Here is a 72089-nt window from a genome sequence, read left to right as displayed (position 1 = left end):
CTAGGGGTGGCAATTCGTATTTGCGTGTCGGGTTCGTATCGTGTCAAATCATGAGTATTCTACTGAATAGGTCAACACTAACCCGACATGTTTATTAAACGGGTCAAAATTCCTCAACCTTAACACGACCCATTTATTAAACGGGTTAGTCGTGTTGACCTGTTTATTAAATTTTATTAAAATGAAAAATAAAAATTAATGAAAAAACAAACAAATAAATATTTTTAATATAAAATTCAAAACTAACGAGTAACTACATCAAAAATAATCATTCAAAACTAAAGCATATCTCAATATCACAAATAATCAATTACAATATGTCAAAGAAAATAAATCACAACAACTAATAAGTTTATATACCTAGAGTTTGAAGGGTATATTGGTAAAATGTCATTTAATTAAACAGGTCAGACGGGTCAAACAGGTTCTATGTGTTCAACACTAACCCAACCTGTTTATTAAACCGGTTAGCCGTGTCAACCCGAATATGACATGAACCCGTTAAGCCTCAACCCATAACTTGCTAATTTCGTGTTATATCGTGTCGGATTCGCAGTTCGTGTCAAATTTTGCGACCCCTATCCTCAACACATCTTGATCTGGTTGAGTGGCTGGCTGGTACACGTATATTTATTATGCCACCATCACCATTGACAAGGATTCAAACAATTGGCAGGCACGTGCTTGACAATCAAGTATATATGCTACATTAATTTCCACTTAAATAAATAATATATTTGCACAAACCTGATTTTAATAGTCTTAAATTGGTTTCGTTCGGAAAGACTTTTGACTTCATTGATACGGTAATGCCTAACGAATAAAACATTAAAAACTGAATTTAGATGAACTTAATATTCTGTCAACATCTTTCTCCTTCTTTGTCATGGATGAATTAATTCATTGGTTACTTCACTTCTCCATTCCTCGCTCTTGGTCACTCTTTGAGTTGAGAGAAGCTATTCTTTTTTCTTTTCTTTTATTTTCTAAGAAAGTCACTAGCAGCAGTGACATATTGTGAAAATTGGGCTAAAGTATAGGGGAGAACTTAAATCTCATTTTTATTGCATGTTTAAAACCAAGCTAAGCTAATAATGAAGAAAGGTGTGTGAAGGATTTAAGAGTATTGAGCGTTTTACCCAAAAAAATTAGAAGTCTGTTTAGTATATGCGATTAAATATATATTTTTAATTTTTAAATAATATTACACATATTTTTATATATATTTTTATTTACACGTATTTATAAAAAATACAAAAATATTACTGGAACAACGTTACCAAACGTATCATAGATCTTTAAAACTTGCATTTTAAGTTTAAACAAAATCAATGGGTATTTAGTTCTATCGATTAGCTAAACTATAAGTAATTTACAGTATAACTACACTGTAAATAAGATTAGCTATACTATAGGGGAGAACTTAAATCTTAATTTTATCGCATGTTTAAAAATAAGCAAATAATTAAGTGCGTAGTTAATTTGTTATAACCTAAAAAAAGATCTAAACTAAAAAAAAAAACTTGCATTTTAAGTTTAAACAAATCAACGGATAATTAATTCTATCAATTAGCATGTAAAGGATTTCTTTTTCTCTCACTCTCAAGGCCAAAAAAAACAAAAAAAAAAAAAAAAAAACAAAACAAAAAGGAATAAACTAAGATTTAAATGAAAACCCAAGAGCAAGAAAGTAGGAAGAAAAAGGATTAGAATTTTTTTGAGAAGTTTTATATCTTACAGCTATTTTGTTCTCTTCTCCACCCAAAAACCCACAAAAAGAAGGGTAAAACAAAATCTAGCAACTATTTGAGATGTTTCTTTACCACCACAAGCTTACATGTGAGCATAGGCAGAGAGAGTGAGACTAGTTCTAACTTGTAAACTTCAAGAAGAGTTCACGGGTCTATTGTATCTGTAGAGATTGTCAGCTGTTAAGGCTGTTCCCATGGCTTTGCTGCAGCTACATGATTGACCATTCTGAAACCCTAAATGGCAACACAAACATACACCACTTTGACTAACATTCCCATACCACTGGTACGAAACCTGTTGTTGTTGCTTCAACTCGTTTATGTTGACAGAAGAGATTTGAGACTGATAGGGCAGTCCAATGGAGAGTTCAAGGTTGAGTTCAGGAAAAACTTCCTCTGTGGTCACCCCACTGCTACTATTTGACTCTTCAGCAGACTCTGTTGCAACCTTCACGTTGATGTTGGAGCTAATATTGGTTGTTGTTGCAATATTATTCTTGAGCTCAGGCACTTGCATCGATGGTGTCACATAATTTTGCACTTCAAAGAGAGAATTACTACTCTTACTGTTGTTATTGTTGTTGGTACAGTTTGCTTTGTTGTTGCTAGTGTTGATAGCGGTAGTTGTAGTGTTAATGGTGGTGGTGGTGGTGGTAGCATTGAGCGAACGGTGAGTTTGAGGATCAATTCCACGGCTGTAAAGCTTTCTCTTGATGTGTGTGTTCCAATAGTTCTTTATCTCGTTATCAGTTCTTCCTGGTAAGCGTGCGGCAATAAGAGACCACCTGAGAGATCACAAAAAGTAAAAACAAAAAAATTAGGAAAAGAAAGAAAGAAAGAAAGAAAGAAAGAAAATTTATCAAAACCCACATCAGATTTTGCTCATTTTGAAAGAAGGGTTGAATCAAAATCAAACAAATGGGAGAAAATGTTGTTTTTATATTAAGTAAAATTAAAAATCAATATTTGTTTTGAAACAAGTAAAAGAACCAAAATGAGATAAAAAGTGGGAATAATTAATAAGTATTGCTTACTTGTTTCCAAGTAAGCTGTGAAGGTTGATGATGAGTTCATCTTCTTCTTCAGTGAAGTTTCCTCTCTTGAGATCAGGCCTAAGGTAGTTTATCCACCTCAGTCTACAGCTCTTGCCACATCTAAGCAAACCTACATAAAATACAAATCAGCAAAATCCTTAACACACAATCTTTGTCTGTCTGTCTCTCTCTCTCTCATCTAAAACAAAAAACAAAACAAAACTCTTTTTTTTTTTTTTTGGGTGAATGAGATTACCAGCAGCTTTGGGAAGAGATCTCCAACAGCCTTCGCCGTGAAGTTTGATGTAGTTGATAAGGCGCTCATCTTCTTCTTTGGTCCATGCTCCTTTGTTGGTGTGCTCTTTCTCACAACAAGGAGATCTGCCCATGGTGGTTGTTGTTGTTGGTTTTCAATTTGAGAGAGAGAGAGAGAGAGAGAGAGAGAGAGAGATTTGTGGAGAATGGAATGGAAGCTAGAAAAGGAATTGGGGGGGACAAGGGAGAGAAAAGAAGGGAATATAAATGGAAGGTTGTGGAGAGAAGAAGGTGCAATTGACTCGGGACCCTTTTTCTTTTAAGAAGGGATAGGAGGGTATTTGACCGAGTTGGTGAGAAAGACGAGTGGTTACAATTAAGTTAGTGCTGGATTTGGTAGGTAGCTCTACTTTTCATGTAGTTGGAGTTATTTGCCTTTTCTACTTCCTCCACTTTTGCACTTGCACACCTTTTATTTTCTTCTATTTTTGTTTCTCCTCCTACTAACTTATTCTTCTTTTCTTTTTCTTTTCCTTTTTTTTTTAAAAAAATTTTAAAATCCTTGTAACTCATTTTGAAAGTGGGCAAAATGTATGGTCTAAACTTTTTAGGGAAAAAGAAGGATAAATAATCATGCCAATGTTTTTGTAATGAGCTAAAGTTAGCCAATAACTTTTAAAACAAGTAGAAAAGCATTTGGGCACAAGCCAACCCAAAATTTTAGTAGAAAACCCAATTTAAATAATGTGTTCATGTATCATCTAATAAATACGATTTATATGATATGATATGATTCATAAGATATACACCTATATATTGTAGAATTCACAAATATTTTTGATACACTTTTATGATACAGAACTTTTTCTACACAATATGATACATATCTTACATTACGTATCACGTATAGTATGATATTGATAACTATGACTTAGCATATACTTGGTTCTTCTAAAAAAAAAAAGAAAAAAAAAAGTATATACTTAATAAAATTTTACGTTTTGGTAGTTTATTTACTTGAAATATAATGTTGTTTTAAATTGTGCCTATTAGCTATAGGTTTTGATAGGGGTGTAAATTGGTTAAGACAATTTGAAAACACAACAATTTTCTTTTAAGTTTTTTTAAGGGTTTTTTTTTTTTTTCTTTGATAGTTGGTGGAGGAAGAATTTGAACCTTATACGTCTGTGTTGGAAAATATCAAAAATGTTATAAAAATATTTGCAAAAACATGTAAAAAAATTGATTAATACAAAGTGGGTCATTGTAGGATATACACTTTTCTTTGTATGTAGTATGTACCATACTTATCATATGTTAATGGAAGGTAGGTATGGTGCATTCAAGAAAAATTGTGTCCTTGAATTCTCCAAACAATGTGATATAATACTTATTTTGAATTTGGAATATTATTCAATAAATATAGACAAAAGTTTTCATAACTTTTAAAATCATTGTGAATTTGATATGTTGTAATTGATATATAAAAAAGTGGTGTCAATGATAGGTCCATGTGTAAGGGATCTTGCTCTAATCATAGCTTACCATCTTAGTAATATTTGTGAGAATATTAAAAAATTTATGTCCCAGAATTTCTTAATACTATTTAGGTGACTTCATGTGTCATACTAATTATATGATCTATAATTAAGTCTGTAAAGTTGTTATATGATTAAATGGGTGGTACTCTTCCCTAGTTGTAAATAGTAAATACGATTATCAAACTTCTTGTATGACAACAAAATATTTTACGACTTACCTTTTTTTTTTTGGCTTGAAACTTACCACTTACCTACTATTTATATTCTCAATATTTGATAAGAACAAAAAAAATATCTTGAAAATTATATGGCCCTAACTCAAGAACATGGCCGGTTGGAGGCATAAGATGATATCTTCAAATGGAGCCTTTACATTCTCACTTAAGTAATTGTAAGGACACAATTCAAATTCCCAAACCACGACTGGGAGGAAATGGGCTTGAAAGGCCTTTCTTCACAATGAATTTGTAGAGGATGGGTTTGTAATCTAGATTTCAAGGATGGCTTAGACAATTACAAAAAGAACGGGCTTTGGGCCCAATGGAACAAAACAAAGAATCGTTTGCAAAGAGTAAGACTGAGAATTCCTCCTCGGACTGTTTCCGAGGATAGTTTATAATAATATTTCTCAAGTTTGGATACAAATATTGATTATCATACACTTTTTCTTTCTCAAAAAGCCTCCCCTTTCTTCGTATGCCTTCCCTTCTATTTATACTCCTCTCCTTCTCTTCATCATCTTCCACTTTATGGTTGCAATCCTGATTTTCGAATACTTGTCCCATCCATTCTTCCCTAAAGCCCGCTGGGATTAGGGACCAAGTTCCAAGCTCTATGCTCAGGTCCAATCCTTCCATCTATCTAGTCAGCGTATCAATTACAAAGCTTTTAATGTATGGGCGGTGGTAGCAGCTTTACTTTAGATATTCCACCGCTCTTTCTATTGTCCTCCACGTATACTGTGTATCCTCGGCTTAACATTCCGAGGACAAATATACTCCTTGGACGTTTTGGGACATTTAAATACTCCTCGATCATTTTGATGTTTTCGTATTTAGGTTTCTAGCCCAAAAGATTTCGTTGGGCCGCCCTTCATAAATTACTGGGCCCAATACCCCTACAATAGCCCCTCGAGATTCTTTATTTTTTTTCACCTCGGGAGGAAAATAGGATCTCGACTTAAAAGACCTTTTTACCCTGCAGAATCCTGGAATACTGCTGACGGAAATAACTTCTGAATTACCCATCGCGTGTTCCCGATGCTTCGGTATGCGAAACGCCCCCGAATTAATAATTGGCACTTCTATGTCCCCCACGTTTCATTGATATGACACATATCCAACGGTCGAGAGCGATTCCTGTGTTGAGGCGGGAATTCGCCTGCTTCAAAACACCTTTTGACATATAAATACCAATTTTCTTAAAAAATTCTTCACACTACAAAAACCTCATAACGTACCTGCCACACTTTCCATCTCCCCGTACTCTCTCTTTCTATCAAGTACCCTGTCTGAGGTGACGTGCTTTCTTCTTTTTTTAAAAGTAAGTTCTTCAATACTCTTTCCCCTCCTTATCAGCTTTTTGTTTCTTTTGTTTCTTTTCCTTCCCATCTTCTCTTTTTCACTGTATCTTTCATCCTCGGCGTAGTTAGTTTTCTTCACACCCCACCTTTTTTCAAAAGAAAATGGGTAGATTTGCGTCCCTGGTGGATTCAAACGAGAAAATAGAGCAGTTTAAGGTTAAGTACAAAATTCCCTCGGATGTATCCATTAGTTACTGTAACGAGGAAGAATATTATACAAAAAGAAAAACGGGGGAAGTTGTAATCCCGATGATTGCATTCATCGAAGGGGGAATGAAAATCCCCATGGGAACTGTGACTAGGGATTATCTTAGGGCCTTTAGATTGGCTCCCACCCAGTGCGCCCCAAATGTCTTTAGGATCCTAGGTTCCATAGATGCCTTAAATGGGAAGATGAACCTAGGGCTCACTCACCACGACGTGAACTGGGTTTATAACCTCCATTACCTAAGCAAAAAAGACGAATATTACCTAAAGTCTAGATACTCCGAAGTTAGGCTAATTCAATGTCTGCCTGAATCAAATAAGGGCCTAAAAAACGACTTCCTGATCGTATCAGGAAATTGGCATGACGGCCTCCCCTGTCCGACAAGGGAAGGGACTCCAGGTGAAGTTTCTTTTACATACTATTATATTTCATCTTTTTACTTATTCTTACCCACTTTTACTTGGATAACTTTGCAGATCCACACGCAGCGGATCGTCATCCTAATCTTGTTGATTTCGGGCGATTGGATAGGATCCTACAAGCTGAGATCTTCGTGCATACTGACGGCCAACTCCGTGTGGCTCATCTGATCCTCGGCTACACTCCGATATCTAAAGCCTTTCAGGCGCTGAAGTGTGTGATTAAAGCCCACGATCCTCGTCTTCCTCGGATTAGTGTTGCCGTTGAGGGTTTTTTGCTACCGGAGGGGACTACCATTCCTCAAGGTACTTTGGTCACCCAACCAATCCAACCACCACAATTCGTTCCAGTTGGGATTCCCACAGTTCCTTTCTCCACAAAATTAACCTTTGGTGAAGCCGCGTCTTCCCACTCTACTGTAAAGGAAGAAGAAGAAGAAATAGTTGAGGTATCAGATTCCGAGGACGAGTTTGAGGTTTTTAATCAACCCTACTCTCCTGAAGATTAAACTTCCATCCTCGGTACCTCTACCCAAATCTCAAAGGCTACTACTGAAGAACTTGACAATATGGGCATTCAACGAAAGATTAAGCCCAGCCTAAAAGATGTCCTTGAGGGCGCTGACAAAGGCCCTAGAGTCCAAGAACCTCCAAAAGAGGTGCGCCCTCGGACTCAAGAGAAGGGTGCTGACAAAGGCCCTGAAACTAGGCTTCCTCCTCCTCCCCCATCCTCCCAAACTCAACGCACCAACATAGCTGATCTCAAAAGAAAAAGGGATCAGCCGAAAGGGAAGGAAGTGGTGGAGGTAGGAAAGGGCTCTGTTTCCAAGGAGCCCGAGGTGGAAAAGGGTGGAAAGTAGGCCCGCACCATGCAGACTAGGTCGGAAAGAAGAACCGACCAACAGGTGGCCGTGCGCGCCCCTGCATGGCTTCCTGACATGTCTATGGACGACGAGGTCATTACCGTGGATGCGTCCATTAGAAATTTCGATGAAGGGACAGCTGCATGCGTCGCAGATGCATTGGAGCAGGCGCTGTTACTCCCCGAGGATATGGTTGAGCTTAGAAAGAAAAGGGACCATACCGTCTTCATGACTTTGAAGAAGGAGCTTGCAATGGTGAGTTTTCTTTCTCTAAAACCTTGGCTTTTGTTTTTATTTCCTATATATATATATATATGTCTAAGTTTTATATGTTTTGTTCGTAGGCCGTTCAATCTGGCCATAGGGCAGAGGAGATTGCCATCAGCTCCTACAAATCTCTGAGGGCCGAGGAATCCAGGCGTGAAACCGCCCAAAAGATCTCGGATCTTCACAAGAAGAAACTGCAGGAGGTCACAGCAAAGTTGGCTAAGGCAGAGAGTGATAAGGCAGGCTTAGAGGCTGATCTGAAGACAACGACTAAACAGGCCGAGGATCAGCGCCTAATGCTCCATGAAGCCGACGACAACCTCTCAGCAGCACGAAGGCTCGTAGAGGATCTCAAGAAAGATCTGAACGAGTCTGAGAAGGCCAAAGAGGAAGCCATCAAGGGCAAAGAGGAAGCCATTGAGGAGAAGAAAAAGGCTGAGAAAGCAAAAGAAGAGGCCGAGATCTCAAGGGACCAAGCCGAACAAGACGGTTATGATATAGGCGTGAAGGAGGTCACCGAAACCTTCAAGGCTCGGTGTTCCGAAGGTATGTAGGCATTGCGCACTCCAAGTGTGGAATGAGGCACTTTCCCAAGCTTGGGTTGATACCTCTTCCATTCTTCGGAAAGCAAAGAGTGTCTACTATCCTCCTGGAATTCGAGCTTCTACCATTCCCGAGCCGCCCAAGAAGCTGCCGGGGGATCATCCGAGGATAAGGGGGTGATTTGGCCGAAGACTCAACTCTTTCCCCTGAAGATGCTCCTAAGCAAGTTGATCCGACAAGAAAAGGCGCTTGAAGATGTACAACCTTCAAGTGACCTTCGGGAATCTTCGAAGGATGAGTTGGGTGATCAAGCTAATCCAATAACCTTGATAGATGATCCCAAAGGCAAAGGAATTGCCGTTGAGTCCTCGATTCAGCTTCCATCTCCTCAAGACCCCCAAAGGCCTCCTAAGATCAAGCTGAAACAATGACTGCTTGTTGCCTTTCTCCTTTTTATTTTTATTTTATTTTATCTCTAAATGTAATTTCTAAGTGTGATTGCAAAAGTACTATTTTGGAATCTAATATAAGCACGAATGTTGTTTTAGATGATTCTTACTTTTTTGCTTTGTTTTGATCATATCATTCCATAAGTACCATCTTTTTGTTCTTTACCAAAGTTAATAGCAATAACTTAAATTGAAATTGATATTCCAGGAATGTTTAATTATGCCGGGAACTGTATTAAGTGATGCACTTTAAGTATTTGATTCTTCACTTTGGATCTCTAGTTGAACTATGTAAAAATAAGGCATATGGTCTTTTGATTTAGGCATGCAAAGATCTGATGTTTTCGACAAAAAGAAAAGAAGTGTTAATTCTTCCCAAGTTAATGATCCGAGGACTAGGCCTAACCTAGGTTTTGCTTAACACTTGGTAGAGAATATTAATTTAGTCGAGGTATGTGGTCCGAGGATCCAGGCATACCAAGCTTCAGCTTGATATTAAACGAATAAATTGAAATGTTAATTTTCCCAAAGCAGATGATCCGAGGATCAGACGTAACTTTAGGTTCTTTTTAACACTTAGTAAAGAATATCAATTTAGACGAGGTATGTGGTCCGAGGATCCAGGCATATCAAGCTTCAGCTTGATACTTGAACGAATAAATTGAAATGTTAATTTTCCCAAAGCAGATGATCCGAGGATCAGACGTAACTTTAGGTTCTGTTTAACACTTAGTAAAGAATATCAATTTAGACGAGGTATGTGGTCCGAGGACCAGGCATACCAAGCTTCAGCTTGATACTTGAACGAATAAATTGAAATGTTAATTTTTCCAAAGCAGATGATCCGAGGATCAGACGTAACTTTAGGTTCTGTTTAACACTTAGTAAAGAATATCAATTTAGACGAGGTATGTGGTCCGAGGACCAGGCATACCAAGCTTCAGCTTGATACTTAGACGAATAAATTGAAATGTTAATTTTCCCAAAGTAGATGATCCGAGGATCAGACGTAACTTAGGTTCTGTTTAACACTTAGTAAAGAATATCAATTTAGACGAGGTATGTGGTCCGAGGACCAGCATACCAAGCTTCAGCTTGATACTTAGACGAATAAATTGAAATGTTAATTTTCCCAAAGTAGATGATCCGAGGATCAGACGTAACTTAGGTTCCGTTTAACACTTAGTAAAGAATATCAATTTAGACGAGGTATGTGGTCCAGGATCAGGCATACCAAGCTTCGGCTTGATACTTAGACGAATAAATTGAAATGTTAATTTTCCCAAAGTAGATGATCTGAGGATCAGACGTAACTTAGGTTCTGTTTAACACTTAGTAAAGAATATTAATTTAGACGAGGTATGTGGTCCGAGGATCCAGGCATACCAAGCTTCAGCTTGATACTTAGACGAATAAATTGAAATGTTAATTTTCCCAAAGTAGATGATCTGAGGATCAGACGTAACTTAGGTTCTGTTTAACACTTAGTAAAGAATATTAATTTAGACGAGGTATGTGGTCCGAGGATCCAGGCATACCAAGCTTCAGCTTGATACTTAGACAAATAAATTGAAATGTTAATTTTTCCAAAGTAGATGATCTGAGGATCAGACGTAACTTAGGTTCTGTTTAACACTTAGTAAAGAATATCAATTTAGACGAGGTATGTAGTCCGAGGATCCAGGCATACCAAGCTTCAGCTTGATACTTAGACGAACGAAGATAATGAACGTAATGTAGTTTACAACAAAAAACGGCCGAAGTGCCTTTTATTTAGTAATAGTACCTTCGTAGATTATTTACATTCCAGGGACGTTGTACAACACGTTCGTCCAAGTCTTCCAGATTGTAGGCCCCTATTCCAGATTGTGGGTCCTTCCTAGTTGGGCCCCAATTTTCCCCACGCAGGATTCTTCGTCGTGCCCAAAACTTTCCTTAGTACTAAGTCACCAGGTCCAAGAGGTCGAAGTTTCACATGAGAATCATACCCCTGCTTGAGCTTATGTTGATAATAAGCTAGTTGAACCATGGCGTTTTCTCGTCGTTCCTCAACTAAGTCTAAGTTTCTCATTAATAGATCATCATTGCTATCTGGAATGAAGGAGCTTTTCTTCAGGGTTGGAACCCGGTTTCTGGTACTGCCTCGGCTCCATAAGTCATGGCGAAGGGTGTTTCACCTGTGGATCTTCGTGGTGTAGTTCGATACGTCCACAAGACATGTGGTAGTTCTTCCACCCACCTCCCCTTGGCGTCACCCAACCTCTTTTTGAGTCCGCTCACTATTACTTTGTTGACAGCCTCGGCTTGCCCATTTCCTTAGGGATAAGCCGGAGTGGAATATTTATTCGTAATGCCCAGATCACAGCAGTATTTCTGGAAGGTTTTGTTATCAAATTGTAAACCATTATCTGAAATGAGAGTATGAGGGATGCCGAACCTAGTAACGATATTCTTCCATACAAACTTTTTTGCTTCCACGTCTCTGATATTTGATAATGGCTCGGCTTCAACCCACTTGGTGAAATAATATGTTCCCACGAGAAGCCACCGTCTGTTTCCTGTTGCTTTGGGGAAGGGTCCAACAATGTCCAAGCCCCATTGAGCAAAAGGCCATGGGCTAGATAGAGGATTCAGGACTCCCCCTGGTTGATGTATATTTGGGGCGAACCTTTGACATTGGTCACACTTCTTTGCATAATCTTGCGTCTCTCTCTGCATATTTGGCCACCAATAGCCCTGAGTAAGGGCTCTGTGAGCTAAAGACATTCCCCCTGTGTGACTTCCACAAATCCCTTCGTGTAACTCTTCCAAAAGTAGCTCCGTTGCCTCAGGGTGTATACACAACAAATATGGTCCCGAAAAGGAACGTTTGTACAATTTCTGGTCCTCCGATAACTAGAAACGAGTGGCTTTCCTGCGAACTTTATTTGCTTCAGCCTTTTCTCCAGGCAGGATGTCATTTCTGAGAAACGTTACTATTTGATCCATCCAACTAGGCCCTGTCCTAATTTGAAGAATTTGAGTAGAGTTACCGTCCGTCCCAGTGGGTTTCAACAGATCTTTAACAAGGATAATTCGTGGTAGACTTTGTGCCGAGGACGTTGCGAGCGTGGCTAATGAGTCAGCATGGGTATTGCCACATCTGGACACATGTAATAGTAAAAAAGACTCAAATTTAGACTGCATATACCTGACCTAGGTTAGGTATTCTCATTTCTTAATCCCTCGCTTCTAGTTTCCCTTCCATTTGGCCTACCACCAACAGGTGAATGCGAGAACATTTGCACCGTCTTTCCTCCCATTTTATGAACCATGTTCGGCACTGCGAGGACGGCCTCACACTCGCTTCGTTGTTGGTGGCCGAGAATCCTAATCTCAAAGATTTCTCAAAAGTAATTCCTACGGAGATATCAAAACTAGTCCTATACCTGATCCTCGATTTCTCGCTCCATCAACATGGACTTTCCATAACAGAGGCCCTTCACACGAAATCATGCCTATCGACTTTTTTCCCATGCCTTCTTGATAGTCTTCTAACGAAGGCTCAACAAATTCCGCCACAAGGTCCGCGATGACCTGTCCCTTTATAGAGGTGCGAGGCATATACTTGATATCGAAAGCTCCTAGGACAGTTCCCCATTTGGCAATTCTTCCCATATAATTTGCACTTCGCAGAATTGATTTAAGAGGGAGTTGTGTAAGAACAACAACCGTATGAGACTGGAAGTAATGGGGAAGTCTTCGTGTACCATGTACCACCGCCAAGATAGCTTTCTCCAGTGGCAAATAACTCAGCTCGGCCTCATGCAGAGATTTACTTACATAATAAATCGGTCTCTAGATGTTATTGTCATCTCGGATAAGAACCAAACTAACTGCATGGTTAGCCACTGCAATATATGCAAACAGAATTTCATTAACTTCTGGTCGAGACATAACTGGCGGTCGCGAGAGATATTCTTTTATCTGTTGGAAAGCCACCGCGCACTCCTCGGTCCATTCAAAACCCTTCCATTTATTCAATAATTGAAAGAAAGGTCTGCATCTGTCCGCGGACCGAGATATAAATCGGTTGAGAGCAGCAGTCATTCCTGTTAGTCTTTGTACTTCTTTAGGATTCCGAGGTGGGTGTAAGCGTTTATTGCCTTAACCTAAGCGGGATTCACTTCAATTCTCCTTAAGTCACCATATATCCTAGAAACTTGCCCGATCCCACACCAAAAGAGCATTTAGAGGCGTTGAGCCGCAATTTATACTCTCTTAGCTTCTGAAAAGTGTTGCTCAGATCTTCCAGATGTGCATAAACTTCTTTACTCTTTACCACCATATCATCCACGTATACCTCAATAGTTTTTCCTAGCTGTGCCTCAAACATTCTCGTCATCATCCTTTGGTAGGTAGCCCCTGCGTTTTTCAAACCAAAGGGCATTACCTTATAATGATAATTTCCTGTAGAAGTGACGAATGCAGTCTTCTCCTGGTCCTCAACGGCTAAGGGTATCTGGTGATAACCTTGGAAAGCATCAAGAAAACTCATCCGAGGATGTCCAACAGTAGCGTCAACCAATTGATCAATCCGAGGCATTGGGAATGAGTCCTTCGGGCAAGCTTTGTTTAAATCTGTGAAGTCTACACAAACTCTCCACTTCCCATTCTTCTTTTTCACCACCGACGGGCTGAACCATTCAGGGTAAAACACTTCTTTGATAGCACCTGCCTTCTTGAGTTTGAGCACTTCCTCTTTCACGGCTTGAATGTTCTTTGGAGGACCTCCGAGGTGGTTGCCTCCTGGTACAGGTTGGATTGACCTTTAAATGATTACATATGAAGCTCGGATCAACCCCAGGGGCCTTATACGCGTTCCAAGCAAATACATCCGTATTTTTCCTTAAAAATAAAATCAGCTCCGTCTTCTCTTCCTGTGGCAATTGAACTCCAACCTGGAAGAACTTCTCAGGGTCATTGTCTATGAGAATTTTCTCCAATTCTTCGCATACCGCTTCATCTACCTCGGCTGCGGCAACAGACTTTGATTGCTATGCTTCTTCGTTAGTCAAGGCCGAGGAGTCGAAGTTGGTCGACGCAGGTGCGGCCGTGACACACGTCGTGCCACGATCGACTCCCAAGTAACTCCACCACCTGGTCCCCGAATGAAATTTGACTTTGACATGCAAGGTTGAGGAAACTGGCCCCTGCCAAGGTCTCGCTACAATGGCCGTATAGGGAGAATAAGCATCGACCACGATGAAATCTACGTCTACCACCTCGGACTCGATTGCACGAGCGGTCTAATTTGTCCCTTCTGGAACGACAGCTCTCCCTTCGAAGCTTATCAGGGGTGAGTCGTATGCCATAAGATCTTCAACCCTTAAATTCAAGCCTCCGAATAGGTCAGGGTACATGATATACGCGCCACCGCACGATCGGCCATTACCCTCTTCACATCATAGTTCCCTATTCGAGGGTTACCAGCTAAGGCATCATCATGAGGCTGGATGGTCCCCATCTTGTCCTCTTCGAAACTTAGGACTTGGGAGGATATTTGCCTTAATCCTCTTCGGCTGATCCGTGACTCTTCGGCTAATGTTCGAGCTATTGACATTACCCTGAGGAGCTACGAGTCCTTCCAGGTGCCTGCAAAAATGACATTGATAGTACCTAGAGGAGGTCTCGACGAAGGGCCGTCGTGGTTTGCCACTCCCGATTGGTTTCCTCGCCCATTGGGTTGGTAGGAACGCTTAGCTTTCCCTCCTTAACCAATTGTTCCAAATGATTCCACAAAGTGCGACAATCCTCGGTGGTATGACCCCTCTCACCGGTGATAATGGCAATGGAGATTTTGGTTGCGTCTCAAGGGTCCCCTGCCATTTTATTTGGCCATTTGAAAAAGGCTCATGCCTTATTTTCTCCGAGCTGCCGCATCGGCTCCCCGAAGATGGTGTTGACCACTTGTGGGGGTATGTGACCGATGCACTGGAAAAATCCCGCGATGCCTATTGTTGTATCTCCGACCCGAAATCCCTTCTTTCTTGTGGGATAACCTTCGCCTTGCCTTTTCCCTGCTGCTGATCTTCTTCAACCCTTTTGTACTCGTCGATGCGATCCATCAGTCGACGTACGCTCCTGACAGGTTTCTTTGTTAAGGACTTCCTCAAGTCATGCTTTGTTGGTAAGCCGACCTTGAAGGTCCTTATTGCTACATCATCAAAGTCTCCGTCAATTTCGTTGAACATTTTCCAATACCTGTCCGAATACGTTTTCAGGGTTTCCCCTTCCCTCATAGCCATGGATAGTAAAGAATCCAATGGACGAGGAACTCTACTGCACGTGATAAAGCGGGAACCAAATGCTCTAGTAAGCTCTTTGAAAGAATCAATGGAGCATGCCCTTAAGCCGTCAAACCATCTCATGGCCACGGGCCCCAGGCTAGAAGGAAAAATCTTGCATAACAAAGTTTCATTCCTGGAATGCACTGCCATTCTCTGGCTGAAATGGCTTACGTGTTCCACAGGATCCGTCCGACCATTGTAAAGAGTAAAGGCCGGTTGTGTGAAGTGCCGAGGTAACCTCCCTTCTTCCAATCTGCGCGTGAAGGGTGACCTGGAGATTTGGTGTAACGCTCTGCCCATTGCCTCATTTCCTAAGCCCCTAGGGGGGTAGTCCCTGCCACGCCTCCCATGCAGATTGTCTTCTTCGGAAGAGAAAAATTCACCTGGGGGAGTTCTGGATCTCTGCCCGTAATTGTCATCCTCGGATCCTTCTGAAGAGGGGTCAGAGACCAGAGGAGTTCTCCTTCGCCTTTCGTGGCGCAATCTCCTCTTTAGGCCGTCAATCTCCTTCTGCATGGCCCTGGCATTTCTTTCATAAGGAACTCTGCTTCCTCCTTGCGAATGACTTGCACTTCTGATGGTGTGTGTAGTATGTACACTTCCTTCTCGGTTCTCTCCGTGATCAGGATGCAAGGAGTGATCCTCATGCTGGGAGCCCACGGACTCCGCGCTGCGTTGTGGTCCTGATCCTACCATGATGTCCTAAACTTCCTTAAAGACTAAATCCCCACAAACAGCGCCAATTGTAAGGACACAATTCAAATTCCCAAACCACGACTGGGAGGAAATGGGCTTGAAAGGCCTTTCTTCACAATGAATTTGTAGAGGATGGGTTTGTAATCTAGATTTCAAGGATGGCTTAGACAATTACAAAAAGAACGGGCTTTGGGCCCAATGGAACAAAACAAAGAATCGTTTGCAAAGAGTAAGACTGAGAATTCCTCCTCGGACTGTTTCCGAGGATAGTTTATAATAGTATTTCTCAAGTTTGGATACAAATATTGATTATCATACACTTTTTCTTTCTAAAAAAGCCTCCCCTTTCTTCGTATGCCTTCCCTTCTATTTATACTCCTCTCCTTCTCTTCATCATCTTCCACTTTATGGTTGCAATCCTGATTTTCGGATACTTGTCCCATCCATTCTTCCCTAAAGCCCGCTGGGATTAGGGACCAAGTTCCAAGCTCTATGCTCAGGTCCCATCCTTCCATCTATCCAGTCAGCGTATCAATTACAGAGCTTTTAATGTATGGGCGGTGGTAGCAGCTTTACTTTAGACATTCCACCGCTCTTTCTATTGTCCTCCACGTATACTGTGTATCCTCGGCTTAACATTCCGAGGACAAATATACTCCTTGGACGTTTTGGGACATTTAAATACTCCTCGATCATTTTGATGTTTTCGGATTTGGGTTTCTAGCCCAAAAGATTTCGTTGGGCCGTCCTTCATAAATTACTGGGCCCAATACCCCTACAGTAATATTTAACTATTATTTTATACCATAATTAAAAATTTCATTCTTTTTATTTTTTAATATGAATTTATTTTGGAGAGAATACTAAATCTATAATAAATTTTACTACAAAAATCTTATAAACTGATTCAGTGACAAACGTGATCTGTGACACTTCAAGAAGATACTAAACACTTATTTGAATGAATGATGTCAGTGATGTTATAAATTTTACAATGTGATACTTATAAAGATGTATAACCAATCACAAAAAACAATTTAAAAATGTATTTAATAGGTTTTTGAAGTCTACCGATCATATTTATTATCACATCAAAATGTAAAAGTTATGTAGTAAAATTTATAATATTTATAAACTCTAACATTTTCCTTAAAAAGAATTCTAACATTTTTCCAATTAAATTACTTGTGATTATGGATTAGTGACACATCTATTTGTAAAACTTATATATGTATTCGTCTTATTTCTAACATTATTCTATTCTTTTGGTATTCTTAAAAGTGGAAGAAAAATGTAAACTAAGTTTTAATATATCTCCAATAATATATATATATATAAAGAATTTTTGCCCCTAAATTTGGAGGGCTTTCTCTAGTAGAGGGTTCTAGGCGATGGCCTAAGTGGCCTAGGCCTAGGGCCAGTCCTACTCTAGACCTGAACCAAAGTGACTCATTCTACTATTTTTAAGGAAGATTTCTATTATTAAGTTTATGGTATACAATTTAAAAAAAAAAAAAAAAATTCAAACTTTCATCATTTACCAAACAAAAGATTTTAAAAATGTAACTCAAGGAGGCTCATTGTTCTTGAACATGATGTAAATCCAAGATTCAATCCACCACATTATCACTCCATGGAATTCTCGTGGTGTTTCATTGACAGAAAGCAAGATAATTTAACCAAAAGCTAGGGCTCTATATATATATATTCTAAAGAAGTAACACACTATCTTCTTGTTACATTAATTGAATTTCTCAATAAGTATTATCCTTTTTCTATTTTGTACCTTTTGGATTAATAACATATTTTCAAATTTAGTCTTTTACTTCAATGATTGATAGCTATGATTCGTAAATAAAGATGTCTCTCTTTTTATTTGTCTCTTTCAGTCCCAAATTAAAGTTGAACCAAGGGAAGGGGAAGGAAAGGGAGGTGAAGGAAAAGGGAGGCGGAGAAATAGATTTTTTGTTGTTTGATTGAGTGGAAGTGGAGAGAAATGGAAGGATTTTGTTTTGTCACTTTATCTACTATTCACTTTCCTCCCAAATGATAAAAAGCTTTAACAAGTTCAAGTAAAAGATAATTGATGAAGCAAGATTTTGCTTTGTCAGTGTGCTCCTCGTTAGTATGATAGATGATCTGGAGATCCTGTACCAAAGAAATTACTAAGCAGGTAATGGCACCGGTTTGGGGCCTGCCAAGGACCCTCCGATGCTTTAATTAGCTTGAGCTCTTTAAAAATCTAAATACTGTAGAGTAATTTGTGTGTGTGTTTAACCTGAATCTTTTACTTGTCTTTCCTGGCTTTATATAGCCTTATACTGAGTAAATGCTTAGTATAACATTATACCACAGCTGGAGGATTTATTGCTCAATGATGACCATTTAATCCCAACCCTTGCTGTTTATAACAGACTTATAATTGCACATTGTTGGATGTCGGTAATGGTTCTGTGCTTATTAATCACTTAATCATTAAATGCTGTCTGGAATTAATGCACTTATGCTCGTCTGTACTCTTACTCGTCATTATTATGGATGGTTTGTGAGTAACAAATAGCCATTTACATGCTACTCGTTAGTGTCGTCCTTTCTTTGGATGAGCGAAGGGATATAGAAAGTCCTTTTTAGCGGGTCAATTTATTCGTGCCCCGCGATTCTTGTCTCATCACATTTATTATGAGGCGATATTTCCGTCAGGTGATTTTCATGTTTCCTTTCTATGTTGGTTGTACGTGCGTTCTTTCCTTGTGTTTCTCGGCATTGATTTTGCTTCTTTTTTTAGCAAAAACTCCTCATATCCTCCTTCTTCTTCATTATACAATGCATTTGAAGTCTGAAACAAAAAAGAGAGCTTCTGCACACTCTGCATGGTAAGACTCCTTTTCATCAAGACTCCATTAATGGTTGATTTTGCTTTCATTAGGCAAGAAGCTCCTTCTATTTCATTCTTCTTTGCTAGACTAGGGGTGTTTCTAGAGCTTTTTGGTGGACATCGTCCCCAAGTAGGTTTGTTTTTACCTCGAGATTGTGGGGTTTTTAGACCTATTTTGACCACCCTTTTTCCCTTGATTCGTCATTCTTTGATTGCTCATCACCTAGAGATGATTGCCATAGAGTATAGGGGCACCGATGTTAGGTCTAACGAACTAGAAACTGGTCTGTCATCAAGTAGTGAGTCTATGGATAAAGACTTTGAAATCATGGTATTGAAAACTTTGTTGTCTTCAAAACTCTCATCTTCTTCAAAACCTTCCTCCTCTTCGTCTTCAATCCCTTTCCATGCTCTCTTCGAATCTTGCTCTTTAGAACAGAGACACCTGAAGTTGATAAGAAAAAGGTTCCAGTTCTTGGTAGGGCCGTCACAAGACTACCTTATCCAAATGAAAAATCCTGTTCCTTTGCCCATGGTGAGGTGAGTTTTTACGAGGCTACTTTTTGCATGGCCTTCGTTTTCCTGTTCATCCTTTCATCATGCAACTGCTTTTTTGTCTTAATGTTGCACCTGGCCAGCTCGTCCTTAACGCTTGGAGGACGATCTTGGCTGTATGTCAATTTGGGTGTCTGCCCATGATGGGGACATGATAACCCTGAATGAATTTCTTCATTTATACCGTTTGAAACCTTCTACCCACTATGGGTATTTTGAACTCTTACCTTGGAGTAGGGAGTCTAGGATTGTCCGTAACTTTCCCACTTCTTTTTGTGATTGGAAGTCACGATACTTTTTTGTTTCTAGACCTAGATGGGAAACCATGACTGACGACCTGTGGGGTGAGGTCCCATGGTTGCTACGAAAATGAGAAATTCCCTCTCTTGGTGTGCCCCTCTACCTTTTCGTTAGACCAACTGTTTTAACTTATCACTCTTTGACTTTTTCTTATCAAATTGTTTTGTAGTTTCTGATTGTCCTGTATTGGAAGACCGTTATCAAGGATGAGTTCAATCTGTTCTTGAGTTTGCCCTTACTATCGACGATTTCGGCGATCTAGTAGATCCTCATCATTTATACGATTGTTGCCTTGGACTTGAACCTTTTGCATTTGTTTTAAAGAAGATTGCTCAGGAAGAGAAGAGTAGGTTTAACTTACCCTCCTTTTTTATTCCCTCTCTCTTTATAAGAGCTCGGCTTTCTAACCTTCTAATTTGCCGAAATGGCTACCAGGTATAGCAAAGATAAATATATTAGTGTGAAGAGTTTGAAGAACGAGCCTTTGTCCTTGCTTTCTCCTGGGTTGAAAAAGCGTAAGTTAAATGAAGGAAGATGAGACTCTTGCCCCCTTTTCTCTTTGGTACCTCATCTTCTTCCACACCTTCCCTTGAGATGATGACCTCCACACCTCCAATCACTCATTCCAAAGGGAAGGGTAAGGTTGGCAAGAGCGTTTGGGAGGACCCTGCCACGACCCTTAGACGTGCTCACAATGTCATTACTGATGACGAGCTTAGAGGTCTCTCGTCCACCCCTTCTCACGAACTGGTCAGTCGTCATATCCACAAACTGGTGCAAGTATTTTACTCAGCAACTTTTATTGCTCATTGAATTTTCTCACCTGTTTAAAAGTTCTAATTCTTCTTTTGTCTTCAGGTTCTTGGAGAGTCCTTGCATCTGATGACTAACTATCTGAGTAGTGAAGAGAAGGTAGTGGTGGTCGATTCCAAGGTTGACTCAGTTGAGGCTGAGAGCTCGAAGTTGAGGAAGGATCTGATCGAGGCAATGGACCAAGGCTAAGGAGAAGGTGAAGGAGCTCAAGGATGTGCTGAAGGTGGAGAAGAAGCTCGTCACCTAAAAATACAAGGAAGTTCAAGCTGCCATTCTAAAGACAGACGAAGAATGTGAGAAGGTGTCTCCTAATTTCTTGAGCCTGATCGCTTCTCCGATCTTCAATTTGTCTAGTACTTCAAAGGCTTCGAGCTCCTACGTAGGTGGATGATGAAGCATCATGGCTAGGTAGTAGACTTTGCAAATCTTGATTTTGAAGCCATCGACACCGAGATCCTTGCTGATGAGACTAAAGAGAAGGAAGATGAACCTATTGTTGAGGCCACTAAAGGAAATGGTGCTACCACAGTTGGAGCTGTAGAAGAGACTCACATGGATGAGGGCCATGTTGAGGAGGTCATCGCAGCTCCTTGAAGGAATAAATATATATAAAACTCTGGTTGCCATGTGTTTTGAGGCTCTAATTTAAATACGATGGATGCCTCCTGTTTTGAGGCCTTAACTTTGTAAACAATGAATGTTTTGGATGCCTCTTGTTTTGAGGCTTTTGTTTTTATAAGCAATGCCTTTGTTTAGGCTTTATTTGCTTATTTAGCCTTTGCTTAAGAAGCCTTGTTTATGGCTTAAATCTCATCATAATAGTGGACTTCGTTGCTTGAGGTTCTTTTGTCCATACATGGTACATGACCTGAACTTGAAGTTTTCGTCATTGATGATTCTATGGTTCTTACCCTTTGAATTCCCTCCGTGTTTATGGTTTGAACTCATTTTTAGAGTTTTTACCATATTCACGATTTAAACTTGTTATTAGAGTTTTTTACGATGTTTATGATTTATACTCATCATCTGAGTTTTTACCATGTTTATGATTTAAACTTGTCATTTGAGCTTTTACCATGTTTATGATTTATACTCATCATCTGAGTTTTTACCATGTTTATGATTTAAACTTGTCATTTGAGCTTTTACCATGTTTATGATTTAAACTCGCATTTGAGTCTTTACCATGTTTATGATTTAAACTTGTCATTTGAGTCTTTACCATGTTTATGATTTAAACTCGTCATTTGAGTTTTTACCATGTTTATGATTTAAACTCTTCATTTGAGTTTTTACCATGTTTATGATTTGAATTCGTCATTTGAGTTTTTACCATTTGGTCATGTTTATCTCCTTTTCGTCTAACTTAACCTTGAAGCTTTGTCAAACTTATTGAAAAAGTGATGGCTTATGAAGCCCTATTATTTCATGCACCCTCATTTAGGAGGAGGTTACAAGGAAATTATTGAATATAACTTGACCAAAATACTTGAAAGAAAAACAATGCTTAAAGGAAAACAATGAAACCTCGCTTATCTGATGCATCGTAAGGTGAGGTACTCCTATAGACGGAGCTTATTAATCCAAATACTTCTTACTGATAGTACTTCTTGAGATGTTCCACGTTCTAGGGACGTGGCAATGGATTGCCGTCGAGGTCCTTCAGGTAGTAGCTTCCTGTTCTTGAGTAACAGACAACCTTATATGGACCTTCCCAAGTAGGGCCCAAGTTCCCCTGAATTGGGTCCTTAGTGGCTTGTGAGACTTTTTGCAGTACCATATCGTCGGGGTTGAACCTTTTGAGATTCACCCTCTGATTGCGATACTTTGCCATCTTCTGTTGATATCGAGCCATTCTCAGGGTTGCCTCGTCTCTAACTTTAGGTAAACAATCCAACTTGAGTTTCAGTTTGTCATTGTTTCAACCTTCATTATAGTGAGCTCGCTTAAGACTAGACACCCCAACTTCAATGGGAATGATTGCTTCTATACCAAAAGCCAACTTGAATGGGGTTTCTCCTATTAGTGTTCTCACAATTTTTCGATAAGCCCATAGTACTCCTGGTAACCTTTTTGGCCATGCCCCCTTTGCCCCCTCAAGTAGTGCTTTGATGAGTTTGAGCAAAGTACGATTTGTTACTTCTGTTTGCCCGTACTTATGGGTGCCTCGATGATGAATAATGGTTTTTTATCCTTAGTTTTGCACAAAATTCCCTAAATTTTTTACTATCAAACTGTCGACCATTATCAGAGATGATCGTCCTTAAAATTCCAAACCTGCAGATAACGTTCTTCCAGACGAAGCTCTGTATTTCGCCTTTAGTGATTATTGCCAATGATTCTACTTCAACCCATTTGGTGAAGTAATCAATGGCGATGAGTAGGAACTTGACCTTCTTCTTCCCTCGAGGGAGTGGACCAACAATGTCGATCCCCCATGTGGAGAATGGCTAAGGTGAGGAGATACTTGTCAGTAATTCTCCAGGTATATGCTGCACATTTTCGAACTGTTGAAACTTATCGCATTTCAGGAGTCATGCATTTCAGGTATGGTGGCGAAAATCCTCTCTTGTAAAGTTCACCATTCATGACAGTGAACCTGGCTGCTTTAACTCTTACCTTCTTTGCTTCTGACTGTTTAGATGGGAGCTGACCATCTTTGATGTAAGAAAGGATCGGGTATATCCAGGTGCTTGGTCGTTGGACTGAGAGGGTCTGCAATCCATCGATACTAGAGATTATTTGGACTTACATGAGCAAATCTGTCGTCACTGGGGCATCTTTAGTTAACGCGAGTTCAGCGACCTCGTCAGCAGTTGAGTTGTTCTCCCTTAGGATTTGCTCAAACTTAACATTGTTAAATTCGTCAATGAGTTTTGTCATTAGCCTGAGGTACTTCTTCATTCTTTCTTCCTTTGCTTCGTATTTGTTGGTTATTTGCCCAATAATTAGCTTAGAATCAGTCCTCAACCTCAAATTCTTGATTCTCAAGGCAATTGCAAATTTCAGGCTAGCAACGGCCGCTTCATACTTTGCTTCGTTATTCGTTACTAGAAATTCTAGTTGAACTCCATATTTAAGGACGTCCTTCTCGAGTGATGTCTTAATGATACCAATGCCTCCGAGCTCTACAACAGACAAGTCATCTGCACAGATCGTCCAATACTCTACTTCCTGATTTGGGTCGGGGAAGAGTGAATTCTATAATAAAATTTGCTAAAGCCTGAGCTTTGATTGATGTTCTTGGCTTGTATTCAATATCAAATTGGCTTAGCTTAACAACCCATTGGACTATGTGCCCTGCAGCATCTGGTTTGCTCATTGCTTTTCGAATTGGTTGATCCGTCATAACCATGATGTCATTAATTGGAAGTGTGGACGAAGCTTCCTTGAAGCCACAATTAATGAGAAGGCCACCTTCTCTATACATGGGTACTTCGCTTCGACGCCTTGAAAAGCCTGACTTGAAAATCCGTTGTATCTTGGATTCTTCACGGATCAACGCTTAGCTGGTGGCTATTTGTGATACAGCTAGATACAAAAACAAATCTTCTCCTTCTACTGACGGGCTTAATAATAGAGGCTTAGCCAAGTACTCCTTGAGGTTCTAAAAGGCTGCTTCACACTCGTCCGTCCAATGGAGGGTCTGCTTAAGAGTTTTAAAGAAGGGGAGACACTTATCAATGGCCTTCGAGATAAACCTGTTTAATGCTACCACTTGCCCTATCAACCTTTGCACCTCCTTGACTATTTTGGGAGAAGTCATGTCAAGTATGGCTTTAGCCTTCTCTGGATTTGCTTCAATTCCTCGCTAAGATACCATAAAGCCTAGGAATTTTCTTGATGAGACCTCGAAAACACACTTTACAGGGTTGAGCTTCATTCTATACCTTCTCAAAGTATTGAATGTCTCTTGGAGGTCTTTAAGGTGGATTTTGGCTTCCTTGCTTTTCACGAGCATGTTGTCCACATAAACCTCCATATTCTTGCCTATTTGCTTGCTGAACATCTAGTTTACCAATCTTTGGTATGTGGCACCTGCATTCTTTAGTCCAAACGGCATGACTTTATAGCAATATAGGCCCTGGCTAGTGACGAACGCAGTTTTCTCCTGATCTTCTTTCTTCATTAGGATCTGGTTATAACTTGAAAAAGCATTCATGAATGTTAGCAATTCATGACCAGCTGTCGAATCAATGAGTTGGTCAATTCTGGGAAGGGGAAAACTATCTTTAAGGAATGCATTGTTTAAGTTTGTGAAGTCCACACACATTCTCCACTTTCCATTGGACTTTTTTACCATGAAAACATTGGCAAGCCATTTAGGGTAGTAAACCTCTCTAATAAATTCGGCGGCTAAAAGCTTTTCTACCTCTTCCATAATTGCTTTGTTTCACTCTAGGGTAAACACCCGTTTCTTCTGTTAAACGGGTTTCTTTGTTAGGTCGATATTGAGACTGTGCTCTATTACTTGTTTGTCAATTCCTGGCATATCTTCAATGCTCCATGCAAAGACATCCAGGTTCTTTTTCAAAAACTTCACTAGTTCATCCTTTAAGGACTGTTGGAGCTCCTTTCCTACCTTGGTAGTTTTGGATGGATCTCCTTCCACAAGATCTATGTTTTCTGCTTCCTCCATGGGCTTGGGTGGTTCCTCCTCTACCATCCAAGTGTGATTCTCTCTGGATGCTGGGACTGCTAGGTAACATTCCCTGACTAAAAGTTGGTCTCCACAGATTTCTCCAATCCCATGGGGGGTCAGGAATTTTACTCTCAAGCAGTATTTTGCATCCAATTGCATTTGCTGGAAAGCTGTCATGTACATTACATCTACTGAGCTTCCGTTATCCACCAACACTCTTTGGGCGTTGTACCCTTCAATGGTTAGCATAACGATAAGGGGGTCATTGTGTGGCTGCTTGATCCACTTCATATCTTGCTCGGAAAAAACAATGTCATCATTCTCGGTACAATAATGTTTTGCTATTGGGTGTTTGATATGAACACTGTTTACTTGCCTTTAGATTACCTTTCTCAAGGACTTGTATGATCCCCCAACAACTAGTCCTCTAGTGATCGTCCTTATTTCTCCCACGATTTGCTTGGGATTGTATCAATTTTCTTCCTTATGGTTGTCGATAGACTTCTCTTCTGTCCGCTAGCGGGCTTGATAATCTTTCTTGACAAAATTTTGAAGTTTTCCCCTCTGGATCAACTCCTCTATTTGTTCTTTCAAATCTTGGCACTCGTCAATATAATGACCATGATCCTTGTGGAAGCGGTAGTATTTCTTTTTATCTTTTCGTTTTGAGGACGAGATCAATGGTTTGGGCCATTTCAGTACAGGGTCGTCCTTTATCTGCATGAGGATTTTATCCATGGGCATCAGCAAAGGAGTGAAATTCAGCTTTTTCTTAGATGACATCTCTAGATCACTTTTGCTGGCCTTGGCTTCTATAAGATTATCTTTGTGATCCCTCTTCTTGCATTGGGACTCAGCGCTTTCCTCTTTCTTTTGCTTACCCGTTAGTTCCTTTGCAGTCAGTGCATCTTCGCCATTCATGTATTTTTGCACTTTGAACAACAGATTCGTCATTGAAGCTGGAGGAGTCTTCCCTAGAGAGAACAAGAGGTCAGGATTGTTCAACCCTACTTGGAAGGTCGTCATTATCACTTGATCATTTGCCTCGTCTATTTCTAGTACAGCTTTGTTGAAGCGTTTTACATACTCTCTCAGGGTTTCTCCTTCCTGTTGCTTTATAGTTAGCAGGTAGGAGGTGAGCCTCTTGTGGCATTGGCCCCTAATGAAATGACAGACGAAGGAGTCGCTTAGCTGGTTGAAGTTTGCTATAGATGTTGCGGGTAGCTTACTAAACCATACCTTTGCTGCTCTTCTAAGGATTGCCAGGAACGTCCTGCAAATGACCTTGTATGGGGTTTGCTGGAGGTTTAGTATCGCCTTGAATGCCCTTATATGATCCAAGGGGTCCTTAGTGCCGTCATAAACTTCCAGCTGTGAAAGATGAAATTTTGGTGGCAGGGGACATTCCAAAACACTAGTAGTGAAGGGCAAATCTGTCCTTTTGATCATGCCATCGAGATTTATTGCCGTCTTACCCTTGAAGACATTTTTGACTTCATCTAGCTCTTTCCTCATGTTCTTCATCATTTGATTGCTGCCACGAGTTGACTGCGCTGTGTGTTTTGAAGTCTCTCTTCTGCTATTTGGATTGTGGGCCTTGTCGTCATTGTCATCATGGTTACCCCGTGACTGTGATGCACTCGTGCCTTCTAGATGTGCCTTCCGTTTCAAGTCCTCGTTCTGTTTCATCAACTCTTGCTCATTGGCTATCAGTGCCTGAATTTGTTGGGCCATTACCACCAGGTCCAGTGCTGTAGTCGTGGTTGAGTCCATCGGTTCTGAGGAGCTTAGTCAGTAGAGAATTCAACAGCTTATGGTCGTTCCCCATAGACGGTGCCAAACTAATGAAGCAAGATTTCGCCTCGTCAGTATGCTCCTCATCAGGACGATGGACGACCTGGAGATCCTGTATCAAAGAAAGCACTAAGCAAGTAATGGCATCAGTTTGGGGCCTGCCAGGGATTCTCCAATGCTTAAATTAGCTTGAGCTCATAAGAAATCTAAATTCTGTAGAGTAATTTGTGTGTGTTTAACCTGAATCTTTTACCTGTCTTTCTTGGCTTTATATAGCCTTATACAGAGTAAATGCTTAGTATAATGTCATACCATAGCTGGAGGATTTATTGCTCAATGATGACCATTTAATCCCAGCCTTTGCTGTCGGTAACAGACTTTTAATTGCACATTGTTGGACGACGGTAATAGTTTCGTGCTTATTTATCACTTAGTCATTAAATGATGTCTAGAATTAATGCACTTACGCTCGTCCGTGCACTTACGCTCGTCCGTACTCTTACTCGTCATTATTATGGACGGTTTATGAGTAACAGACAACCATTTACGCGCTACTTGTCAATAATCACTTGATGATAAGGGAAAAGAAGAATATGGTGCACTTATGTCTTAGCAAACCATAATAATGGATTAGAGCTTCGTTATAAATCTTTGTAGACTTATAATTATAAAGTATTGAAAGTGCCAAGAGCCTTGTATTTTTAGTTAAATACTGCCACATGACTAGATTTTAAGAGGAAAATTTAAGGAATATCATTTAAGTACTGTACTTAAGTTTTGTTCTATATATATTTCCATATCCAATGCTGAAAATATATCTTAAAAATTGATGCTAAAAATTTAATATAACTAAATCCTTGGATATGCAATCAACCTTCATAATTCAATAGTTTCTCAAATTTTTTTTTTAAAACATCATAGTCATTATGTGCCTTGCATATTCTAAAAGACACAATTTTTGTGAATTTGGCTGCACTTCCTTTGAAATAAACTGTGGGATTGAGAAGCCTGAGAGAATAAGGACAAGATAGAAAAGAAAGGGCAAGATTAATAATTAAATACAAAGCTTGGGGTAATGGTAGCCCCCATGATAAAATAAGGACCTACATGAGCAAAAACAGTAGTGCGGACTCGTATCGTATGGTCGTATTAATTCTTACTCTTGTCCTCTTTATTCTTTTCCCCTACTTTTTTATTTTATTTTATTATTTAATTTTAAATATACGGTCTCCCTCCTTTCCACTGTCTTTCTTTCTCTACCTATATTTATTATGACCATTTCATAAAAAAAAAGTATTCTAGAAGATCACCTACCCTTACTCCACTTACTCTTGTCAATTCAAGATAATAAAAGTAACTAACTTCCCCTACCCTTACTCCATTTTCAACTTCCCTCTAATCTTTATCTTTTTTATTTATTTATTAACACACTGCCTACACTCCATAAGAGGATCTCGTTAAGAATGCTAAATATTATAAATGCTAAATTTTAATATCAAGTTTATAAAAAGTATCAAAAAGCAAGTTATAACAAACATGCTAAACTTAAAAAAAAAATACAATTTGAGCTACAGCGAGCTTTCATCTTTGAAAACTCACTATAGATCCAATCTTAAAAAAAATATTATTATTTTAATGCTTGTGATGGAAAAGGTAGTTTGTGTAGTTGTTTTTTTTAATATTATTTTAATGAGTAATTTATATTATTTTAAATGAAATGGTAAAAAAATATATACTTTGATGTTAGGTGTATTGTAAAATGAGTTGTTAAAATTGATAAAGTGGCTTTTTGAGATGTTAAATGCTAAAATTTTTAAAAGTTTGATTGGAATGCTCTAAGCATTCTTCTCAAAGGTGTTAAAAATGCTAAATGCTATTTTTTAGCATTTTTAGCACCTCAAATGATAAAAACACACCTACATCAAATATGCTAAATCTTAAAAATTTTAGCATTGAGTTACAATGCAATCTCATCTTTGACACCTACTATAGCTGGATTGTAAAAAAAAAAAAAGTCTTTTATTCCCAACAGCTCTTTCTCGTTTCTGTCTTTCTCTTTCCTCTCTCACTTCTTTCTTCTCTCTTCTCTCTCTGTGGTTTGGCAATTGTGGTCCACCAATGATTGTAGTCCGACGATTGTGGGCTGTATGGGTTGTGGTCCGATGGTCATGGATTGTGGGTCCGATGACTGTGGTTTTGATTTTGGGTTGTGGTTTGATGGTCGTGGGTCGTGGTCTGATGGTCCGATGGTCGTGGGTCGTCGTGGTGATGGTCGTGGGCGGCGACGGCGACGATGGTCCGATAACTGTGGTTTTGGTTCATCGATCTACTAGGTTTTGGTTTGGCGTGATGGGTTTCTGTGGCTTTTGTGGAGGTTTGTTGTGGTGGATTTGATGTTGTGGGTTGAAGGGTTGCCGTGGTGGGTTGAGCAATAGATCGGTGGCAGAGGGTTACTGTGATGGGTTTGCTGTTGTTGCCGTGGATTTTGATTGTGGGCCAGGTTCATGGTGGTGGTGGAGGGTTGCCATGGTGGTGGGGTTAGGTGATTGATTGGTTATTGTGGTTGTGGAGTTTTGTGGGTTTCTTGTGTGTGTTTGTGTTTTGCTTGGTGGTTTGATTGGCAATGGTGGATTGGGATGTGGGTTTGTTGTGTGTGTGTTTTTTGCTTGGTAGGTTTGCTGGTGGCGGTGATGGGTTGAGAAAGAGAGAGATAGAGGAGGGAGAGATAGGGAGAGAGAGGAAGAATAAAAAATGAATAAAAAATAATAAAGAAAAAATATTTAAATGAAGTGTTAAAAAAATAGAAGTTTTGATGTAAGGGATATTGTAAAGTGATGTGTTATATGTTATAAAGTTGGTTTTTGAGATGTTAAATGCTAAATGTTTTAGAACATTTGATGAGAATGCTCTAACTTTATTTTCTTATTTTTCTGACTTTTGCTTTTAAAAACTACTAGTAATTTGCAAAAAAAATCATAATATGAAATATTTTCCTTAAATTTTTTTTATTCATCTTAATTGGAAAATGAAATAGATTCAAACCCCAATAATTTCCGTTCGAACAACAAATAATTCTAGTTGACCTAAAAATAATGAAATAATAAGTTGGCCTTAACTTTCGACATCCACCCATCCAATCTTGCCTAAGGTCATATTTTTTCACGCGTGACATAAATCCTACCTACTAGTGATGTTAAATGGAAAAAAGAAAAATATTTCTAGAACATATAGGATTAGTAGTAATTGTAAATTGATTTATTAAAAAAGTTTATTTGTCATTTTCACTATTCAACCAAGCTGCCCACATAATCCAGCTCTCCAGAGAGAGAGAGAGAGAGAGAGAGAGAGAGAGAGAGTGTTTCTGTGTGTGTCATTTTTAGCCGGCCATGCTAATTTTATGGGCAAGGTTGGTAAGGCACATCTTCCTAACTTAACTTTTTGTTGCTTCTAGAAGGGATTGAAGAAAATAAGAGAGAAAAATAGGGGCAAAGAACAAAAAAGAAAGGGAAGAATCTTTTAGGTTGGTAACCCACTTCCATGTCTCCATGGTTTTCCCACCTCGTGGATGGAACAAGGTGGGCCATTCTTTTTTGTGGTCCTCTCATGCTATTCTCGTTTTGATATATATATATTTTGTTTATATGTATTAATTTTTTGAGTTAATATTCTTAGTATAGGATTATAATTGACTTCAAAGTTCAAATTAACATCAGTCTAATATTTTGTCTCAATTGAGCGCCCCTCAATTTTGGGGTCCCCATATCATTTCAGATTAGGCACACCTGAAAAGGGAAGGACTATCTAACTGTTCAGGATCTTGGCATATATCCTTAAATAATTAAATGATCATAGGACATATTATTGACACAATTTTTTAGGGTTTGGTTTGCCTCTCGTACTTTCATATATATACTTTAGTCGATTCGTAGGAGTCATACTAGGGCCCTCTGTCATCCTTGAGTTGTTGATATATATATATTGCAGATATATAAAGGCTTAATTTGAAATGGGTTCAAGGAAAATAAAACTTGACTTTCATTTCTTTCAAAATGTTGACTCTTCTTAACTCCAAATCATGACATTGTCCTTGGTGATACGAACAAAATATGTGTACTAATTAAAAACCACGTGTTGTATTAATATCATGTCTATTGTCCATGTGAATGGCTTGTGTCCAGTGGTAGTTGCCATTGGACATGTCAGTATACGAACACGTGTCTACTCTCAAACACTTGTCTGTATCATGATGTATCCTGGACACATGCCGCACCCATTGTCTATTGAATTAGAGCATTGGATGCAAACCTTGCCTCATTTTTTTTATATTTAAATTTATTGGCCAAATAAATATCGCTTTTTGTTACCTCATTCAAGGCAAGTAGGAACGACCAAATGGTTGACCTCAAATTAACGAAAATATTTTTGCTATGCTTGGTTTACATAATACTTTTCAAATAAATGAGACAAACTAGCTCAAAGAGATTTAGAGAGTATTTGGCAAACCACAAAATCATAACAAACATGAATAGTTTAACTACTTGTAAAACTTATTATTTGGCTAACGGTTTAAAGTAAGGGAACACTCTCTTAATTGGTTGGTGCAGTTGCATCTAAAATTAGAGTAGCTAGAAAGAACCAAATCCGTAATTGATTCCACAAACACTTAAGATCTTGGTTAAATGTTTTTTTTTCTTTTTATTGAGATAAAGATGATTAAATTGGTTAAGGGAACAAAGAAAAACATAATAGGCGTATAGACTTTTACGACGGAACTAAATTCAGAATTAAATCGACCAATTTGTCAATTGCAAGTGTTTTTTTTTTTTTTTTTGGGCCGAGTATTTAAGAAACAGTCACGGCAACGTAAGAAAAGATTTTGGGTAAAAATACAATTTTAGTCCCTAAATTTCACCGAAAGTTTGTTTGTTCTAAGGTCTCTAATCTCTACGCTAATAAGTTTGCACCAATAATCGTACGTAATTAAAATGAGGCAGGTCTGGATTTCCCTTGGAGTAATTTAGCTAGCTAGTTAGCAACAAGGCCCAATCCTAGGTCAGCTTTGGGTCTAATGGATATATCCAACCCAGTTTGCTCTGAACTATTTGGCAGTTGACTAGCCCAATAATTTGATTCTGAATCCACATTTATGGCCACACTTAATGCGGCCTTTCTTTTATTTATATTTTTTCGTTCACAATGTTGGTTTAGCTCACAAGGCTACAAATACAAATATTAACTCCATAATTCACAAATCAGAATTTAGATTAGATTTGTTTCTAAGAAAAAAGAAAAAGAAAAAAAGAATTTAGATCAATTTCTTCTAAAAAACAGAAAAAAGAAGTTAGATAAATAAGAAATGGTAAAAAGTAAAGTGGTGGGAAGAAGAGAGATGAAAGGAAAAGAGTGTAGTGCAGCTTTTTGTACAGGTAGCAAATTGTAAATTTCACTTATATCTTTATTCTTTTAAATTATATAAGAGAAATGTTATATTCATAACATTTTCACAACACTCACGATAAATTTTATAGGGAAAGTTGTTACATGTAGTTACTAGTGGGTAAGAAAGTAATTTTAATAGTAAATTTAAATTAAAAGCTTGAAGCAATCTGCCACATAGAATTTTTTTTTTTCAAAGAGTTGTGGAAAAAATTTTGTTATTGCAAATTTTTTGGTGCTTGATAAACTTTGCATTTTAATTTTAAATTTATCAATTATGTTTTTACTAATCATTACTAAACATTGATAAAGAGAATATTATAAAAATTTAGAAAATTCCATTACTAATATAAAAAAAAAACATTAGGGGAAGTCTTATTTTCTTCAAACCTCAAGGGAGAGGAGTTAAAAAAAAAAAAAAAAAATATATATATATATATATATATATATATATATATTTTAAGGTTTGGAAAGAAGTGTCATTTCTCCAAATTTCAATAGAAATGGAAGAGAGTGTAATTACATTCTTTTTTTTTGGTAATCAGCATTTGCTTATTGCACTGACTAAAACCACCATTGATGTAATTGCAATTTCAATCCCTAGTGCCATGATGATTTGATTTAAGAACACCAACTAGGTTGGTGTGGTCCAAAAACCTCCCCAAAAATTAGTTGAATCGAATAACGTACACCCCAAGAATGACTTGAAGGATTTGAAACAAGCTTGAATTTGAAATCGAATAAAGGATATATCATATGGGTAAAGCTTAGCTCCAATGCTCAGTGTATTGGAGTTGGCACGATGAGAACACTTATCGGTACGACCCCCACCTTGGCCGCATGCTGCACCTCTTTTCCAGCGTGGTGCGATGGTTAGGCAAGCAAAAACTTGATGTTTTACTAGAATATTCAGATGACTTCTTATTAAAAAACGCAGGCTATAAATAGTCTCCAACTGAGCATACAATGCATTCCTAATTGATGAAGATAAAATAACATCAACTCCTATCCTATTTTCAACTCCTATCTCTGTTGGACACCCCCAAGCAGTCATTAATTGAAAAGCAACCCTATAAACATAAGCAAGATAACCATTAATAACTCCTAAACAAATCCTAAACAATCAGATAACTTCAACAAGCTAGAACCAATCTTGTGCAGCAGATAACACTCATCCAGAGCAGCCAAGGAGATAGTAACAACTTTGCTGCACAATCTGTTCTGAGCTGCTGTCCAAATCCACTTCAACAAGCTGATCCGTAAAGTATCAGCTCCAGTGCACTAGAAAATTGGAGCTAAGTTGTGTCCTTAAGGCCTGGTCTCATTTGTTTTTCCATAATGATATCGTTGAACATAGATCATAGTAATTTGGCATCTTTTAATTGCTTAAATTGCAGACCAAATTTGATTAACATGAATTTAAACTGGTATCTTGGGTTGGTGATTTGTTTCTACTTTGTAGGGAAGAAAGAAGATTTGTGAAGGAGAGGATGTGAGTATGGCATTGGAGAAGGAGATCCTTGACTTGGCAGAGAAACTAGAGAAGTTACAAAGGAGCTCAGGACTAAAAGGATTTTGAAGTTAGGAACTGTAGTAATTTTGATAAACAAGTGACTCTTCTTCAGAGACGGGTAGAGAAGTTTGGAGTAACGTCGGATGAGATATGTGTAAAGGAGATGCGGGAGATGGCAGAAGCAAGCTTGTCAAGTAAAACAATTTGTAGAGTTGATGATAGCTTTGTTTCAAGTGGCAAATGCAATGTAAGGATGATCTGTCTTTCACTAATTGGTGTCATCAATCCATATTTTGATACCCAATGATGCTGCTATTCAATTAAACTTCTCAAAAAAGCAGCTGCTCTTAGTTTTCAATAAACTTTTTATTGTTGTGGTTTCTCAAAGTGAAAGTTACCCTAATTGGGCCTCGTAATTTTTATTAGACAAATTTGAGTGAAGTTTTTTGTGTTCTCGAGGCCATTATGTGATAAAATATTTAAGGTCAATTCACTGAGTTGTTCTCTTTTTGTAAATTTTTTAAGCAACCAGCAAAGCATTTTCATTTTCAATTCGCATAATCCTCCTTTTGGTTGATATAATCATATAATTAAGTAAAAGCATATAAAACAGAACTTTAAGCTCAATTAAGGGAAAGGGTGATTCTCAAACCCAAGTTTGCTTTATTGTCATCATCATCATTATTTTTTCTAAAATATTTTGAACATTGCATGCCATTTTTTAATTGGTAATATTAATTTGCAAAGACTGCAGGTGGACATTCTAAGATGGAAAATGGAGCGGCTGCCAAAGGGGATTTTGTTAAACAGAATGGAAGTGGAGTATAGATCAATGCTCTCTTCAACAAACAGTTCTTTCATCCTCTTCTAAGCATATTGAAATTCATATCTTCTTCCTCAATCCTCAATAAGACAACCTGATCAGGCACATCCTTCTTCTTTTTTTTTACTATGTTTCGTTTTTCATTGCTTAGATAAAATTTGTTCTCAAGGAGTATAGATAAAATTTGTTCTCAAGGAATATAGATAAAATTTGTTCTTTGATGTTATATATATGTTATATGAATATTTTTAATAACTTTGACATAAGTGGTTCGCATATTGGCTTGTACTGCATAGCTTAAACTTCCTCTAACTAGAGCTGGTTCCATTCTAATCATTTAGATTTTTCATGTCTTTTCATTGTTACCCATGTTGATACACTCCCTTAAGTTTTCCCTTTACATTTCTTGATGAGCACATATGTCCTCTTGCTTTCATCATTCAAGATTTTATTGGGGCCTCTGGATGTCGACTAATGTCTACAGTTACTACTTTACTAGGCATTGCAGCCTCAACTAAAGGGATCGAATTATTTGTACAATAGGTGGGTTTCTTTTAATTGCATCAGACCTGCAAATGCTCCATGCATGTCTTTCAGTTAATTTTCATGACAAAGTGATAGGGAAAGAATTCCTGCTTAAAGTTGGAAATATTCTTCTAAAGGATACAATGTCTAAGGCTAGTGCAAAGAATTGTGGAGCAAGTTTGAGTTGAGACAGAGCAATGGTCTCAGATGATAAGGCAAGTGAGGGTGGAGATGGAAGAATTGCAGGCTTCTCGAGACTTTTGGGAGGATTGAGCCCTCAATTTCGATCATCAAATCCAATCCATACACTCTGATAGGCCAAAAACGTATTGACCCCTTGTGATGGATTCAGTTGATTAATTAGCCAAGTTATTAATTAATCAAGTTAACATGCAAAGCGAGGTAGCACAAACAAATCACCAATTAAACTAAGTATGTAGCGGAAAATAAATGACACGGTGATTTGTTTATGAATGGGGAAAACCTACACGGCAAAAACCCCACCGGGTGAATTTAAGGTCACCACTCTCGAAACTCCACTATTATCATAACAAGCGGTTACAAGTAAAGGAATCCCAAGTACCTTACCAACCTACAGTTGAACCTTTACCCCAATACCCAATTGGACTTGTTCTGTAGTGACAATTTCTCCTTTCGATGCACAGCTCCCAAGTACGTGACTAACCAATTGCGTGGATCCTAGTACGTGACTTCAATCACCAACTAGAGAAGATTATTGGCTGCAAAGTTCTTCAATTCATCCACACGATGAAGATCAAGAAGATGCTTGGTTACAAAACCCTACGGTGTAAAGACACATCAACTTCTTCACAAGAGAGATGAACTAGGGCAAGAATTTTGTCTCAAGTTACAATCTGCATGAACAAGAATTTCTCAATGCTTGTGCAACTTGTCACCCTTTGACGGCCCTTAAAATAATTATTTTATATGTCTAGGGTTAGGAGAAAAGAAGGCCTAAAGACACATCTACGGATAGGAATCAAAACAGAACTCAGAATCTGTTTTTCTTAAATCTCGACAGCTAAAGGTGTCGAGGTGCTATCGAGCAGCTGTTGAGCCTCGGGGCCAAAATAGCTTCTTAAAGCTCGATAGATGCAGCTGTCGAGCTTTAATAAAGAACACTTCTAAGCTTGTTTCTTGGACAGACTTGATGACTTCAACACTTGATCTTGAAACACAGTTTCTTGAAGTATAAAACTCATCCTAATTCTATCAAATTACAAGTAAAGTGCGTTTTGACAAAGGATTAGCCAATTACATAAATAATGAATGACATATGTTCTAAACAAGTGAAACACATATGTTCTAACAATCTTCTCCTTTGGCAATCCGTGACAAAACCACAAACAACAAATGAACATATGACAGAAGTCATAAACCACTCAACTCTTATACACTTGTTGAATACAATAAAATCTATCCTAACACAAACTCTTGAAAAACTTTGCAAGAAGAGAGTTTATGACAAGTGGACTTTGACAACCTGTATTTCTGAAACACTTTAAACAAAACTCATTAAGGCATCTTAGTGTGAAACAGAGATAATAGATTGCATACAAATAAAGAATCATGTGTATAAAGAAAGAAAAGAAACAACACATGTAAAGAAAGGTGAAAAAAAAACATACATCATCACATATATAACAAAGATGAGCACAATGTATGTAATAATGGTTACAAGACCTAGGTATAGGAAGAAAACTGTATCTATAATGGAGAAAAGAAAAAGATACAAGTAAACCTCACTACATCCCTTAACACTCAACACTCCCCCCATCAAAAAAATCATATACAAGCTCTCCCCCTAAGTATGACTACTTTCATAACCCAAAACTACTCCCCCTTTTTGTCACGAGTGACAAAGGGTAGAGTGTCAAGTAGACATCTCATCGGTAGAGCTAGCATCTCCATCATCAGCATCCGAAGCATCATCGTCATCCGAAGCATCATCGTCATCACCATCATCATCCCCAGACTCGGAAGCCACAGGAGGTGGTGGAGGAGAAATCTCGGGAGCAAAACCATTCATGGTCGCCTATCGCCTAGCAATGCGACCAACACGAACATTCACCTGATACAACTCTGTAGAGAGCGTATCTAGGTGAGCATCCATGCGTTGAAGCTGCGCCATGATGTCTCCTAGTGACACATTGCTCGTAGAAGAAGAGGGAGCGGATGAAGCACGAGCAGATCTGGATGGAGTAGAACGGGAGGAAGGAGCTGCTGAACCTGTCTAACGCGACCTAAGCTGTGCCTCACTACGTTTTACGGTAGCGGCATCTATGGCAACCATGACAGAAAAAGGGTCGGAGACAAGAAAAGGGATAGAAAGATGGCGTAAAATCCTTGTGATAGTGGAAGGAAAGATGAGCTTATCATGGGTAGCCGTATCCTTATACATATCTATGATAGAAAAGATGAAATGTGAAGGAAAGTCAATGGTAAGATCCTCAATAAGAGACAATAGAAAACGAGCACGAGACTCTATGATAGAGTTGTAATGAGAGAGAGGATATAAGACAAAAGTCATCACCATGTTTAAGAAACGAGGACTTTTAGCAAAAGGTCGACATGATGTAAATTGGCGCTCACCCCAATCAGAAGGGCGCTCACAGAAAGCGGTGATCATCTCATCTTTGGACACAGTCCACAGACGCTTACAACCAGGGTAGTCAGGATGCGCAACCCTCGGAACATGGAGCACATCGGATACCAACTCCGGTGTGACGACTATGCACGTACCTCGAACGCGAGTGAGAAAGAGAGGTACAAAATAATCAAATCCGTGCATGTTGGAGTAAAACTCTTGGATCAGCATGGAAGGACAAGTGACCGGGACATCACACAGTGACTCTCATTCCTGTTTGTGAAAGACATCGGGAAGGTCAGTGTCAGCAAAGTTTGCCAGAGCAACTTGGCGTTCCGAATGAACACCTCGTTTGTAAAAGTTCTCCGAGAAGTCCTGATGGGCTTTCTCATCACGGAACCGAACAGAAAGAGGAGTGGAATCAGAAGATGAAGAGGCCCTAGAACGAAGAGGGTTCTGGGTCGGAATAGACTTACGTTTTGGTGCCATAGACACTACTAACGCAAATAGAAAGAGAGGGGGAAGAAAGAAACACTCAGAAAAGTTCCAACACAATTCAAATATAACAAGTATATTGAATAGATAGAACGTATGCATGGGGAATGCATGAACATGTGACATGCAATATGAAAAACATCATGGGCTCAGCCCAATCCAATCCTACCAGCACACCAACATTTTGCACACATCTAAATGCATGAGAATACTATTAGAATGTGATGCAATGCATGGAAATTTTTTTCTTTTTTTTTTTTAAAATCAAATCTTCAAAACCTATCCCAAAAATTTCAACACAAACTCATCAATTTTGAAAAACCCCAAAGTTTTTTCAAAGACCCCAAAACCTAGGTTTCAAAAACATGAAATGCATGTAGAATGAGGGATAAGAAGCTTACCAAGTGAAGAAAAACTTGAAGAAGCTTGAAGAAACCTTAAGAAAAGGATTTGGAGTGTGAGAGAGAGGTTTGAAAGGTGAAAAGACAGTTATATCGAGAGAGAGATCGAGAGAAATGAAGAACTGAATCGCACAAAACCTTTATATATAACCTCAGTAAATCTCGACAGATTCAGGTATCGAGAGGTGTCAAGCCATCTGTCGAGGTAGGTGCCGAGAAATACAACGTCGATAGATCCTGCTATCGAGAATGTGTCGAGAAACAAGACAAGACACGAGAATAGATGCTTGATCGATCCACCAGGTGTCGAGAAGCTATCGAGAGGACAGGAGGTTTCTCGACAGATCCAGAAGGTGTCGAGAAGCTATCGAGATTGCAATAAGAAAAAGGTGAGAAGCTCGACAGACAGCCAGGTATCGAGGAGGTGTCGAGCCAACTTTTCAAAGCAGTTTTTCGAGAAGGAAAAAGCACAATCATGAATGCAATCACGCATGCAACTCAACCAAAGATCCAATCAACATATTAGACTCTCAAAAACATCTCTCAACAATAATCTTAAGCCTATGGAACAAAAACAAACACACTCACACACTAAACAAGTCTAACCGATTTTTTATTTCAAAAACAAGTCAAGACAGTTTAGTGAGTATATATCAACACATGTAAACCTTGTGATGGCCAAATCACATTGTACCTACACATGTATCAAAAATAGCAAAGAATATTGCGTGTTGTGTGTGAAAACATCACAAGATTGCATAAATGTCTCTATGTTATGAAGATTTGAGATATGAGAAAATCACTTTAACTCACACACAATCATAACTGTTTGATGGGGACTATCACCTTCAAGGTACATCCTATAACTCCCACATCTCCTAGAAAACACGCTTGCAATCATATTTAAAGCATTTTTGATCTTTTTACTTTTATTTTCTTTGCATATTTTCTTTTTATTAAGCAAATCATGCATGGGTATACGAAGGAGAGAAAAGAAATACCCAATTATGTTAAGCTTTTGACATTGCACTTTTGCTATGCCGAAGCATACAGATGTCATTACATGATTGGCGAGTAACAGTGGTGAGATAGTTATTTATGCATTTCTCTTAGGATTTTCTAGTCCAACCCATCAAAAAGAGTGATACGAGTGTTAAGTACAAGAGATCACTTAACCTTACTCATCACAAACAAAGAGCCACAAAGCTCACTTGCTTAGTTGTGCATAGAGATGCTCATCTAAGCTACAAGAGATACAAAGTTTAGAAAACTCTGTTTCAATGGCCATTTTAAAGTTCACAAGAACAGATGTACACAAACACACTATTTTTGTATTTTTCAAATTTTTTTTTTCATTTTTTTTATTTAAAAAAAAACAAAACAAAAACTAAAAACACACAAACAAAAACATGTTTAACAAAGCAAACAATGCATAAAACTAGACTGACTCAAAACATTTAAGCAAAACACACAAGTAATGCAAAAACAAAAACAAGAAGGGGAAAGAGAGAAGAAGTGACTAAATCACTTGGAACCCTTTTCCTTCCACACATTAGAAGAACCTTTCCTTTTAGAAAACCCTTGAACAGGTGATGAGGGGGAAGAGTTGAAACCGTTCAAGTTTGAAATGAACATGAGGGCTATAAGAAGATTTCTGAGAAGAGCAAGACAGGTTTGAAACTGATTCTGGTTCCCAGATGCTATCATGCCATTGCTTTATTGAGTGGCTAACCACTTATAGCAATTTGGTCGAGTATGACCAGCAATACCACAATGATGACAGAGATGCTGCTTCTTCTGTTTAGGCTTTTGAGGGTTAGCATTCTTAGTCCTAGGGGTTTTGGTTTCCTTCTTCTCAAACTCTAGGGGTGCACCTAAACTGGACTTACCCTTGTCTAGGATCTCACTTGCTAATTCAGTTTTATCATCATTGTTCTCAATTTTAATATTATTAGTAGGAGGAACAAAAATAGTAGTACTAGCAGAAGCAATGTTAAAGGAAGAGAATTCATACCCCAATCCTGTTCGATCAGAAGCAGATTTCTGAATGCTGAGCATCTCATCTAGCTTCGCACTTGATGCCCTCTCTAATTGAGCTCTAACTTGAAACAGCTCCGCTTCAAGCTTCTTGATCTTCTTAGCTAAGAAATTGTTCTCGAATCTCAGTGCCCCAATAGTTTGATTTGCTTCATCAAACTTTGTGGAAAGTTCCTCACGGTTAAGTTCCACATCACTGAGCTTCTTGGTGGCTAGCCTATAGAGTTTCTCATGCTTCTCAGAGAGCTTGTACAGTTTTTCATAGGTCGTATGGATATCATCTTGATCATCCATCTTTTCAAACTTGGATTCCACCAATTCCTCTTCTTCATCCACATCTTCAACAATCCCTTCAGTAGGATTGATAGTGGCAGTGAAGGCATTCAAAATTCCATCATTCTCGTTGTCGGAATCATCATTAGGCTCAGTGTCGCTTAAAGTAGCAGTTAGTGCCTTGCTCTTCCCAATGCTCTTGAGATATGTGGGACATTCCTGTTTCATATGACCAAAGCCTTGACATTCGAAGCACTTGGGTCCTGCAGGAATAGTATACTGACCGCCATCCCGAGCATCCTTCTTCCCTTTATCTTGACTCTTGAACTGAGAGGAGCTAGATTGCCTACGGTCCTTGTCGAAGCCCTTTCCATTGGCATTTTTTATGAATTTCTTGAATTACCTGATGATGTAGGACTTCATTTTAGAGTCTTCATCATTTGATGACTCACCCGTCTCATTGCTCTTGGCCTTTAGCGCCATGCTTTTGCCTTTACCCGACTTGCCAATTCTTGTCAACCCTAACTTGTAGGTTTGCAGATTACCAACCAGCTCAGTCAGAGGAATCTTGTCAATATCCTTTGATTCCTCTATCGCCGTGATCTTGGCATGGAATCTCTCAGGTAGAGATCTGAGCACCTTCCTCACAATCTTGGGTTCAAGAATGGTTTCCCTAAGATTGAAGGCTGAGTTTACTATGTCCTTGAGCTTGACATAGAACTCATCGAATGACTCATCCTCCTCCATCTTAATTTCTTCGAAGCTAGTAGTGAGCCTCTGTAGCTTCGAGTCTTTGACAGCCTTTGTTCCCTCATAGGTTGTCTAAAGGATAGTCCATGCTTCTTTTGCAGTTTCCGTGGAGGATATCTTCTTGAATTCCTCATTAGTGACCGCACTGAATAAGGCATTCAATGCTCTGTTGTTGAAGTTTGCTACCTTGATCTTAGCTTCATCCCAATTGGCCGGCGCTTCTTTAGGCTTGGTCCAGCCTATCCCACAGCTTGCCACACCTTCTCATTTAGAGACTGTAAGAAGGCTCTAATGCGTACTTTCCAGTATGCATAATTAGTACCATCAAACAATGGAGGTATAATAAGAGACTGACCTCTATCCATGACAAATAGGGGTCAATGGATCACACACAAAGATTAAACCTTAATTAGAGTGTGCCTGCTCTGATACCACTTGATAGACCAGAAACGTATTGACCCCTTGTGATGGATTCAGTTGATTAATTAGCCAAGTTATTAATTAATCAAGTTAACATGAAAAGCGTGGTAGCACAAACAAATCACTAATTAAACTAAGTATGTAGCGGAAAATAAATGACACGGTGATTTGGTTACGAATGGGGAAAACTTACATGGAAAAAACTCCACCGGGTGAATTTAAGGTCACCACTCCTGAAACTCCACTATTATCACAACAAGCGGTTACAAGTAAAGGAATCCCAAGTACCTTACCAACCTACAGTTGAACCCTTACCCCAATACCCAATTGGACTTGTTCTATAGTGACAATTTCTCCTTTCGATGCACGGCTCTCAAGTACGTGACTAACCAATTGCGCGGATCCCAGTACGCGACTTCAATCACCAATTAGAGAAGATTGTTGGCTGCAAAGTTCTTCAATTCATCCACACGATGAAGATCAAGAAGATGCTGTTACAAAACCTTACGGTGCAAAGACACAGTAACTTCTTCACAAGAGAGATGAACTAGGGCAAGAATTTTGTCTTAAGTTACAATTTGCATGAACAAGAATTTCTCAATGCTTGTGCAACTTGCCATCCTTTGACGGCCCTTAAAATAATTATTTTATATGTCTAGGGTTAGGAGAAAAGAAGGCCCAAAGACACATTCACAGATTGGAATCAAAACAGAACTCAGAATCTGTTTTCCTTAAATCTCGGCAGCTAAAGGTGTCGAGGTGCTGTTGAGCAGCTGTTGAGCCTCGGGGCCAAAACAGCTTCTTAAAGCTCGATAGATGCAGCTGTCGAGCTTTAATAAAGAGCACTTCTAAGCTTGTTTCTTGGACAGACTTGATGACTTCAACACTTGATCTTGAAACACAGTTTCTTGAAGTATAAAACTCATCCTAATTCTACTCAATTACAAGTAAAGTGCGTTTTGACAAAGGATTAGTCAATTACATAAATAATGAATGACATATGTTTTAAACAAGTGAAACACATATGTCCTAACACACTCTGCTGTAAGATTTTGTATAACCAAATTTGAGCCAATTTGTCTTATGTTTAATTTGTCTAGTTTTCTTTCTCAATAATCTTTATGCAAAAGGCCCTTTTCTTTGTTTCTGTGGCCCAACAATGTAGTTCATTGGGAAAAATAACTTAAGATATTACTGCAGATAGCAAGTCATTCCTTATCACCAGATTAAAATAGTTTTTAAGATACCATGTTTCTTATCACCAGGTCCAAGAATGGAGACAAAAGGGTCTATCATCTGAAACCAAAGCAAATGAGCTACAAGCACAAATGTCCATGCTCCTTGGGGAACTTGAGAGGATGAGGAAGGAACAAAACTCAGTAGTTACAAGGACCAAAAGTTCACCAGGAATTACCCAGGATGCAGAAAATGAGATGGAGAAGCGAGTACAAGTTTGTTGCTTGAAGGAAAATAATTTAACCAATGATAATGCCAGTAAGGAGGTCTTAAGGGTTGGAAGAAGAAAAGTGCTCTCATCAAGTGGTGGATTCATGGCTCCAAAACGATTACCTTTTCACGATATTGGTAACTCATTGTTATTGATGAGGCTATTTTCCCTCTGCATTCCCCCCTTACTTCCAGTACAGAGAACATTTTGAGAGAGTGATTCTCAGCAACTAGCATTCAGCTAGGGGCTTCTCTTCTTGTCTAACTATGTTAACTGTTGCAATTCATTTGGAAATAGTTAGCTTATAAGATTTTACTAGTAAACCCGAGATTATATCATTTGAAAGAGGAAAAACTATTACAAATTTACAAGTTTGGGTTCAAGTTCAAGACATCAACTTTAAGCAAAAATGCACATGCTTCCTCCCAAGTACAAGTGTAATAAATTGTTGCAACAAAAGCATTTATTTACATCAAGCGTTTACATGTAAACGATGCATGTGACCATCTTCATAATCTGCAAAAGTTGTACAAAGGACTGACAATTTTATTAGCTAAATCTATGTTCTTTTATATGGACACAAGTGATAATGATAATAACTTGGCATTAGTGAAATTCGGGAATTCGGCCTCTATTAACTATTTTAAATTAGTCTCTCAACTTTTAAAATCAAGTCAATTTCATCGTTACATTGATCTTCATTTAAATTTTAATAAAATTAATGGATGTTGCAAATGAAGCATACGTTTTGTGAAAAGTGTGAAATTTTCAAAATTAAATCAATTCAACTATTTTCACCAAAACTACCCAAGCTAATGGGACGGAATTCTGTAATGTATTCTGGCTCATTTTTTTTTTTTTGGATGAGTACAATATGTGTATTGTTCATTTTTCTCAGATATCTTCTTGAGTGTAAAACAGATAATACAATAGTAGTTACATCATGCCCTACAATATGCTAGAATTTTGGAAAAAAGATAGTTGACATACCATCAGGACTCGGTGCTTTGGATGGGTGCACTTGGAAGAGTGCTGTTTTTACTTCGTTTGCTGTGTAAGGCCGAAGCAAGTCTTGGGCCATATCCTCCGTCACTACCTTGTCGACTGAATTAATCACCTCTTCCATGTCTAGTGAATTGGAAGCAGTGAAAAGTTCTTTGTAGTACTCCTCAGCTATGATGGCTATCTTTTCCTCATCTATGTGCCACTCCCCTTTCCTATCATACAATCCTCCAATATTATTCTTCTTCCGTCTTTGGCTTGCTCTTCGGTGGAAGAATTTTGTATTTTTATCTCCCGCTGGCAGCCCTATAGATCTCGATCTTTGCCTCCAAAATACTTCCTCATGGTGTAGGAGTTCATTTATCTCCCTCTTCACTTCTTGTATTCTCTCCACATTCATACCATAACCTCCTTCCTTCAACGCAGTCAGTTCTCCTTGTTTTGCTTCCAACCGATCTCTAGTGTTTTCAAAGGTAGTTCTGCTCCATGCAATGAGGTCCATTCTACACCTTTTAATTTTTTTAAATAGGTAGTGCATGGGGCTGCTTGTTGGCCGTTGATGATTCCATGAGTTTCTAATAATGGATTCGCAATCTGTATGTGCTAACCATTTTTCCTTGAACCATTGAATTTTTTTCTCTGACGCTGGGGTTGATTTGGTGGAACCATATTTATCAAGATAGGATCATGATCGGAGTAGGATGCAAAGAGATGGCTCACTTTGGCTCTCGGGAACAACTCACACCAATTTGTTGTTGTGACTGCCCTATTTAGTTGCTCTTCAACAAAAGCTTCTTCACCCCTGCCATTCCTCCATGTGAAGCGATATCCATTGAAACCTAGGTCTACTAGACTGCAATGAAGGAGTGTTTGTTGGAACTCAAGCATAGGTGCCATCAGTCTACATACGCCACCATTCTTTTCATCGATGGCCAAGATTTTGTTAAAATTGCCCAAACAGATCCAAGGAAGGGATGCACGAGCATGAAGGTGTCTCATAAGCCTCTATGTTTCGGTTTTGCGCTGTTCTTCTGGATGACCATATATTCCAGTTAATCTCCATATCGATGATGCTTGCGTATGTATTCTCACATCTATATGGTTTGGTGAATAAGTCTGTGTGTCTAAAATCACGTTTGCTTTCCAAAGAAGTGCAAGGCCCCCCCTTCGGTTGTCACATGACACTGCAAGCATGGAAGGGAAGCCTAACTTTGCTTTGATTGGTTCCATCTCTCTAATAGATAATTTTGTTTCCATTAGAAACAAAATTGTGGGTGCATTTTTCCTTACCAGTTCAGCAAGGACTTCAATTGCACGACGGTTCCTAAGCCGTCAGCAATTCTAACTTAGGGCGATCATTGTGCTTGGCGGGGTTGAGCCTCAGCCTCCATCGTTTGTATTTCAATTTGAACCGTGTTCTCCATGCCCTTGAACCTCTTTGTCTCATCTGTGCCATGGTCAGTGTTCTCGTTGTGTCTCTTTGCACCCACTTTCACTTGGCTTTGTTGTAGGGCAACACTTTGTGTTGTGACTGGACAGGTGAGTTTTTTCTTTTAGGGTATTGGTTTGTGGTCTTTTAGTTTGTCACATGCAGGTTGGTCAATTGAGGGTGGGACTAGGGTTTTGTGGAGTGTTTGATTTGCGCCGAAAGTGATTGGGACAGAAAATAAATGGGTTCAGTGATTTTTGGTTTTGGTAGTTTCGGTCTAGGGTTGGTGGGGTTTTAATTCCATAACTGCTGGGAGTTGTTGCTGTTGTGAGGGTGTAATTGTGGTCAGGGACGGAGCTATGCTTTGGCATTGGGGGGCAATGGCCCCCCCAACTTTTTTGGAAATTTGATTTGTGCATATATATAGACACAAGTTTAATATTTGACTCCAAAATATATACACTTGCCCCCCTCCAAAATACTTACAAATTACCCCTTGAAACATCTAAAATATAAAAAATAAAAATCGACTAACCTTCCTTTTTGCCCAATTGCCCCAAGAATAATTGAAAAACCTTTAGACAAAACCCTAAAACCAGAAAAAACAAACCACAGTCCTCTCTCTGCGATGTGTTGTGTGAGGAAGAGACTCTAGCTGCTCTGCCCCTTTTTTAATTTTATGAAACCCAGTCTCCGTCTCCCAGCTCTTGCTTCTCTCTCTGCTTGTATGCAGTGATAAAGTATAGAACTAGTAATGATGCAGGTAGTAATTGATATTTCTCAATTTTCAAGTATAGAGGTGTGGCCTCTAATATTTAGACCAAAAAAGAAAAGAAAAGTTTTTTAATAAAAACAAACTTGTGGCTATCGTTAGAGGATTAGAGTACTGGGTAGTGCTGTAGAGACTCTAATAAGAAGAGGGAAAAAAAGAAAAGAAAAAGAAATTGGTTGTTTGTTTGACTTTTTTTGTGGTCTTAGGAGTAGGACAATAGAAAAGTTGTTTATTTAATGTTTTGTAATGAATTTTTTTTTTTTTTTGAGAAACTTTGTAATATATTGTTAATATTAATATTGTTGTGCCTTTATTATCAATAAATTATTAACATTTAATTTGTTATGCTCTGTGGGCATGTTTATTGGGGTTTATGTTTGGGATTAATTTCGTGGGGAATGTTGTGGATTTGGGTGTCCCTAGCATTATTCAAAGAAAAGTTATAAATAATTCATAAATTAATAATGATGATTTAGTGTTGCTAACCTTTAGTGTTGATGTCCTAATTTTTGAAATTCCTAAAATAAAATCTTGAAAAATCACCAACAATGAAATTGGTATTAGTTTATATATTGTAGTGTGATTTTGGATTGCATTTGCAAATATGAGATTATGATGTTAATGAACATGATAAAATTCGATAAGCTTACATTAAGCTTGCCACCCCTAGGTTCAAAGTTTGGCTCCGTCCCTGATTGTGGTGTTAAGGCACGTGGGATTAGTTTTATGAGTTGGTGTAAAGAGTTGGTGTAAATATGGTGTTAAGGCACGTGGGTTGTTGTGGTGTATGGGATTGGTTTTTTGTTTTGGTGGACTTCTTGAAACTGCCGACTTGAATTTGTCCAGCTGTAGTAACAGATCAGAGGTCTTAATGGAGTTAATGAGGTTTGAATTTTGATCCGCAAAGCATGGGCTAGCATTGATATCAGGTTGATTTGCCAATTTTTCGGTATCGATTTCGGCGGGCATCTCGGTTTTAGAAGTTGGTGGCACTGCGTTTGAAGGCTTGTGGGTCCGACGTGCATGGGGTTGGTCCTTGCTGGGTTGCATGTTTCTTGCCTGAGTGCCAGCCTTAAGCCATTCACCATATGGCTTCTCATTATCTGCTGCGTTCCCACGTATCGAACAGTCACTGTGGGTGTGACCGATTCGACCATAGCTAAAACACCATCCAACCAAGCTTTCATACCTGAAGGCCACTTGGAACTCCTTACCTTCCGGACTGATGACTGGGCTGCCACACCTGAGAGGTTTGTTCAGTGGCACCTCCACTCGTATACGCAAAAATCGGGATTGGTCTGAGTTTATCACCTTGCAATCTACCTCCACGAGCTCACCAATGCTCTGACCAATATTGCTTCCAGCCTCCTTATTTATAAGATCAAAGGGCAGTCCCCATAATTGGATCCAAAACGGTTGTTTTGTGAACGTAACATATCTCACGGACATTCCTTTCTCCCAACGTCAAAGCGCCAAGAGATGATCGTCGAAACACCATGGCCCATTGTTCCATACCCACATTAATTGGCTTTCCATTGAAAACTTGAACTGTAGTAGCCCTTCCCCCACTTCAATTATTTTCAAGTCCTCCCCTAGCTTCCACATAGATCATAGTAAGTTCTTAGCTGCCCGTACATTGATTGACTTCGTTGTAAGGAACTTTCCTATGAGGCTTAAGGAGAATTCTTCCAACCCTTTTTCCCTCCTTACTGAGTGGATTGGCATGACCTCGTTTTCATCCGTTGTGAGCGTCATATTTTGTATACGGTCAAGAAGCTCCGCTTCCATAGTAGTGCTTGTCACAGCCTTTGTAGGGTGATATGTGTAATGGAGTATAGTGGACAAGTTAATTTCCTTCCTCACTTAGTTAGGAAGAAGAAACAGAAAGTAAGAAGTGCTCACTCTAAGTGGTGAGAAGAAAAGCTCCTCTCATGCAGGAGACAGTGTTGGCCAATTGCCTTAAACCAATACTACCCAATGTAATTTCTAACTCACAATATGCTTTTGTGCCTGGTAGAATCATTACAGATAATACTATAGTTGCTTTTGAAATGCTCCACCGTATGAGAAACAGGGCCAAAGGAAAAAAGGGACACATGACGGTGAAACTTGACATTTGCAAGGCATATGACAGAGTTGTTGGAATAATCACGGTTTGTATCTCATACAAAACATACGCAGCGGAAAATAAACGGATCTACTCCATTCACAATTGATAACATGCATAATATAAATTTCATAATTCAAGAACAAGAGAGCGTACCTTGGTGTGGTGAATTTCAAAACAAAGATTGGAAGCACTTGGGAATACTTTTAATCTTCACTCCAATTCCACTAAGGCCCAAGAAGTGTGGTCTCTCAATCAGATTCCAAGGGAGAATAAGAGAGAGGCTTTCTCTCTCTCACACACACACACACACACACTATTTTACAATAATAATGTCACTTAAAAAAAATTTTGTAAGTTTCTCCCTTTGTATTTAACTAATTATCTATTTGGGCTGGCCTTTTGGGCCTTTCCAATTGGGCTTTAGTATGTGGTTTGGAGTGGGATCAAAAGGGACCAATAAGACACTAGCTCCAATGGGCCTTGGGCTTTTCTGTCAACTCTTGATAAGTCCAAAGCTATCATTAACTATATTTAATACCACTATATAAATATAGTTGCACTCTAGGCCTTATTTATAAATTATATTCCAAGACTTTATTGTACATGCAACCCCTTCATAAAATATTCGTAGTAATACAAAGTCATAAGTATAGACTGCCACTTTGTAAATTACTACATCTTAATTTCTTGAGTATCTAGTTTAGTCCTTTAATGTTATTCATCATATATTTATAAAATCCAATTCCATCAATATTTACTTTAGTAACTTCTTACTACAGTGGTTAGGCCTAACTCTCTGAATAACCAAACGCATTAAACTTATCTCAAGGGAATATTTTATATCTCCGTTAAGAGACTATGAATTCCATCTCGAGAATATATGTTCCATCAACACTAAATGTAGCTGCCTAACATACTGACGTTTTGATTGTGACTTTAGATCTCACTCTTGGTATATCAAAGCAACCTATACCTCATGATCAAGTCCATTATTCTTTCAGGATTAAGAGTTAATGTAAATATAAGTCGTGAGATTTATTATTCATTTGCAAGTCGTTAGGAGAATAATAAATCTCACAGCGGTTTAGTTCAATATGTCTTAACTCTTAAAATATATCAACATACCAACTAGAAATCTCCATTTCCATGATCAAGACAAATCATCTTAGTTGATATGTTATAATCTTTGCAGATGAAATGCCCAATTTCATCACCGACTACGAACTAAATTTATGAGTTTACAAAGAACTTATGATCTATATCTTCTGTGACTAAATCACATAGATCACATACTATGCATCTCATGGACTATATGATAATGTCCCAATATTCATGTTACCATTATTTTTAGATAATAATAAAACAACTTTATTAATCACAACATTAAGTCATACATAATGTCATACATAGCATCATACAATAGGATTTAAGGGCACACATCCTAACAATCTCCTACTTGCCCTAAAGACTATTGTGCACTAATCTAACTCCTATCTCCTCCAAATGTGACTCGAAAGTCTTTTGGGGCAAGGCTTTGGTAAAGGGATCTACTAGATTCTTTACATTATCAATCTTTGCTGCTACTACATCTCCTCGAGCAACAATGTCTCGAATGATGTGGTACTTTCTCTCTTTGTGCTTTCTTTTCTTATGATTCATTGTATCCTTGGATTGTGCAACCGCTCCACTATTGTCGCAGAATAATGTGATAGGAACTTGCTCAATTCTCACAACACTAAGATCAGAAAGGAATTTCTTAAACCAAACAGCTTTCTTTGCCGCTTCACAAGCAGCAACATATTTAGCTTCCATGGTAGAGTCGGAAATGCAAGATTGCTTAACTCTCCTCCAACTTATGGTTCCACCTCCCAAGGTGAATACACAACCTGAAGTGGACTTTCTGAAATTAAGATTTGATTGAAAATCTGAATCTGTATAGCTAATGGGAATCAAATCCTCATTATGGTAAACAAGCATATAATTTCTCGTTCTCCTTAGATACTTGAGAATATGCTTTACAGCTTGCCAATGTTTAAATCCTGAATTTAATTGATATCAACTAACCATGCCAACGGAACAATAGATATCCGGTCTAGTACATAGCATGGCATACATGAGAAACTTGTCTCATTGTATTTTCTTCCTCAAGAGTCTTAGGCCTTTGGTCATCAGACAGAGAACTCCATGTCTAAAAGGAAGTAATCATTTCTTGGAGTTTTGCATGCTAAACCGTTCTAGAACCTTATCTATATATCTAGCTTGTGACAAGCCTAACATCTTATTCTTTCAATCTCGCCAAAGCTTGATCCCTAAAATATAGTTAGCCTCGCGGAAGTCCTTCATATCAAATTGGCTTGACAACCAAAATTTTACTGATGACATTACCCCTACATCATTTCCAATGAGTAGAATATCATCAACATAAAGCACTAGGAACATCACTACTTTATGTTGATATCTTTTTTACACAAATGGTTTATCTAGATTTTGTTCAAAACCAAATGACTTGATTGCTTGATCAAATCTAATGTTCCATGACCTAGATGCTTGCTTAAGTCCATAAATTGACCTTTTCAACTTGCATACCATATGCTCTTGGTTCTTTGCTATGAAACCTTCTGGTTGCAACATATAGATTTCTTCCTCAAGATTGCTATTAAGAAATGCAGTCTTGACATCCATTTGCCAAATATCATAATCACAATGAGCAACAATGGATAAGAGAATTTGATAGATTTAAGCATGGCTACTGGCAATAAAGTTTCATTATAGTTAATACCTTCCTTTTGTGTATACCCTTTCGCTAATAGTCTTGCTTTAAAGGTTTCAACCTTTCCATCTATCTCTCTTTTCCTCTTGTAAACCCATTTGCAACCAACAGGTTTAATGCCGTTAGGTGCCTCTACAAGATCCCAAACTTGATTGGAATACGTTGAATCTAATTCTGATTTCATAGCTTGGACCCAATGATGTGCATTCATATCATATATTGCCTCCTCATAAGTGTAAGGATCCGATTCAGCCTCTTCTGAGATAGCTTCATAAGTTTTTCCCAAACCTATAAATCTTATAGGAGGCCGAACAATTCTCCCACTATGATGAGGCACCTATGTACTAGACATCTCATGAGTAGTATCTTATGGTGTATCTAATACACCCACATCATCCCTAGTTTCATACATTGGTTGTTCAACTACAGGCCAAAACAACTTTACTTCTAAGATTAAAGTTATTCACATAATCATCTTCCAAAAATTTGGCATGGGTACTAACAAACACTTTGTTATCCTTATGATTATAGAATAAATAACCCTTAGTTTCCTTTGAATACCCTAAAAAACATGCATACTTCTGTTTTTGCTTCCAACTGATTAGACTTCCCTATCAATACATGTGCTGGACATCCCTAAATGTGGTGATATTTCATACTAGGCTTGTTCCCACTCCACAATTCCTTGGGTGTGTTGGGAACAGATTTTGATGGAACCAAATTCAAAATATGCATTGCAGTTTTTAGTGCATATCCCCAAAAGGAAACTGGTAAAGTTGAATAACTCATCATAGACCTAACCATTTCCAAAAGAGTCCTATTCCTTCTCCCTGCTACACCATTTTGTTGAGGAGTTCCAAGTACAGTCAATTGGGATATAATCCCATTTTGAATTAGGTAATCCTTGAAATCCTCAAGAAGGTATTCGCCACCTCGATCAGATTGAATGACCTTTATGCGTTTACCCAATTGATTCTCAACTTTAGCCCTAAACTCTTTGAACTTTTCAAAGGCTTCGGACTTCCGCCTCATTAGGTACACATAACCCTATTTTGAGTAATCATTTGTGAAAGTGATGAAGTACTCATAACCTCATTTTGCTTGGGTTGACATGGACCACATACATCTGTATGAATTAATTCAAGCAATTCTTGGGCTTTTCTACCTTTTGCATTAAAAGGTCGTTTTGTCATTTTACTCTCCAAACAAGATTCACAAGCTAGAAAATCATCAAATTCCAATGGCTCTAAGAGTCCATCTTTGATCAGTCTTTGAATCCTATTTGAATTAATATGACCCAAACGCAAGTGCCAAAGATATGCATCATTAGTAGAAGGAAACTTTCTCTTTAATGATTTCACATGAGAGTTATCATCTAATTCAGAATTGTATAATTCATGCTTGTTAGGAGTTAAAATATAAAGACCATCCACAATATTGCCAGAATAGATAAACATTTTATCATTCTTTATTACAACATTGTCTTTGAGAATAACACAGTATCCATGCTTACCTAAATAAGTTGCAGAAATTAAATTCCTACGAACATTAGGTACATATAGAAAGTCTTCCAATATTAAAACTCTAGAACTAAAATATAAATTAAACACTCCAACAACTACAATTGGAATCTTGCTCCTATCAGCCAAAGTAAGAAATAACTCTCCTTCCTTAAACTTTCTGGTCTCTTGGAACCCCTACAATGAATTGTAGATATGATTAGTACAACCTGAATTCACACACCACGAATCCGTGGGATTTTGTACCAAACATATTTCAAGAAGGAATGCACTTTTCATACCCTTATTCTTGGCAGCTTTGTAAATTGGACAATTCATCTTCCAATGTCCTTTCTCACCACAATGGAAATACTTTGCTTTGGTTTTCTTTCCTTTGTTGGCAACTCCCAAGGCAATTTTTTTATTGTCTTGCTTGGTGAAGTCCTTCTTCTTCTTCTTCTTCTTCTTCTTCTTCTTACCCTTGCCTTTCGACTTAGGTTGAGAAGTAAAAGCTTCACCCATATTGGTTTCAACATTAGAAGTACCAAGGATGCCTTCCTCCGCCACCAATTCATTCATTAATTCAGACAAAGAATAAATCTTTTTATTTATATTATAATTGAATCTGAATTCCTTGAATGATTTCGGTAGTAACTAGAGTATCATATCCACTTGGGATTTTCCATCAATATTGGCACCTTAAAACTTCCAATGTATTCAGATTAGAGATCATTCTAAGACAATGCTCTCTAACTAAAGTGCCTTCAGCCATTTTGGTATTATAAATTTGTCTCATAGTTACCTTCAGACTTAGCATAATGTCCGAAGCTAGCTCTACATCCTACATTTGATGCTGTAGAGCATTTGAAATAGATGCTAGGATATAGCACTTGAATATCTCATTAGATTTCTGCTAACGATCATATCGTTGTTTTTCCTCAATAGGAGCATCTAATGATGGAAAGTTATGACATGGTTGAGTAAGCACATATTTGTGCTCTTCAGCTGTAAGGACAATATCCAAATTTCTTTTCCAGTCAACATAGTTGGATCTAGTCAGTTTGTTTTGATTAAGAATAGCAAACAAGTGGGCTAAATGATGCTGTGATTAAATCTGAAAACAATAAACATGAATATAATAAGTAAACTGGACATTATCAATTTAGCATATAAGCATATAGTATGGAACCTTAATAAAACCATAATATAATATATGCAATGACAACCCAATCCCATGTCTATAATTCCTTGGTAGCAAGTTTATTATAAACACTATGATTGATTGAGAACTATTCTCATTATTATTGCTATAATGATAACTCTTATCAAACACTAATAATATGATGTATTACCTTTGGCCTCTAAGTAATAATGACATAGCTCCTTTGGGAGGTTAACATTACACTTAGTCTAGTGTACACCATTATCTAGAATCATGTGTAGTCACATTTCATCTCCCTTTATAATGTTTAAACTTATAGTACCATGGAACAATACACCATCCTTTGGGATCGCGAGGCACATACACCAAGATGAGATGCTTGTCCATACTACTTTAAACGAGTAAGTTCAATTTTGTAGTACTATGAAGTAAACACCTTCCTTTGGGATCGCGAGACATATACGCCAAGATGAGGCGCTTGCCCCACACTACTTTGAACCAATAATAGAGGCTATGAGATCCAACACTTGTATCTCTCTCCCACTAGATGTTTAAAGTTAAAGGCTTTTAATTTTAAAACATGCGTAATCTAATTACACATAGCCTTGCTCTTTATACATGTGCAAACACTTAGAAAAAATTCAAAATTTCAAGTTTTCGATCAATCGAATGTATATCTCGATTGGTCGAAAAAATCAACAAATTCATACTTAACAATCTGCCTTGCTCGATTGGTAGTCGATTGCTGCTCGATCAATCGACTAGCAATCGAATACCAATTGATTCAAGTAGATTAACCCCTGTTTCACTCGATCGATCGAAGGTAATTTTCGATCGATTGAAACACGTCAAAACTGAATTTTCCAGAATTTTCTTGAAGCGTTTTCAACGGTTTTTCATGAACAAACAACCATCATATGAACATGATAGACAGAGATTGATATCTAAACTGATTTCCATTGATGTTAAAGCCTTAAAGTTCAAATTAACATACTTAATAATAAACTTAAACAACATCATAACATCAATTTCAGTTTTCATCAAAACATAATTTCAATCAACCATGTAGAAAATCAATTGCATAACTTTCTAACATCATGAAACTATCATTCTTGATTCCAAAACTCACAAAACATGTTATACAAATTGGAAATTGAAGACCGCTCTGATACCAATTGTTGGAATAATCATGGTTTGTATCTCATACAAAACATGCGTAGCGGAAAATAAAAGGATTTACTTCATTCACAATTGATAACATGCACGATGTAAATTTCATGATTCAAGAACAAGAAAGCATACCTTGGTGTGGTGAATTTCAAAACAAAGATCGGAAGCACTTGTGAATACTTTTAATTTTCACTCCAATTCTACTAACGCCCAAGAAGTGTGGTCTCTCAATCAGTTTCCAAGGGAGAATAAGAGAGAGGCTTTCTCTCTCACACACACACACACACACACACACACACACTATTTTACAATAATAATGTCACTTAAAAAAAATTCTGTATGTTTCTCCCTTTGTATCTAACTAATTATCTAATTGGACTTGCCTTTTGGGCCTTTCCAATTGGGCTTTAGTATGTGGCTTGGAGTGAGACCAAAAGGGATTAATAAGACACTAGCTCCAATGGGCTTGGCTTTTCTGTCAACTCTTGACAAGTTCAAAGTTACCATTAACTATATTTAATACCACAATATAAATATAGTTGTACTCTAGACTTTATTTATAAATTATATCCCAAGACTTTATTGTATATGCAACTCCTTCATAAAATATTCGTAGTACTACAAAGTCATGAATATAGACTGCCACTTTGTAAATGACTGTATCTTAATTCTTTGAGTACCCGGTTTAATCCTTTAATGTTATTCATCATATATTTATGAAATCCAATTCCATAAATATATACTTTAGTAACTTCTTACTAAATTGGTTAGGCCTAACTCACTGAATAACCAAACCCATTAAACTTATCTCAAGGGAATATTTTATATCTCCGTTAAGAGATTATGAATTCCATTTTGAGAATATATGTTCCATTAACACTAAATGTGGTTGCCCAACATATTGAGGTTTTGATCGTGACTTTAGATCTCACTCCTGATATATCAAAGTAACCTACACTTCATGATCAAGTTCATTATTTTCTCTGGATTAAGAGTTCATATAAATATAAGTCGTGAGATTCATTATTCATTTGCAAGTCTTTAGGAGAATAATAAATTTCACAGCGGTCTAGTTCAATATGTCTTAACTCTTAAAACATATCAACATACCAACTAGAAATCTCCATTTCCATGATTAAGACAAATCATCTTAGTTGATATGTTATAGTCTTCGTATATGAAATGCCCAATTTCATCACCAACTACGAACTAAAATTTTGAGTTTACAAAGAACTTGTGATCTATATATTCTGTGACTAAATCACATAGATCACATACTATGCATCTTATGGACTATATGATAATGTCTCAATATTCATGTTATCATTATTTTTAGATAATAATAAAACAACTTTATTAATCACAACATTAAGTCATACATAATGTCATATATAGTATCATACAATAGGATTTAAGGGCACACATCCTAACAAGAGTGGAGTGGGAGTTCCTCCAAAGGATGATGAAAAAGATTGGCCTACTTGACCAATGGGTTAACCTTGCTATGGAGACTATGCGCACCGTAACATACTCGACCCTCATAATTGGTGAACCAAGAGGCCTCATCACACCAACCTATGGAATCAAGCAAGGGGACCCCTTGTCTCCTTATCTAATCCTGATATGCGCAGAAGGGCTCTCCTCTCTTATACGCCGAGCCATTGATAGATCTTTCTTGAAAGGAGTGATGTCATGCCATGGAGGGGTAAGGGTTTCACACTTACTGTTTGCCAATGACAGCCTACTCTTTTGTGCGGCAACAACTGAAGAATGCCAAAAGCTGATGCATATACTAGCAATGTATGAGAGAGCATCGGGTCAAGCTATCAATAGGCAAAAAACAACACTCTTTTTCAGCCCAAACACAAAGCAACCGGTGAAGCTATCTATTCGGAACATACTAGGGGCTTAAATCATGACAAGTTATAAGAAGTATCTTGGATTACCAATGGTGGGAGGCAAGTTCAAGGTGAGCACTTTTAGGGAAGTGTAGGAGCAAGTAACAGAAAAAGTGATGGGATGGAAGGAAAAAAATATTTCCAAGGGAGGGAGGGAGGTTCTAATCAAGACGGTAGCACAAGCTATCCCAACATACTCCATGAGCATGTTTAAAATCCCAGAAAGGGTTTGTGATGATATTAATTCAGTTCTAGCAAAATATTGGCGTGGCCAAACTTGAGATGAGAAAAAAATTCATGGGATCAAATAGAGTAAATTGTGCAATCTGAAAGGTATAGGTGGAATGGGGTTTAGAGATATTCATGCCTTCAATCTTGCTATACTAGCCAAACAAGCATGGCGGTTGATCCAAGGAAGCCACTCACTATTCTTCAGAGTATACAAAGCTCGCTATTTTCCTACAAGCTCATTCATGGAAACTGGTTTAGGCTTCAACCCATCTTTTGTATGGTGTAGTTTGCTAGAAGCTAGGGAGTTGATTAGAGCAGCTACAGTTTGGAAGGTGGGTGATGGGAGAAGTATAAAACTAGATGACCACAAATGGCTATCCCACCCTCTAAATTTCAACCAAATGCAAACATGAACTTGAGAGTGAGTGACCTCTTTAACCCAGACACAAAGCAGTGGCACACTCAAATCCTCTACACGACCTTCATGCACTCTACTGTGGAGGATATTCAACGGATCAACCTTAGAGACACACACACAAAGGATGAGCTCATCTAGATGGAGAACAAAAAAGGCATATTCTCAGTTAAAACAGCTTACCAAGTCGCGGTCCGTCAGCAACAATAGGAACAAGGGGAGCATTCATCAGCTCGGAGTGATAGGAAATTCTGGAACTGTATATGGCAGATGTACATACCTCCCAAGGTTCGGAACTTTACTTGGGGGGCATGCTCTGATATACTCGCTACCAGCGTAAACCTCTGCAGAAAGGTGCCAATGGACAAATCTTATGGAATATGCGAGCAACATGAGGAGACGGTGGCCCATGCACTTTGGAGCTGTCCTATGGTGACGAATGTGTGGGCGCTAGTGCCAGGCAAGCTACAGAAATGTAGCTCAGGGGCAGAGGATCTTTATGTACTGGTGCGAGAATTAATGGTTGTGCTCTCGACCAAAGAATTGGAGGTTTGGGCTATGGTATCATGGTCCATTTGGAATGCAAGAAATAGATGGCTCTTTGACAAGAAGCAAACTCAACCTTGTGACATCTTGAGAGGAGCGATGAACCTATTGCAAGATTACCAGATACTTTGCCAATGATTAGACCGAACTGAAAACCATAGCCAAAAAAGAAAGTGCTAAAGTCCAAGATTCGTATTGTAAGGCTAAAGTGCTTTTCTCTAAAGGCTGCACATGACTATGTTTTGTATTTGTTTGGTTAGGTGACTTGCAGCTGCATGCAAAGGCCGGATCCGGATCCTTTCCATTTCCCTTTGAAATGGAGAGGGTCTATTTCACAGTGGGGATTTGTTTTAACATCATCAAGGGTCAAAAACCTGCCACCTCATTTAAAATGTAAGAAACTTAACCCAACCACTTCAAACTCTTGTTAAACCAAGGTTAACTTAGCATATTCTTTTCTCATCTAAAATTTCAAAAGTTTAAACTTTCATCTTCAAGGACAGAGACCTCTCTCCATCCCACGATCCTCACAGTCGCCAGTGCCACCATATTTTGAAATTTCAAAGTTGAAACTCAGTTTCATATCCGTAGTCCTCTCTTTCCTCTCTACCTCGTTTTTCTATTATTGTTCTCCGATTGCGAGGCCTAGATCGGCTCTTGATCGCTCTTCATCTCGTTGATCGTGTGTGTTTGGTTCCGGATTCCTTTGCATCCTTGGCAGTGTTGCCTCTTCTGTCACCATATTGCTCCTTATCTCGACGTTGCTCCTCATCTCGGCGCTGCCTCTTCTGCCGCCACATCGCTCTTCCAATGCCGCTTCTCCTTAGGTCTTCGTAAGTGCCTGATCTGGACATTTGAACTCGTACCCGTGAGAGCAGGAAGGTTAGTTATTTCCCATTCATTATTGTGAAATTGAAAATTTGTTAATGAATGCAGACCTAATTTTTGTAGACTTAGTTTGAGGTTGTGTAATTTTTTTATTCTCAATGAATGCAGTTTTGGCTACTTATCTCTAATTTGAATGATTATGTTGGCAGTTTTGGTTTTGATTGATTTTTAGATGTAAATTTCTATGCTTTTGGTATCTGTGATCATTTGGGGTGTCTGATAAAGGTTAATTCTAATTGGGTTTTAGTTTTTTGGTGTTGGGGTTTTGGTGGTTTGGCTTTTAATCAAGTGGCTTAATTTGGCTTTTTGGTGGTTTGCAACGGGGTAGACTGTACTAGATCTGTTCTTTAGGCTTTGTTCATAGTTGGCTACTCGCCTTGTTTATTTGCTTAGTTTTTGATGTGGGATATTTGGTTGACTGTCTGCTATTTGGGTAGTGTTAGTCTCTGTTGCTTTCAACTTATTTACAAGATCTGTCAATTGGGTATCGATAAAGTCTATTTCTTTAGTCCAATCTTATAAGAGATCAGGCAGGTCTAGGTTTGCAATTACATAGCCAACTTCCTAAGTTGTGAAGGACAAACTTTTTTCATGGGGTGATTTTATTGCTAAAATTTAATAAGAAATGATGTATTCTCACATGTTTGGCTTCTCTATGGACTATGGTGTTTGGCGTCATTGTTATTATATCAAATTGTTCTTTGGGATTTAGATTCTTCCAACATATATTTGATGCGCCAAAGGAATCTGTAATTATTTAATTCTTTCCTAACTTCTTTTTATGAGCACAAACTATTGGAGAAAGAATGAAGACGATATTGAATGAGGAATCTCCTAATCGTTATTTGTTGGCATAAAGTTTGATAAATTTTTGTCTTTCTTGAGTATATGCTTATTTTTGTCCGGAATTCCATATTATTAGATTTAGATAGACTTTGGATGCACTTGTTTTTGTTCTGAATTTCTTTATTCTTAGATATTGTAGCTGCAGTTCTTCACCTTGGAAATATTAATGTTTCACGATGCATGTTCTTTATTAATGTTCCACTGTTAATCATAATCATTTTACAGGTGTGATGCCTAGAGCTTGGAAGATGCTCTAATTATACGTGTAATGGTGACACCTGAAGAAATTATTACAAGAACTCTTGACCCTGAAAATGCAATTGCTAGCAGAGATGCAATAGCCAAGAAGCAAGAAGTGGAATGTATAGTCAAGCAATAAGCACACCAATTGTAGAAGTTTCATGTTATTATAATCAAAGTGTTTATTTCAATGGAATTCTTATTATGTGATCAAAGTGTACATTTTAATAAAATTTGTTCATTTTTTTTTATTAAATTCTCTTATTGTCTACTCTGTTGGATTGAATTTTGATTGTAATGCCAAGTAACTTATAGGGGTGCAACCCAAGTACATAGATTAGCTGAGCAATGTAAAAGAAAGCGATTAACTGGCTTCCTTACCAATTTGCAATGCAAGTACACAGAGTTCACATGAATGTGCATTTAACCAAAAAGCAAGTGAATTGCATTTAACCAAAAACCAAGTGATTTGCATTTTGGCCTTAAACTGCTTTGCACATGTTAAATCCATAGAAGCAGTGATTTGCATTTATATAAAAACAGAAACACTTACATAATTATGCAGAAAACAATAGCAGAAAATTATGCATAAAACAACTATGTAGAAACAGATAATTATGCAGAAACAATATGCAAAAACAAATAATTATGTAGAAACCGTATGCATAAACAAATAATTATGCAGAAACAGTATGTAGAAACAAATAATTATGAAATAATTATGCAGAAACAGTATGCAGAAACAAATAATTGTGCAGAAACCGTATGCAGAAACAAATAATTATGAAATTACTATGCAGAAACAGTATGCAGAAACAACTAATTATGAAATAATTATGCAGAAACAGTATGTAGAAACAAATAATTATGCAGAAACAGTAATTGTGCAGAAATTACAATCTGCAGAATGTACAATATGCAGAAACAGTAATTATGCAGAAAAACATAAAAATTTCTGCAGCAACAAATAATTATGCAGAAATTAACACCATGCAGAGATACATCAGACATGCAGATCACTGTCAATTGGTAACAAAAGGAAATTTATGGATCATTATAACTTCAATATTAAAGTAAGAAACCGCACTTTTAGAAGATTACCTCTTGCACTTTTCTTTAGAAGATTACCTCCTGCACTTTTCTTTTCTTTGTTTGCTTCTTTGATGTGCCTTCCTTTCGTTTCGGCATTTTTTCTATCCACGATTTCGGCCTACGCTTTTTATTACGATAAATCTCCCTTTTCTTTATCCCTTTTGGTACAATCGTAATCGAAGCACATAATTGATATTCTTTGTCTGCAAAATCGGTGGAAGGCTTAATGATGTCTTCTTCACATGCCTCATTCACCGATTGAATATATTTTGGACATAAATCTTGATACCGATCTACATATTCCAGTCGAGTATCCGGCTTAATGTTATGTGTTATGCAATTTTTTCCGCTTCCATTTTTTGCATCTCTTCTCCACCTCTTCATGATATATCTATTAGGAGTCAACTTGATATCCAATACATCAAGAACTTTCAAACCATGCCTACATAAAATACCAAATGACTCAAACTTTCTGCAACTACAAGATAGAGTCTCATCTAATGGATTCCACATGACTTCATATTTTCCATATTGATTGAAAACTCCAACCACATATGATGAGAATCAACAAGTATTCAAGGATCCATTGCATGTTCCAGTTGGGCCTATTACAAGAGCAAGATCCAAGAAGATCAAAGTAGCACTTAATGGGCTGATTCAAGAGATTTGGGTTGATTTTAAGGCAGGACATTCCAAGCTTGGCCCAAAGGAAGATGAAAGCGTAATAAATTTAATTCAAGCTATTTAGGGCTGATTTGGCTTAATTGGGAGTGATTTATGACGTGAATTAATGGCTGATTGACTTTCCAGCTCTATATCAGTTAATGGAGATTTTTTCCTATTTTGGATCTGCTAATTTTAGACCAAATCAACTTTTATTTAGGGTTTTATTATTTAGTACGTTTTTTTTTTTAAATTTATTTCCTTGTTTTTAGGAGCATTTAATGCTTTCTAGTCAAATTAGATTCCTGATGGGGTTAGGTATTAATTAGGAGTTATTTTAGAATATATTATCTTGTCTGTCAAGTCTTATGGAGCCCTTAAATAGGCCCTTAAGTCTGTAAACGTTTTTCATTATATTATTAAATAAAAATCAGAAAAGATGAGGCTTTGCTTTTCTTTTGGTTCTTCAAGAACTGTGAACTTATCAAGGATTCTTCCTTGTGGCGTTCAAACTGTATACCTTCGGTTTATGATTCTTTATAATCATTGGGTCAAGGTCAACTTATACCTTTGGTTCGCGTTTCGATTATAAACGTTGGGTCAGGGTTTCTATCATAAATCTAAAATTTAGATTTCCTGGGTAAATATTCCAATATTTTTGTTGGGTCTCAAAACGTGTCGATTGAGGTTCGCATCAACATAACTATGTGTTTGACTCACATTGCGTTCTAGGATGGAAAGTGCCATTACCTCTTCAACTTCTATCTGAAATAAATCAAATAACGTAGGCTTGTACACTATTGCTACTTGGATAAGCATAGGAGAGCTTTTGAGCTTCAATCTTGGAAATTTATGTCCAGAGTTGTATTCTGCTTCTAACTCCTTATCCTGCTTTTGATTGACAACTCTTTCAAAATGAGTGAAAAACTCTACTATATTGAGATCAGTACGCAAGCAATCTTTCAAGTCAACATTGAAACTCTCACTAAGCTGGGTTGTCTTCATTCTTGCAATGAAAGTTCTCTTAACATATGCTTGGGCCCATTTTTCATTCAGTTTAAATAGATCAATTAGCCATTTATTTTCACGAACATCGTACTTATCCAGCATTTCATTCCAAGCTGTAAGAAACTCATCTTCACCATCATACTCATAGATACATGCTAAGAAATCATTGTTAAATTGAGACTCATTTTTGAGTAAATGACCCAAGTGTTTCTCAGCATTCTGCCACATATGCCAACTACACAATGCATGATATGTCTTAGACATGACTACTTTTATTGCAGCTGACATTGCTACATCTTGATCTGTGAAAATAGTGATTGGCTTCTTTTCAGACATTACTTCTAAGAAGGTCTCAAATAACCATTCAAAAGATTCAATCGTTTCATTATATAAAAGTGCACCTCCAAATACAACAGTTTCTCTATGGTGATTGAGACCCAAAAATACTCCAAGTGACCTTGCATCTCTATTTGTACTATACGTTGTATCAAATGTTATTACATCACCGAAGTGGCTATAGTCAATGATCATTCTTGCATCGGCCCAAAAGATATTAGTAATCAACTCTTCACAATCCAATTGAGTAGTGAAATAATATGAAGGATTTTTCTTAGGTTGACGACTGAAATATCTTCCCAAGCTAGCAGCTTCCCCATGCTCCATGTCTCTCTGTCGCTTAGTGCGTAAATAGTTTTTATGATCTTGCTTGGTAAAACCAAGATTATCATATCCACCAACTTGCTTACTAAGAAGCTCATAAGATTGCTTTAATCTTAATCCCGATTCATGTGCCAAATCAATTTCAATAGCATGAGTTGCAACCACTGTCCATTGTGATGGCATCATGTGCACAGTTGACGCGAGGTGGAGATAGTGGTTATGCTTAGCAATAAATTCATTCACCACATATTTTTTACTATCTCGATTAAGTATAATAACCAAACGTGCTTCACAACCACATCTTGTTTCTACTCGTGGATTCTTTATATTCTGATCTCTCTTGTCTTTGCCTCGAACTCCCTCCTTTGCTCACACAAATCTCCTTGAAGTAACCACTCCAGTCTTTTTACATTTATTTACATACTCTTTTCTAATACTAAAACCAGCTTTTCTGCCATATTCATTATAAAAATTATATGCAATCTCTTCTGCTTCAAACTCCATCCCTTTAAATGGGGTAGATTCCATGGGCACATTAGAAGGAACACGTATTCCCATCATTATCCATAGAAAAAATTGACCATAAAAATGAAAGAGCATCCAGCCATCAAAACAACAATATAAACTCACCAAGACAACAATATAAATGCAGAAAAATTAGATGGACTCCAAGAATCATCCAGCCATTATAATGATTCAATCTTTATCACAATAAATTAAAAATAAAAGTTCAGATAGACTCTAACTTGCATCCAGCCATCAAAACAACAATATAAACTCACCAAGACAACAATATAAATGCAAAAAAATGAGATGGACTCCAAGAATCATCCAACCATTATAAAGATTCAATCTTTATCTCAAAAAATTAAAAATAAAAATTCAGATAGACTCTAACTTGCATCCAGCCACCAAAACAACAATATAAACTCACCAAGACAACAATATAAATGCAGAAAAATCATCAAACATCAAATAAGATAAGCATAAACAAGTTTCATGGATATACCTCTATTTTGGCAAGATAGAAACAAGATGTGCTTTGAACTTTTTCTTTGAACCAATCTACAAAAAACAGAGATGAGTTAACAGAGATGTGCACATTTGGTTTTCAGTTTCCCTCCTCAAAGTTTTTTTTGTTTTTTTTTTTTGTTTTCCGATAGCTTGTCCGGTTGAGTTAACAGAGATGTGGCTTTGTTTTGTGCACAGACAGGTTCTCTTTTCCATCCTAAAAGGTGTTTTTTGTTTTCCAGTAGGTTTTGTAACTCTCTAGTTTAAGTCTTTTAACCATAGTTAAGTTTATGTTTACATTTTAAATGAGGTGGCAGGTTTTTGACCCTTGATGATGTTAAAACAAATCCCCATAGTGAAATGGACCCTCTCCATTTCAAATGGAAATGGAGAGGATCCGGATCCGCAAAGGCCCACGTACCTCCCAGTAGCATGTCCTAGTGGATGTTTTCTAACAACTATACAAATAGCTTTTGAATAAAATATCTATCTTTTACGTTCAAAAAAACTATTTTCACCAAAAAAAAAAAACAATTCAACTAATATTTTTTTTATTAAAATTAAGTGGAGAGAAAACCCAAGAATGATATGACTTAATTTTAAAAGTTAAGAGACTAAATTGACACAATTAATAGTTGAAGGACCAAATTAACCTTTTATCCAACTAATAATTGTAGGACTAAATTAGCAATTTAAACTAAAATTTTCTAGTATCCCTTACATCACTAAACAAAAGCCATTGCAACATTTAAAATCTAACTTCTTTCACAAACAATTTACATGATATAGTTGACACATGATAAAAGTGGTACTGGTGACAAGCATGTGAAAAAAGAAATTGTAACCATCACAAATTATCACCTAAATAACTTCTAAAAAAATGTGCATTTAGAGCATTAGCATTAGGCGTTCTAAACAAATGTTATTTTGACACATTAAAAAGTTACTTTATCTTTAATAACATATCACTTTACAATATACTTTACATCAGATTTTCTATTCTTTTATCACTTTATTTAAATGTTATTTTATTATTCTTTCTTTCTTCCTATTAGTTTTTTATTATTATTTATTTTTGGTTCCCATGAGCTAATGTCACACAAGAGAGAAAATTTGAGTAATGCCCAACTAGTCAATGAAAATTATAGAAGAGAGAGAAAAAACATGAATAAAAAAAATTTAAAATATTAATAGCATACTTATCTATACAATACTACTGTTGGAACGTTCCTGTAGCATGTTTTTTAGTGTTTGATGTGCCAAATGTCAAATTTTTGGCATTTGGCATACCTAATGTTAGTGCTTAAGAATTAATATTACTAGTCGCGGACCAGCGCATTGCGCGTGATTATTTTTTAAGGATTGTCTCATTATTATTATTATTTTGTAATTTGAACTAATTTAATGAAAACTAATGCATTTCGTAATCATATTTATCGCAAAATAATTTTTTATTATTGTAGAATTGTTTTATTTAAATTTTGAAACCTTAATTCTACCATAGTTAGTTGACTAATTTTTACATCTCTAAGTCAATTAAACACCTTTTGCATGCTACATGTAAACCTTCATTTCCATAAGGGTTGAAATAATGTAGGTAATATTTTTTTCTATGGAAGTTAAAAAAATTTAAATTCTTATACCTTGTCTTGATGTTTTCTAAAAATTAAATTTGGCGATTCTCTTTCAGTAATTGCGAAAATTCCAAGCAGTAATTCAAAAGGTAATTCATGTTACATGTTCATGCTTTGATTGTATAATTGTATGATTGATTTGGGTTGTAATTTGTAAGTTGTTTATGATTATTTTTAGAATACTAAGTATTTTTAACACATACACACAGAGTGGAGAAGGTCTTAAAGAAACTGACAGTAGCGTATATCCAAAAAGTCCTAACTGTGTTATTTAGGATATTAAATATAGTGTTGAGTGTGATTTATAAAGTAACAACGGTTGTAGTTATTAACAATTAGTTTTTCATTGTCTTTTAAGTTAATAAAAACCTTACATATACTTTTCTTTTTTCAAAAAAACCTTTACATGTTTTTTAAATTTGAATCTTTACATATACCTTAATAAGTAAACTCTATACATTTCATTTCCTTAGATGCATAAAAAAAAAAATACATTTATTCCATAGTAATAGTGGCTAATTAGTTTTTTCATGATCTTATTTGCAACATTTTTTACTCTTATTATATTTTACTGACTGGTGATTTTCATAATAGAGGCATTAAATGAGAGTTAAAATCTTAAGACCTTTCATTAGATTTTTAAGAGCCGTGGTGTGTGAAGGATATAAGAATTTAAGGATTTTTTTTTATCATTATTTATAAATAATGTTACATAAAACGTCAAAAAAAGGATTTTTGAAATTCTCCATCTTTATTTCTTATATATTTCTATTATTACTGAAGAACGTCTTCTTTTTAGTTTTGATAACAAATATTGTTTTCTAGATTAGAGTTTGATTAGTTTTAAGTTTAAATTTTGTATGATTCTATTTAATTGTTGATTATATGATTTAATTAAGTGAATTTAACAATTTATTTAATTGCATTGTAAAGTTATTAATGACATTCATAAGATCATCTTTAATTATTTTTTTTACTCCTTTAGCTGTTAGCCTCTTTGTTTTCCAATTAATAGTTACTAATTAATTTATTTAATTGATGTTTTATTTCTTTTACTAATCCCTTTCTCTCTCTTCGTTAACATCCTATTGTTTTCCCAAATTTGATGATAATTCTAATGTACTAAATATGCATTGTAACGTTTATTTTATTTTATTTTTTTCATTCCATTTTGCTGCCATTAAGTTAATATATCCATAAGCTTGTTTTATGATATGTTTGGTTTATTATTATTATTATTATTATTATTATTATTATTATCATTATTATTATTATTGTTATTATTGTGGGGTACATAAATTTAATATGGAAATCATGCCGCGTGTCATACCTAAGGCCGAGGAGGCCAATACAGTTCTGAGGAGTCCATACACTCAGATGGTAAGGCCGGAGAGGCGAGTCATGGCCACGTCAATGACACATTTCCAGAGGGGGCCACACTGCAGAGGAAGAGTTTCAGAGAGGGGGTTAGCCATGATGTGATTGGAGAGATGATAGCTGCCATCACATTTAATGCACCTCACCAACCATCCTAGTTGCATTTATGTGGAGAAGACCCGTGAACAGTGTCGTCTTGGTTGTTGCAACTCACAGAAGACTTGGGAGGGCGTCTGATGCGACAAACACTCGAGTAGTGGCCTATATAATCAACAATTGGAGGGCTAAGATCAAGGGAAATGGGCTATATAATGGAAGAGATCCTCCAGGAATAAAGGGGAGGATCAGAGAATCTATAGTAAAAATGCTGTAGTAACAAGAACTGAAATTGTATCCAAGTCTAAAAGAAATATACTCAAGACCTGTCCACCTCGGACTTTGCCGATGAGAGATTTTCTTTGCATACAACTTAACTTTCCTTACTTTCTTACTATCTTTAATCTACTGTGCACGTTGCTCAATCCATTGAAACCTAGTTTTTAAGCCCACTCTTTACAAATTCATTGTGTTGGGCTCTTTGGACCCTAATCCAGTCACTTCTTGGGCTTAAGATCCAAACCGTGGCTTTACAATTATTATTATTATTATTATTATTATTATTATTATTATTATTATTATTATAAATGTAGTGTTTTTAAAATAACATGTGTTTTGTTTTCTATTTTTCTATTGATGCATTGTAATGTTTTATAGGAATACTTTATAAGAAATTTATTTATTTATTTGAATTTAAGTGAAATATTATATTTTTAATTTTTTAAATAAATAAATGATAGAAAATATAAATAATTTAGGGATATGGAGGATGTGGCTGAATTTAAATTTTGAATAAAATAAGATGAAAAGAAAAATAGTAAAAATGAAATGTATAGATATAAATACCAAATTATTTTAGCTATGCTATGTAATAGAATAACATTATATTCTTATATACTATATTTATAATGTAATAGAATAAAATTTAACAATCAAAGATAATAAAAAAGATAACAACTTAAACCACAAAAATATATCATATCAACCCAAAGTAGAATTCTTAAAAATACAAAAATTCAGCAAGCTAAAGTAGAGATACAAGAAAAAAATAAAATAAAAATCAACCAAAATAAAAGTAAAAAGTAAAGTTTTTGATGTCCTTCATAAGGTTATCTTTATTTCATTTTTTACTCCTCCCGTCAGCTCTTTGTTTTCTATTTGACGGTTCAAATTGACGTTTGATTTCTTTTATTTTTTTTATACACTTTTATTACCCATAATTCTCTCTCTCTCTCTCTCTCTCTCTCTCTCTCTCTCTCTCTCGTTGTTTCTCCGTTGGCATCTTATTGTTTTTCCAAATTTGATGATAATTCTAATGTACTAAATATGTATTGTAATGTTTATTTTTTATTTTTCACTCTGTTTTGCTTCCATTAAGTTAGTATATCCATAACTATTAGTTTTTCATATTATGTTTGGTTTCATATATATATATTTTTATTTTTAAATCGAGCGTTTCTAAATTGGTATTTGTTTTGTATTTCATTTTTCCATTGATGCATTGTAACATTTGATGGGAAGACTTTATGAGAACAATTTTTTATTTATTGAATTTAAATAAAATATTATATGTTTAATTTTTTTAAAAAGAGACAAAATATAAATAATTTAATGATACAGAGGATGTTGATAAATTTAAATGTTAAATAGAATCAGATGAGAAGAAAAATAGTAAAAATGAAATGTATAGCAATAAACACCAAATTATTTTAGTTATGCTATGTAATAAAATAACATTATACTTTTATATACTTTCTTTATAATGCAATAGTATAACATTTAACTATCAATGAAAATATAAAAGATAACAACATAAAATACAAAACTAAATTGTATTAACCCAAAGGATGTATGAATTATGATGTGTTTTAATTCTTTGTTATCATGGTTTGTAGAGATGCGATCCATTTTTAGCTGAGCTATTTGTAATTGGTTTTATACCTGGGTCAGTTCCGGTACTTTGCAACTCCACTATTTCAGCAGATTCGTCCCAATCTAGCCAAGCAGCGAATAACTTCTGCTCTAATGTATGGGATACATGCCAAAATGTGTCTTTCATGAAGTCTCCCTTTGTCCCTCACTAAAAGGTCAAGCTGACTGACTTTTGGCAATTTAAAACTGATTCTTACAATGCATTTGGTGGAGCTTTTAGTATTGCATCAGTATGTTTTGATGGTCAACCTATTACACTAAATAATATGTATATATATACCAAAAATTGAAGAAAATAAGAGAGAGAGAGAGAGAGAGAGAGAGAGAGAGAGAGAGAGAGAGAGAGAGAGAGAGAGAGAGAGAGAGAGAGAGCCTTTTGTGTGTAGAAAAATAGAAAATTATGCATGAGATAAGATATAGATTAATTGCTGTCAAAACATTAATTGCTTTTCTTTCTTTCCCCATAAAAACTTTCTTTAAATGGATTATTAAACAATGTTCTAAGGGAATTCGTTAGCATTTTCCTATATGGATATAGATATAGATTAGTTAATTACAAATATCCACCCCAACCTATAAGGGTATTTGTAATTCATAACCAAAAATTTAAAATTTTGTAATCAGCATCCTAATTCAATGTTAGTTTGTAATATTCATTCCCAACATCTAAATTAGTATAGAAATTAATAGTTTATTGAGTAACCATCCACAATAAACTATAAAAGTAAAAGAAAGTGCACTACAAACAATAAATGTTAGGATTAGGATAACAAAAATTTCTATCACAAGTTTTCTTTGCCTCGAAAAGGTGATAGGGTGGAAACAGGTTTTATTTACCATAATGGTCCACCTCGAATATGTATATATGTGATTTCATTTAATACACATTTAAATTTTTTATATAGTATATAATTAAATTATTTTTATTCATATCCCATTTATATTATTTTTATGCTACTCTTCATTTCTGGCTTTAAGTTCTAACTCCCCCACTTAATTATAATTTCAGCCTCTGCCTACATCTCTGTTCACACCCAGCCGTAATATCACCGGAAATTACAGTCGGTAAGTTGATAGGTGTTGAACAATGTGGTTATTTTTGTTGTGGTGTTGAGTGAATTTGTTGCAGGTGTATAGGATTGGGGTAAAAACCTTTTTTTACATATGCCTTGAACCTGTTTGTGAAAATGTCTATAAAGTAGTTTAGCAAAAAACTTATAATATGCTTGCTAACACAAAGTCCTTTTTATGTATACGAGGTTTTAGACAAGAGTAACACAAACACAAAGTAAGTTTCATAATTTGATAAAGCTCATTACCACAGTATATGAATATGATGCTTTAGAGGCGTGGCAAGGATAGCTTACTGGAGCAAGCTTTATAGGTTGCCAAATGAGCTGCCTTTACTCTTGTATCAATTTGCCAATTAGTCTGTCAATATTGAGCCTTTAAGTATTTGGCTTGGCTCAACTTTGTTTGTAATCGCACACAAAGAGATAATACTAACCTGGGCTTGTTGGCAATTTTTGAACAACTAGGAGAGGATAGTTCTCATTTAAATTACTAGGCAGAACATGGAGTTATGTTTAAGACTTTTGAGATCAAAACTTTTGTTTTGATTCAACAATAAACCAAGAAATACCATCTTCAGCAGTTTCCGTTGACATTTCTAGTTTGATAAGAATAATTTAATAGAAACCATTTGTACAACAATTTTTTTTTTTTTGAGAAACAGCATTGTGATGCATTCAATTACAAAATACCAGCTAAATCAGCATGGTAAGAAGACAGTACATCAGATGGAACATCTTCCATCCATATTACACAATTTGTAAAACTAACTGCTAACTGAGCCAAATTGTGAGCAACTGTGTTGCCCTCTCTCTTAGTGTGAGAGTAGGAAAATTTAGAGAAACCTGAAGGTAAAGCTAAGGAGTCCTGTATCAACAAGCCAAACGGAGCTAGCGCAATATTCTTGGACTTCAGTGCCGTCA

General features: G+C 37.1%; 5 protein-coding genes and 1 pseudogene across 5 annotated transcripts in view; 1 reads left to right on the top strand and 5 right to left on the bottom strand.

Annotated features, from left to right (window-relative positions):
- Positions 1–1692: 1692 nt before the first annotated feature.
- On the bottom strand, positions 1693–3344 carry LOC142630848 (myb-related protein 308-like). The gene is made up of 3 exons (XM_075804903.1): positions 3042–3344; positions 2786–2915; positions 1693–2536 (listed from the first exon to the last, which is right to left on the bottom strand). The coding sequence occupies exons 1-3, from the start codon at positions 3172–3174 to the stop codon at positions 1885–1887; spliced, it is 915 nt and encodes a 304-aa protein (XP_075661018.1). The 5' UTR covers positions 3175–3344; the 3' UTR covers positions 1693–1884.
- A 22294-nt stretch (positions 3345–25638) lies between these two features.
- On the bottom strand, positions 25639–26895 carry LOC142632553 (uncharacterized). The gene has a single exon (XM_075806933.1). The coding sequence runs from the start codon at positions 26893–26895 to the stop codon at positions 25639–25641; it is 1257 nt and encodes a 418-aa protein (XP_075663048.1).
- A 4165-nt stretch (positions 26896–31060) lies between these two features.
- LOC142632552 (uncharacterized) lies at positions 31061–43855 on the top strand (annotated as a pseudogene).
- Positions 43856–44116: 261 nt separating this feature from the next.
- LOC142632551 (uncharacterized) lies at positions 44117–45148 on the bottom strand. The gene is made up of 2 exons (XM_075806932.1): positions 44635–45148; positions 44117–44160 (listed from the first exon to the last, which is right to left on the bottom strand). The coding sequence occupies exons 1-2, from the start codon at positions 45146–45148 to the stop codon at positions 44117–44119; spliced, it is 558 nt and encodes a 185-aa protein (XP_075663047.1).
- Positions 45149–61456: 16308 nt separating this feature from the next.
- Positions 61457–64231, bottom strand: LOC142632550 (protein FAR1-RELATED SEQUENCE 5-like). Its single transcript, XM_075806931.1, has 2 exons — positions 63128–64231; positions 61457–61522 (listed from the first exon to the last, which is right to left on the bottom strand). Exons 1-2 carry the CDS (start codon positions 64229–64231, stop codon positions 61457–61459), a joined length of 1170 nt encoding a protein of 389 aa, XP_075663046.1.
- Positions 64232–71847: 7616 nt separating this feature from the next.
- The window catches only part of LOC142632549 (uncharacterized), a 615-nt gene continuing 373 nt past the window's right edge, over positions 71848–72089 (bottom strand). The window contains exon 1 of the mRNA XM_075806930.1: positions 71848–72089. This exon is cut by the window's right edge and continues 373 nt beyond it. Within this exon, the coding sequence (XP_075663045.1) occupies positions 71848–72089 (242 nt within the window).

The sequence above is a fragment of the Castanea sativa genome, chromosome 4 (genome assembly GCF_040712315.1).
Source record: "Castanea sativa cultivar Marrone di Chiusa Pesio chromosome 4, ASM4071231v1".
Classification (NCBI taxonomy): Eukaryota; Viridiplantae; Streptophyta; class Magnoliopsida; order Fagales; family Fagaceae; genus Castanea; species Castanea sativa.
Note: the sequence above shows the minus strand (reverse complement) of the source record. Positions and strands in the feature narration are given on the sequence as shown.

What these genes read in the sequence shown, in the direction of transcription:
- LOC142630848 (XM_075804903.1), bottom strand. Translation starts at nt 3,174, where the DNA reads ATGGGCAGATCTCCTTGTTGTGAGAAAGAGCACACCAACAAAGGAGCA. An exon ending in ATCTCTTCCCAAAGCTGCTG is followed by an intron (nt 2,916 to 3,041) that starts GTAATCTCATTC and finishes TATTTTATGTAG; the next exon opens with GTTTGCTTAGATGTGGCAAG. An exon ending in CACAGCTTACTTGGAAACAA is followed by an intron (nt 2,537 to 2,785) that starts GTAAGCAATACT and finishes GTGATCTCTCAG; the next exon opens with GTGGTCTCTTATTGCCGCAC.
- LOC142632553 (XM_075806933.1), bottom strand. Translation starts at nt 26,895, where the DNA reads ATGGACTCAACCACGACTACAGCACTGGACCTGGTGGTAATGGCCCAA.
- LOC142632551 (XM_075806932.1), bottom strand. Translation starts at nt 45,148, where the DNA reads ATGGACCTCATTGCATGGAGCAGAACTACCTTTGAAAACACTAGAGAT. An exon ending in CAAAGCACCGAGTCCTGATG is followed by an intron (nt 44,161 to 44,634) that starts GTATGTCAACTA and finishes CAACTTTTGCAG; the next exon opens with ATTATGAAGATGGTCACATG.
- LOC142632550 (XM_075806931.1), bottom strand. Translation starts at nt 64,231, where the DNA reads ATGATGCCATCACAATGGACAGTGGTTGCAACTCATGCTATTGAAATT. An exon ending in TTCAGATAGAAGTTGAAGAG is followed by an intron (nt 61,523 to 63,127) that starts GTAATGGCACTT and finishes TACATTCTGCAG; the next exon opens with ATTGTAATTTCTGCACAATT.